Source organism: Solanum dulcamara, chromosome 11 (genome assembly GCF_947179165.1).
Source record: "Solanum dulcamara chromosome 11, daSolDulc1.2, whole genome shotgun sequence".
NCBI lineage: Eukaryota > Viridiplantae > Streptophyta > Magnoliopsida > Solanales > Solanaceae > Solanum > Solanum dulcamara.
Genome location: NC_077247.1, coordinates 23141440 through 23213528, shown reverse-complemented (window position 1 = coordinate 23213528; position 72089 = coordinate 23141440). Strand labels below are relative to the sequence as shown.

At 35.0% G+C, this 72089-nt stretch overlaps 1 protein-coding gene across 6 annotated transcripts; it reads left to right on the top strand.

Moving 5' to 3' along the window:
- Positions 1-46721: 46721 nt before the first annotated feature.
- On the top strand, positions 46722-58838 carry LOC129872865 (uncharacterized). Of its 6 annotated transcripts, none has more exons than XR_008762610.1 (14): positions 46722-46959; positions 47041-47181; positions 47261-47376; positions 48576-48730; positions 49149-49237; positions 49384-49930; positions 50767-50871; positions 51503-51666; positions 51767-51846; positions 53043-53154; positions 56187-56261; positions 56343-56486; positions 57612-57876; positions 58497-58838. XR_008762610.1 is itself a non-coding variant. In XM_055947807.1 (13 exons), exons 1-12 carry the CDS (start codon positions 46870-46872, stop codon positions 56475-56477), a joined length of 1809 nt encoding a protein of 602 aa, XP_055803782.1. In that variant the 5' UTR covers positions 46722-46869; the 3' UTR covers positions 56478-56486; positions 57612-58082. The 6 variants fall into 6 exon arrangements, 4 of the variants coding, with proteins under 4 accessions (XP_055803782.1, XP_055803784.1, XP_055803783.1 ...); XR_008762609.1 differs by having other exon boundaries at positions 58489-58838; XM_055947807.1 differs by lacking the exon at positions 58497-58838 and having other exon boundaries at positions 57612-58082.
- The last annotated feature ends 13251 nt before the right edge of the window (positions 58839-72089 follow it).

The following is a 72089-nucleotide window of genomic DNA, read 5'->3' as shown; positions in this document are numbered from 1 at the left end:
TGGGGAAGTAAAACTAGAAGAAACTTACTTGAATCTCAAAGGGCATCAAAGATTTGCTAGAGAAGAGGAAGAACTTGATAGTGGTGGGAAGGGTTTAGTAGAAAGAATATATGGGGAATGGGTATGGGCGTCGGATATAGGGATTAAAAAGGGAAGGGGTCGGGTTATGTGAGAAAAATGGGTAAAACCCATCTTTTTAATGAGATGGGCCCAAATATTCCCTATGGTCCATGACGTGGAGACGTCACAGACCCTTCTGGTTGTGCGCTTAAAATTAATAAAATTAAAATAACACAGGAATCAGCCAGTTTGCATCATGAATCTAGTATACACTTGACTTAGGCCATAATTTCAACTTTGAATGTGCGAAACATACCTAGGAATTTTTGAGCATGGAGGGACTGGGACCATGATGCGAACCTGTCGCGGACCCGTTTGGTCTGGGATCAGCCACTTTATTATTATTTTTTTCTTTTTTTGATTTTATTTTTCATGTAAAAATTCTACTAGCCTAATTATAAAATAAAACAAAATGAAAGTTCAACTATCCTTAAAATTAACATACAACATCCAAATGACAACTCTTACACTACCTCACAGGTTTCCTCTCGCATAGTGCCTGATTTATCATCTCAACACGACTGAGCTTTGGCTCTACTCATTTTTGAGCTCTATCTCTTCCTCCTCACAATCTACATCTCTTCCAAAATAGTGATTTACTCATTGACCATTCACCATAGTGGTTGGTTTGGTATGATCCAATAAAACCATGGCTTCATGTGATGACATTCACACCACCTTAAAGGGACCACTTCACTTAGATCTGAGCTTACCTGGAAAGAGATACAAATTGGAGTTAAAGAGAAAAACCATTTGTCCTAACTTGAATATGCGAGCGATGATGTGTTTGTCATGCCATTTCTTTGTCTTCTCCTTATATAGTTTAGCGTTCTCATAGGAGTGAAGCCTAAATTCTTCTAGTTTGTGAAGTTGATCTATGCACCTCCTACCTAACAACTCCGAATATAGGTTTAGCTTTTTAATAGCCTAATAATCTTGGTACTCTAGCTCCATTGGTAGGTTACATGCTTTTCCAAACATCATATGGTATGGTGAAGTTCCACTGGGTTTCTTGTACGCAGTTCGGTAGGCCCAAAGAGCTTCATCTAGCTTAATAGCCCAGTCTTTCCTAGTAGCATTCACGATCTTCTGAAGGATTTGCTTTACCTTGCAATTAGATACTTTGACATGCCCACTTGTCATGAAGTGTTTCTTTCGGAGTTAAACTTCTATTTGTCCATATTTTGATAAAAAGGGTGATATGCTATGGCCACCTTGTACCTGACACCAAACTTAGCTAATAGATTCTTTATAGTTTGATTAATGAAATGCTTGCCTCCATCATTGATGATAGACCTTGGAGTGCCGAACCTTGTGAAGATGTATTTCTTTAGAAAATGACTTACCACTTTCGACTCATTAGTTGGCAAGGCGATGGCTTCAACCTATTTGGACACATAATTTATCGCCACCTGTATGTACTGATTTCCATATGAGGGTGGGAAGGAACCTATAAAGTCCATGCCCCATACATCAAAGATTTCTACCCCCAAGATGTTGTTTAATGGCATTTCATACCTTCTCGATATTGTGCCCATCCTTTGGCATTGGTCGCAGTTCTTGAAAAATACTACAACATCTTTAAATAAAGTAGGCCAAAAGAAATAAGATTGTAGTACCTTGTGAGACGTGCATTTTCCTCCATGATGTCCTCCATAAGCAGATGAATGGAAACTGTATAGAATTTGGTGCACCTCAGATTCAGGCATATATCTTCTAATCATTCGATCAACACCTTGTTTGAACATGTAAGGTTCATCCCATACATAGAACTTCGCCTCATACATCAACCTCTTTTTTTGATGGGAGGTTGCATCTGGGGGAAAACTCCACTCACTATGTAATTGACAACATAAGCATACCATGGTCATTTAGTAAATTCCAATGCTAACAACTGCTCATCCGGAATTCTTTTTTTATCAGCATTTGTTCACTCACATGTGATGAATCCTTTAATCTAGATAGATGATCTGTTATTTGATTTTTGCATCCCTTTCTATCCTTGATCTCTATATCAAATTCTTATAATAGCAGGATCCAACAGATTAACCTAGGCTTGACATCCTTTTTGTTGAACAAGTACCTACTGCATGGTCATTATATATAATAAATTATGGACCTACTATGTAAGAGTGGAATTCGTCAAATGTATAGACCAATTCAAGCATCTCCTTCTTTATGACAATGTAATTGATCAGAGCTGAATCAAGAGTCTTACTGGCATAGTAGATAGAGTGAAAGATCTTTTCCCTTTTTTGTCCTAGAATAGCTCCTACTGCTATATTACTAGCATCATACATGAGCTCAAAAGGTAACTCCTAGTCAGGAGCTATTAGGATTGGGGCTTCAATCAGCCTCGACTTTAGGAGCTCAAATGCCTGCAAACACTTATCATCAAACATAAATTTTACCTCTTTCTCCAGCAAGCTGCATATGGGTCTAGCAATCTTTGAAACATCTTTGATGAACCACCGACTTAACCTAGCGTGCCCTATGAAACTACAAACACCCTAAATTGAGATTGGAGGTGGTAGCTTCTCCATCACTTTAATTTTGGCTTTATCTACCTCTAGTCCCTCTTTGGATACTTTATGGCCTAACACAATCCCCTCCTTTACCAAGAAATGGCATTTCTCCTAGTTCAGGACAAGATTTGTTTCCTCGCATCTTGCCAACACCTTATCTAAATTTTTCAAACAAAGATCAAAAGACTCCCTAAAGACTGAGAAGTCATCCATAAATATTTGTACAAAATCTTCTACCATACCATGGAAGATAGCCATCATGCCTCTCTAAAATGTTGCAGGAGCATTGCATAGCCCAAATGGCACACGCTTGAATGCATATGTCCCATAAGGGCATGTAAAAGTAGTCTTTTCTTGGTCCTCTGGTGCAATGGTGATCTGGTTATAGCCTAAGTACCCATAGTACTCTTGTCCTACCAATCTATCTAGAATTTGATCAATGAATGGCACTGGGTAGTGATATTTTCTTGTGGCGTCATTCAATTTTCTATAGTCCATGTATATGCGCCATCCATTTACTCTTATGGTGGGGATTAACTCATTTTTGTAATTAGTCACCACAGTCATTTCCCTTTTTTTGGCACACATTGGACTGGACTTATCCACTTATTGTCTAAGATTAGGTATATACTGCATGCATCTAGCCACTTGATTATCTCTTTTTTCACTACCTCTTTCATGACAGGGTTTGACCTGCATTGTAGTTGTGCACTTGACTTATTCCCTTCTTTCTTAAAGATTATATGCATACAAAAAGCTGGGCTAATACCATGGAAATCATCCATCTACCATCCGATTGCCTTTTTATGTCTTTATAAAACCTTGAGGGCTTTTGTGATCTGCACATCAGATAAAGACGGCGAAAGAATTATAGGTGAAGTATAATTTGCACCAAGAAGATCATACCTGAGATAGACTGGAAGTGACTTCAACTCCAAGTTAGGAGCTTCTTCTAAAGATGTCTTGGGTGAAGCACCCAATACGCTTTCTAGGGGCTCCACATTCTTCTTCCACATACTTAAGTTTGGAATGTCTGGCACGCTTCCTAGCTCCTTGGCCTCCATGTCACCCTTAATACCATGACCCACCAATACTCTCTCTAAGGGGTCTTTTGCTAATATACACTAGACTGCCACTTTCTCATCAATGATAGTTATAACAGATAATTCTTCATAAACCGCGGGCAATTTCAATCCCTGGTACACATCAAACACCTCTACTTTGTCATGTGCCCTCATAGTTAATTTACATGCAGCTACATCAATCAATGCAACCCCTGTTTCTAGGAAGGGCATCCCAAGATGAAAGAAACTTTAGGATTAGGCTTGAAATCTAATACAACAAAATCAATCTGGAAGATGAGGGTCCCACTTGAACTAACACGTCTTTAATAATACCATCAGGTCTTGCTACAGAATAATAAGCTAATTATAACAAAATGGTGGTTGGTTTAGGTTCTCTCGAGCCTAATTTTTTAAGCATAGATCTAGGAATCAAGTTTATACTTGCACCTAGATCACAAAGACCTTTCGCATTGTTGAACTTACCAATGGTTACCTGTACTGTGAAACTACTTGGATCCTTCTACTTAGCTGGAAGCTTTTATTTATTCAAAATTCTTGAACTACACTCTTCAATGAGTGCTACCGTCTCAAATTCTACCAACTTGCTCTTGTTGGCCATCATGTCTTTGACATACTTAGAATATTTTGGGATACCCTGCAAAACATCAATTAAAGGCAAGTTAATTTGTACCTATTTTAACATATTTATGAATTTTTCGAAACACTTCCCCTTCTTCTTATTTTAAAATTTTTGTGGGAATGGGGAAGGTGGTTTTTTCTTTGGTTCCTGATCCGCCCTAGGTAAGCTAGGCTCACCAGCTTCAACATCTATTTGTTTACCTTTACCTTCACTAACTTCATTTTATGGAGACAACTCAGCTAATGGGTGTCCACTTTGGGTACTCACAATATTTACCTGCTTGGGGTTTGGATCAGTGTTATGTGGTAAACTAGTCTGTGGGTGAGAGTTTTGGGAATTGGCTAACTGTCCAACCTGCTTCTATAAATTCTGAGTTGTGATCTGGTATTGATGAACATCAGCAGCCAACTTAGTTTGGTCAGACATGAGTTTCTTAAGAAAATCTTCCATACTCATATTCCCTAAAGTGCCTTCTTGTTGGCTACTCTGGCCTTATTGATTGTAGTGTTATCCTCCTCGTTGTGGTCTATATTGAGCTTGTCCATGGTGCTGATTTTATTGGTTTCCACCCCAAGAGAAGTTTGGGTAGTTTCTCTAACTGAGATTATAAGTGTTGCCATAATTTTGTTGGCCTCCACCCCTTTCTGCGTTCCCTATAAAATTGACTGATTTCGGATTTGCACCACAATATTATGACATATCCTCACTATTGCCACACACTTCGCACCACATTTGTTGTTACTGAACCATATTAACTAGAGCCTTCAACTATCCCAATGCCAAATTATTGAAATGTGTTGTCATCATGTTCTGCATGGTTGAAATCAGGCACTTTGGGATTTTCATCCAGATTGATTTGTTGTATTGCGCCTTTTACCTCCACGCGGCATTGCTCCGTCAGGCTTTCGCCCACATATTGAGCATCCACTATCCTTCTTTGTTGATATAAAAAATTCTCAGGCTCAGCTAGCGGCTCTACAATATCCCCACTTCTTTCAAGTGTGCTCGATTAAGAATACCTGCAAGAAATCATACCTAAGATCAAGTTATTAACACTAAAACAAATAATACAGAAACTTTGAAAAGAAAACTATTGCAAAATTCAAAGTCCCTAGCAACGGCGCCAAAAACTTGTTGCTACCAAAGCACACGTAAGTGCACGCAGTCTCACAAGTAATACATTGGCTCTCTTTAGAACTGGATTGTCAAACTCAAAGGAATTTAATTAGGCTTTTGCTTACTTGTTACAAAGAGTTGAGTTTAACTATATCTAAGGCTACTCTATTAATAACACTATAAAGATATAACTCAAAGATTTTAATTTGGTTTAATCAATTAAAGAAAGAATTCCAGGGTTATAACACTTATATATTTCAATCTAACATGCTTTACTTTAGCATCCAATGGGTCTTTCAATTACTGATTTACAGGGTTGATTTTACAATCATAGTCTCTCGACCTCTAATTGCCTACCTTTGTTGACAGCCTAACTACATCGTTGAGCAGGGATAAGCAACCAATAAAGATGCATTAATCCTATCATCCTGTCTAGTAACCAAGCATGGTGTATACATATGTATCACGGGAATTCTATACATGAATTATCCTAAGCAATTCTAGAATAAATATGCTTTCTATATTCTAATGTTCTATCTCATTTTCGTCTCTCAAGTTTTGGTTAGACAACGAATTTATTCTAATGGTGATCATGAATTAAAATAGTATAAATGAGAATATAGGAGTAATCATATGAAAGACACCATTTTTAACCAAAGAAAATTATATTATAAACCTCATCTTGTGGCTACAACCCTAGAACAAGGGAATTTATCCACTCATAGTTTTGAACACAATCAAATAAACAATTAATGGCATAAAAACTTAGTTTCAAATGAAAGAGAAGAAGAAATATAACCCTAGAAAAGTTCTCCCTTCATCCTCCTTCATCAAACCTCAAAAATAAAATCGAATGTTTAATTAAAAAATACAAGTGTGCTATTAATAGCCTCAAAAAATGCAAAGTTTCAATAACTGTACTAAAAGTCCGCGATGCAGACTTGTTCCTGCTCTGTGTAATTTTGTAGTTTTCTTTTCTTTGGGGAAATCTCGTCTAACCCCAGCTAGGTCCGCGTCGCGGACCTGGCGCATACCCTTCTATTTTTCCATCTAATAACTTCCAAGTCCAAGCTTCAATCCCTAAAGCAAAGTGCACGACACGGAGGTAATCCCTTGCAGTGTATTTTCTTCACTTTTGTTCCCAACTTCATCTTCAAGCTCCACTTTCATTTTGTAAATCTTGTTGAGGTCTATTTTTCTTTATTAAGCCTTAAAAGTGTCTAATCATATTCGTTAGCTACAATAACACATAAATATTGTAAAAAATGAACTAAACTTTAGGAATTTGCTCTCAAACTTGACTATAAACATGGGTTTTGATGGGTATTGGGCGCATACATGCACCCAAGATCAAAGTGAAATAAGATTAGAAATAAAAGACGACATAGATGGTTGCACTCTCGAATCACGAGGACTCACCAAATCTAGCAGCACCAACTAGAACCTGTACTAGCCATGAGAATGTGCAGGAGCGTCATGACCTATATTATGAAACAATTTAGGCAATAGGGTATGCGTCAGTGCTATAGAATGTACTGAGTATGGAGAATATGCAATGCATGACATAAATTATAATTACGTAATGACCAAGCTAAACATAGTTAAAACCTTTTAAAACACATCATTTAAATCATAAGATATGGTAATGCAAACTCATGAGAAATTCATCAAGTAAACATAGCATAGAGAAGTCATAAAAATTTTGTGAAAGATAGCGTTAACCAACATAAACCATGAGAGCTATATCATGGAGTCCAGTGTCTTTCATAGACCAAAAAGAGGTTGTCTTACTTGCCAAGGTAAAGACCATTTACATGACCTATATGTGGATCCTATAGCTTAAGCTTAGACTATCCATTTAGGACATTCTACGGTGGCACGTAGTTATGGGATTTAGGTAATTTCTCCTATTTTACTAGTGCTAAGTAAATTCTCTACAAGAATATCAATCATAATCATAGCATCGTCATGGAAAATAGTAATAAGCTCATATGTCCAAATTCATCATAGATACTTTGAAAATCATAAGAATAGCTCCTTAAACCATATCATGAACCTCAACCCAATCAATCTATAAGAAATACTTAATTAAAAACTGAGATCATGATAAATTTCTCATATAAAATCACACTTAACTTAAAGTGGCTAAATCATGGAAAACCTTCATGATCAGATTACTTCCTTTCCAAAGAAAACCTAATTTCATAAAATCATATTGATAACTTATCTAACAGAATCCTTGAAATCATAATTCATAAATTCATGATGCATGTAAAATTCCAAATCATGGTTCATAGTCATAAAATAGGCATAATGCATGGGTTCATATAAAACTTCTTGAAATCATGTAATTAACATCAATTCATACATGATAAGATTATTAAAGTTGAGTAAAAGTATAATTGAATAAATCCAATGCAAAAATCATTCAAACACCTAGGATTTAGGAAAAAATCATAAGGTAAAATTGTAGATTCTTTGGGAATCTGTGGATGAAAGAAGATCCATGGATGAAATTCCCACATAGCTCACCGAATTTTAGCTTGAAACTTGAGCTTCCAAACACACAAGTATGTATATGCGGTCAATCAAGTAATATAGTGGCTCTTTTGAGCCGGATTATTGTACTCAAAGGACTTTAATTTAACAGATAAATGATTTTAATTGTCATAAAAATTTGTTGCGCATATGTGAACTGAGTTTGAATGATTTATTTGACTAACAATTTCAGTAATTTAAATAAACTAACTAAGTAGGAAATGAATCGATTTCAATTGAGAGGTTATCACAGATTTGGAGAATTTTTAGGGTTGCAGCTTAGCATGAGTTCAAGTACAATATCTTCCACTTTTGAATCTGATAGGTTACCAAGCTATTGATTTAGAAGATTTATTTTGCGATCATGATCTATCGACCTAAGAGTTTCTAAATATATTTTATCTCATTTTTCTCTACTTAGCCCATATGAAGTTATGCAATCTCAGCACAAGCACTTTGACACACTAGACAATTTGACGAAAGTACCCTTAAGACTGACTCAGTTTATTTATTGCTTTCTTTCATTTATATTTCTTTTTTTTCTTTTTTTATCCTTTCAAATAGGGTGTCTTCATCACTTTGTAACTTATTCATCATATCCAACAATACCTAACCCTAGCCTTTTCTTCTTATGAAATCTGAGAACATGTCTATGCTACAGGGCTTACGGAAGTAGAGTGCAAGACATAGGGATTCAAAAGTTAAGGCTAATAACACAGGTATCAACAAAAGGTTACAAGCTCAACGGGGCTAACTAGTGATGCTTTCATCTAAGAAGGTTGAATTTTATAAGACATATCAAAGATTGCCTATTATCATTTCCCAACAAAGCACTACTTTTGTTTTGCTTTACACACATACGACAAGTTCTAGACATTATGTTGTAACACAGAATATAAAAACCTTACCACACCTTTGCACACGTTCAAACCATACAGGGTCAAACTAGATTTCAGAGTTCTCAAACTAGATTTCAGAGTTCATTACATACAAGAATTAATATGAATATGAAGTCAATTTTTGAGTCAAACAATAAGCCTAAGAGTTTCTAAATATAGTTTATCTCATGCTTCTTTACTTAGCCCATATGAAGTTATGCAATCTCATCACAAATATTTTGACACATTCGACACTTTGACAAATTACCCTTAAGATGGTAGTCGTCCATCCATCATAGGGCAACATTACTCAATTATGAATCTAACTCAAACAACATTCTTTTTTTGTATGGTTTAAAGGGACTATCCTTGGTCAAATAACCGAAAACAAACTCCAAGGAAAGCAAAAATAAAATAAACTCAATGAAGAATCAAAACACTATTGACACAGGGAAATATATCAACCCCACCCCACAATTACGAAATTAGCACTGTCCCTCGCGCTTCAAAAAAAAAGACCAAAGTTGGGTGAGGAACTTCCCTGATCAATCCTCCATGTCATCATCACCTCCGGCATCCTCAAGATCTAGAGGTTGTTTAGCCTCCTCATTAGAATATGTATCAATGTATGACTCGGTGCACAACTTGTCCTTATCAGTGCGGATTTCATCATGTGTGGTCACATAAAAGTCAGACCCCAATCCCAAAACATCTTTGGCATGTTCATTTAAGGGATACTTGTGTTCAACCTCCGCCAATTGTTCTCGCATAGAAACTCGGCACCCATTCTAATGATGGAACACTTCCAATCCATACATGTGGGCTATAATTATCTCATCCCTTATATTTTGTCTAGTCATTGTAAAAGTAGGACCATGAATGGTTTTCGAGCCCTTGATCTTGGTCATATCTATGGGTCCAGGAATTAACGAGGCCATGTAATCCAAGCTCTTCTCGAGCACCCCTGCAGCTCTACACAATCGGGTAATTAGACCCCTAATGCATCTCCTACATTGATGAACCTGTGGTTTCCTCATTGCTGACTTTATGGCCCCAACATTTATTTTTGTATCATTCATGAGGGCGTAAGCTAAGCAAACTCTATCCTGAGTAACATCGATGTACTGCAACCTTAGAATCAAACAATTCATCATAATTTTCAACCAAACTCTAGACTCCCTATTCATATGGGTAGAGTGGTAGGTTTGGTGAAACCCTTTATGGCCATAGTGAGTCCAAGTGGTCAAGGACTGGCTTCCACATAAAGTATAATAGATTTTAGAGTATGGGGGTGAATGTTCAAGCCTGTGAGGACAGTATGAGATAACTCGACAGTTCTTAATAGCTCATTTAGAACCAATATGTGAGAGGTACATAGACACCCCACACTTTGACAAAATGAGATTGTGCATTTGGCTGCCAATGCACATAGAACTCCCATACCAAGTACAAGTTGCATTCCCTTGGGTCTGCGAATATGAATTCCATGTGGAGTTCTCGAATATGCCACATAATTTGGGGAACTCTCTTCCCAAGCTTTTGTTATCGATACACACATCTGAGAGGTATTTTTCTTTGATATGCTTCTTGTACCAATTTTTCCCTGCAGTGTCAATCGCTTTAATGCCGAAGCAATGAGATTTTCCTCGAGGAATGTAGTTATTAGGGGAACAGTTACCCCACTTCGAATCCTCGTACAGTTACTCAAAGATGTTGGCTTCTTGCATGGACTGTGGGTTCCTGACATGACTACCTCATGTCTGGGACGTGGAGAGGTCGCAGACTCCTCCATTTCACATGGGATTCAATTCCCATCCCAGACCAATTTCCCTTTCCAGGTCCACAATGCACTCTTGTTGTGGACTCCCTTGTCTGGACATTATTTCATTTTTACTTTATTCTATTTTACAATTGATTATGAATTAAACTAAATCCTAAGAATCCAAGAAAAAAAATAAACAAAATAAAGAAAACCAAAAGAACTACAAAAATTCCTAACTAATATACAAAATCACGAGTTGCCTCCCGCTTAGCACCTAATTTACTATCGTGGCATGACTCAGCTTACGAATCATTCCAAAGTGGTATTTCACTCATTGACCATTCACAAGAAATGTTGAAGCTCTATCTGCACTCCATAAATTCCAAAGCTCCATGCTTTTTCATCCTTATGACCTCAAATAGTCCACTCCACTTAGATTTATGGTTTCCTAGGAATAACTTCAATCTAAAGTTTAATAATAAGACTTGTTGGTCTGGATCAAAGATATGAGAGACGATGTGGTTATCATGACAACAATTCATCTTCTCTTTATACAACTTCATTTTCTCATAAGAATGAAGTTGAAACTCCTATAATTTATGCAATTGTCCATGTCTTTTCTTGTCGGCTAACTATTCAGCTTCTTTATGGCCCAATAAGCTTGATGTTCTAGCTCGGCTGAAAGATGACAACCTTTTCTAAACACCATGTAGGAGGGAGAATTCCTAATCGGTGTCTTGTATGTTGTTCTGTATACCCATAATGCATTATCTAGATTCATAGACCAGTCCTTTCTTTGTGTATTAATAGTCTTTTGCAAGTTTTATTTTACTTCCCTATTTGAAACATCTACTTGGCTGCTCGTCTGTGGACGGTATGTTATAAACAACATACGTCAAAATCCACATTTGGCCAGTAGATTTTGAACCAACTAATTAAGGAAGTGTTTCCCTTTATAACTGATAATAACTTGAGGAGTCCCAAACTGAGTGAATATGTGTTTTTGATGAACTTTATCAACACATTTGAATCATTAGTGGAAAGAGATACAGCCTCAACCCACTTAGATACATAATCCACAACCTCAACACGTTTGAATCATTGGAAGGAGGAAAAGGTCCCATGAATTTAATACCCCATATATCAAATATTTCGACCTCCAAAACATTGTTTAACTACATCTCATGTCTTCTTTAAAAGGTCTCAATCCTCTGGCATTGATTAAATTCTTTCACATAACTCAAAGAATCTTTAACAAGGTTGGCTAGAAGAATCTAAATTAGAGAATTTTATGAGTTGTACGCTTGCCTACATGACGACCTCTATAAGTAGATGAATGGAAACTGTCTAACACGTTCTTGACCTTATTCTCAGGAACACACATCTCACCACTCTGTCTGGCCCTTGCTTGAATAAGTTGGGCTCATCTCATATATAAAATCACTTATCATGACTCTACTTGTTTTTATGTTGTGTAGTGGACCCAGATGGAAACATTCCACTTACGAGGAGGTTGACAATGTTATTCAAATCCTTTTGGCTAGACAGATATTGCAGACTCTTGTAATTGGTGAAAACATCCACATGGACACTATAGAGATAGTGTCTCCTCAGTTTCAAAGCAAATACCACCACAAAATTAACTAAGTATGATTTAAAAATTTGATTCATCAAGTCCACAAATATAGCAAAGAAGTCTAGATTTAGTTTGTTGTTGACCAATGGAAAGCATGGGAGCATTAGTCAACCCAAATGACATAACCAAAAACTCTAAATGTTCATCCCTCGGTTGAAAAGCCATCTTGAAAACGTCACACTCCCTCACCCTCAATTGTTGATAACCAGACCGGAGGTTAATCTTGGAGAAGTGACTTGCACCTTGGAGTTAATCAAATAAATCATCTATTCTTGGAATGGGATACTTACTCTTTATTGTGACCTTATTTAATGTTGGTAATCTATACACGTGTGAAGTGACCCATCTTTCTTTATAACAAACAACACGGGAGCACTCCATGGTGAAATACTTGGCCTTATGAAATCCTTATTAGAATCTATCCTTCTTTGGATTTGATCTCTTCTAAGAGGCATCTTCTGAAAATTGCAAAGAACAATCATTAGGGGCAAAAGACTTAGATTACGCTATATCGTAGGACATGGAACATAAAAGAAGTAAAGATGTCCTAAAAATATCTCATAGACTCCTACTCATAGATGTGACACGTTTCACACCCATGAATAAACTCTACTTGACATGGCATGTTGGACTTCCAACAATACTGGAACCTTGTTCTCTAATACCAAGCTTGTCATAACCCAAACTAGGGCCTAGCCGTGACACAACGATTAAGATTCCCGAAGAAACCCCAACCAAGCCTCTTAACATATCATAAAAATACATAAGGTTAAAAAATAAGCAGAAACTCATAAAAGTCCTAGAATATAGGACATCTAAAGAGAATCATGACAACATAGACTCCTTATACATATGCTCAACATGACTCTGCATGACAACATAGGCGGGGACTAGGACATATTCCTATCTCACCCTCAAAGAAAGTAATGACACAATAAAGAATAGTCCTTAAACAACATTATGGTCTAAAAACAACAATAAAGGAAAGAAGGACTCGGGTTTCCCTCGAAGCATGAGGATTCACCACACTAATCTTTAATGGAACACCAACTAGTCATGGGAGGAGGATGGAGCATCCGTCTCTACATTGTAATATAATATAGGCAAAAAGTATGTGTTAGTACGTTGGAATGTACTAAGTATATAAGCAATGCAATGCATAGAAAACCATGTTTGTACAAATGACCATTTTAAATAGTATGATAGGAGAAGTAGTAAAAATCATAAGTAGTCTTAAGAAGGATCAATGCATAATAAACCATAAGAGTATCATATGAAGTAAAGGATAGGATTAGTCATTTAAAATATAAAAGGACCATGCATATATGGGAGATAAAAGTTATTTTGAAATCCATAATCTTGGTGAAAGATATATTAGCCATAGTAAGAAATACCTTGTACATTGAGAGAGAGACTTTTTTACCTTTGTGAGAGCGATCATTAACCGACATAAACCATGTGAACTATGACATGGAGTCCCAATGTTTACCCATGCATCGGAGGAAAGGGGGAGACTACTTGCCAAGGTAGACTCCAATATGCCTAAGTAGATCCACTAAGCTACATAAAGGATCGAGCCTCAACTATGGGTGACCCTTAAGGAATCAAGCCTCTTCTACGGGTGATCCTTTAACATACAGTGGCACGTAGTTATTTGAAAATAGGATCTTACTACGGGTTTCTTTTCTTTACTGCAGGAGATAATGCCTATCACAAGATCCACTCGGTGATAGGTAAGCTCTCAATAGAATATCATACATAGCATAGAAATCATAATGAACATATATCATAGTCATGATCATAGATTTGCAATTATAGAGTGGCTCATTTTTATAAGTACAATGCGGGTATTGTCCTTACACATTACAATTCATACATACATAGTTCATATCATTAGGACTTAAGACACTACATTGGGCCCTAAGTCACCTTTTCCTTAATTTGCATGAAAATTATAATTTGAAACATACTTATAATTCATGATCATAGTTGAAATACATAATTATAATTCATACCTAGATTTTAAGATAAAACATAAATACATGATCAATTGACTTGAAAATGATGAAATTGACTTGAAAACATGCATGATCATAGACTTTCTATCAGTTCATACATCATTCATAAAGATAATATCATTTGGAAGTATAATTGGAAATATCCATAATTAATATCATGAACCCTAGAGATCAATGTAGGAGAATTCATAAAAAAAAACTCTTTAATTCAATGCAATAACCATCAATTTATATCAAAATAGACTCGTAATCATAATTTGAATCATAATTCATGCAATTGGAATAGAGATCATAAAATCCATAAAATCTCATACTTGAATTTAAAAGAAAACTTGAGAAATTCATTGGGCTTTATGGATGAAAGAATCCATGAATCAATACCCACATACCTTGAGTGAGAAGACAAAAGAATATAGAAGAATTTGAGAGTTTTGATGCAGAGCTTGAATGAATTTGTTGGAGGTATTCAATGGAGAGAGAGAACTATTTGAGTAGGTGAAGAATAAATGGAATTAAGGGTTTAGGGTAGTTTATAGAGTATAATTAGGTCCTAAAAATATCCATCTTCATTAACTAACCAGGGAAAAGTCGAAAGCGCCCTTACTTAAAAATTAAATTTGGACGAAAAACATCTCCAAATCTGCGACGCGGAGCTGCTCTTGGATAGGCCAATTTTAAGCGAATGAGATTTTGGCCAGATTTTGACTCAGGGAAAAATTACACTGAATGGGAACAAGTGGGTGATGCGGAGCTGCTGTGCACCTCACTGTTTGTGCAATTTTTGACAAAATTCATCTTTTGATACACGAGTCCTAAAAATCCACCGAGACTATTTTTTCATAGGTTTTGACCCCCTGATCGACATTCTAGACTCATATTTGCCAAAACTAATAAGGATAATGCGCTACACAAGCGAACTATACCCGAGGCATTCTTAAGGCACTTATGAGTATTTTGAGGAAAGTTACAATTGCAATGTCAAAAGCGCACATGCTTGAAAGCATATGTCCCATAAGGGCAACTAAATGTAGTCTTGTCCTGATCTTCGGGTGCAATCACAATCTGATTGTAACTTGAGTAGCTATTTAAAAAACAATAATATTCTTGCGTAGCTAGCCTGTCCAACATTTGATCAATAAAGGGGGCTAGATAATGATCTTTTCTATTGGCCTCATTAAGCTTTCGGAAGTCCATGCAGATGCGCCATCCTGTGAGTGTCCTTGTGGGTATAAACTCATTCTTCTTATTGGTTACCACCGCCATGCCCTCCTTTTTGGGTATAGATTGCACTAGACTCACCCACTTGTTGTTAGAAATTGGGTACATATGCTTGCATCTAGCCACTTGATCACCTCTTTACAAATAATATCTTTCATCACCGAATTCAGTCGACATTGATGTTGCACACTCAACTTGTGTCACCTCTCTGATGAGTGGGTATTGTTACCCACTTTTATTATCTATAAACTCATAATTTTTCCTTATTTATGTGAAAATAGGTACTTTTGATGTGGTTTACTTTATATTTTGCAGGAAAATGAATTATTAGTTGATCTAGGAAATGATGATAGAAACTGGGTGAAAACGAGGAAAAAATCAGACTAGAATGGGAAAAAATCAAAACTAGCACCAAAATGGTCTTCACAACTGCAAAAAAGAGAGGTTCATGATCGCGGTTAATAGAAAACTAAGTCTTCATAATCGCATGGTCAATTTTCATGATCGCGATGGGTTAGTCAATGTTGACTTCGCGATTGCGATCAAACCAGTCGTGAACGCGAAGTGTAAACAACAAGGTGTCAGGGAAGTATTGGAAATTCATGTTTTTATTCGAAATTTTATTATACACTCATGTACAGCCATTTTGAAGACATAAACTGATTACAGTGATTGGAATTGGATATTTTGGAGCTTGGGGTTTAGCTTTGATAGTAAGGTTTCCATAATAAACACCATTAAAGTAAATATTAAGAGCTTAATTTGTAATGATCTTTAATTCTTTCTTCAACTATTTGAATTGTATTGCTTAATTTCCAGGTGTAGTTGTTATGGTGATTTGGATTGTGTACTTGTGATAAACAATTTATGGGTTATTGATTTTCATCTTTCGCTTTTGCAATTAGTTGAATATTTTCTCATTTATGAATTGGGTTTTTGATTATCTAATCAATTTCATGCTTTAATTGATTTTCTATGGACTTGATCACTACTTGGACTTGCCCATTTACTTGATTGAGCTTGAAAGTGTCAATTGAGGTTGGGGTAAAGTTGATTAGTGCTAAATGTGAGATTTAGCAACTCATATCTCAGATTTTAGCTAGAAATAGTAAATCCATGCATTGCCTATGTTGAATTAATTGTGTCGCCACTTAATTGGGTTTGAAAGAACTAGTTGAGAAATATTTGCCTATATTCGATAGAAATAGGTGGATGATTTAGATTCTAGGCATATATGATATTACCCATGATTAATAGAGATTGTATGAAAGTAGTATGCAATGGATCTTATAGGTGTTGATTGATATCTCATTCCAAAATCTCGTTGGTATCCTTTCTTTAAAAGGCTTTGTTCCTTATTCTTTCCTATCTCCTTATCATAAATTATTACTGAAATATTCATATTATAATTGTATCATTTATTTTGGATTCAAACTAGTAGCTTGTAATTCTTTATTTCTTTAATTGCCTATATATTGTTCCTTGTGGGACCCCAACCTTACACATTAGGTTTATATTGCTAAAGAACGCCTATACTTTGACTCGTAAAGGTTTAGTTGAGAATTATTAAAATGGCACCGTTGTCGATGAATAATTTGGCATATTGAATTGATTTGGAATTTATAGTTTACTAGTTTCCATCCAAATTGTGAATATTTATTTTTCCTTTATTTTTATTTTGTTTCTATGGCTTCTTTTGAAGGAACAATTCTTGGTGGTTGTAATCCCTATGTTGATGACCCATGGCCTTTTTGTGGATGACTTCAAGTTGGGAATAGTGCTGTAAAGGCTTCTCTAGATGAGGAGATGTGTGAAAAATTGCGTGTGGTGAGTCAATCTTGGCTCATAAGCTTAGTCCAAAAGATTGGACATGGTGAGAAGCTACAACATTTAAAGCTCAAAATAAGGGATAATTTTTGAAATTTGCACCTAACTAGGAAATGATCCAACTTGAGTTTAAAATTATGACTTTGAAGGACAATGTAAGAACAAGAATTAGAGCATGTCATGCTCTTCATTAGGTCAAAAATAGCAAATGGGAGTTGGAGTCTCAAGAAGAAGGGGTTTTGCTTGATATTGATGAAATTTTGGGTGTTCGCAACCAAGCCAAGCCAATAAAATTTCAAGATGCCGAAATCAAAGAAATGATTGCAAGAAAAAGTCAAAAACATCATTTATGGCAAGTTTAGTTTATTTGGAAGTGAGAGTGTCGCTCATTTGAAGGCCAAAAATTATAAAATGCAATGTCCGAAAGGCCTTTTCATCCTCTCACTTATGCCCAATGATCCTCAAAGAAAGAATGATTTGAAATTAGGTAAGAAATTCAAGTATTCAAAGTGGAGAGATCGAGTGATATTCTCGATGCTATCATGTTGTCCCCATGATATTCGAAAAGAACTTGATTTGAAGTTGGGGAGAAGGTTAGTCGCCTTGAAATGGAAACTCAAAGGGTGATGAAACTAACATCACGCCGCGATGTTAAATTGTGTGCTTGATAGGAGGCAACCCATCGGTATCCAAAAAATTTAATTCTTAGTTTAATTTTGAGTTTTTAATTTTTAGAATAGATTGGAATTTTATTTTTTTAACTAATCCTCATAATTTTAAATGTTTGGAGCAAATTTGAACAGGTTTTCAAGCTAAAATTTGGATGGAATTGAAGTTTGAGGTTGAGAAACATTCAAAATGGGGTTTAGAACACTTTTTGGAAGCTGAAGATTGCCAAATTTAATGGGCGAGTCGCCAAATGGGTCCTGACATCACCAAAAAGTCCAAAGAATTTTTAGGTTCAGTCACTACACATATCGCGATCGCGTTACTTGACTGCTCGCGATCGCGTGAGCCTAAGGCCGCGATTGCGTAGAGTTAACAAGGGCACAGTCGCGATCTTGAGGAGTGGGTCACGACCGCGATGACTTGTGCTCATTCAAAAAGACAGTTTTTAATATTTAGCTACCAGTCTCATTCCCAAAAAAAACTCAACTTTTTCTCTCAAAATTCAAGTCTAAACTTGCTTCAACTTTTGTAGAGATCTTCTTCAAGTGTCCATTCCCAAGGTATGTCTTCTTAATCCTCTTGTTTTGTTCCCTCTAAAGTTGGTAAGCAGTTGAAAATTGGGTTGATTCATTCCCAATTCTTGAGAAACGATTCTTGTGTTGTTGTGGAAATTTTAGAATTGATTGTTAATAACATTGTTTTTGGACTAGTAACTAGAAATTTGGAGAGAAGGGGTGGCTTTCTTGTGTTAAAATTGGCTTAAAAACCAATGCCTGCAAAGTGTTCGACCAAATGCCTGACTGAAAATTCTATCTAAAGCTAATTGACCTTCTTGATCGCGATGCCCAAATTTCGTGATCGCAAAGGGTCAAAATAAGGTTGACCACAGCTGTACATCGCGATCGCGAGGTTTAATTTTTTAATCGCGATGAGTTAAATCCCCGGCAGTAAAATCTGTCCACAATTTCTTTTTTCATCTATTTCTTTGGCCTAATTGCATGTTAATACATTGTTTTACGTGCCTATACATTTGTCTAATGATTTTGCATCATTCGTGGGTACTTTAATTGTGCAAAATAGCCTCAAACGATATTTTAAATGAGCCACAATTTGAGGAACAATTAGGGGATAAGGAGTACTACAACCGAGAGTTGTTCGTATAATTAAGTGTCACCAATTGAATGACCACCTCACTTTCAAAAATATTACCAAGGAGGGGGGAATTCTTTTGGACAAGCTTAAAGCTAAAATTCCCAATTTTTATGGGAGATTGAAGGCCAGCGACTAGATGTGATTTTCATCGGATCCTACCAAGGCGAATCACTATATGTTGTACAAATTCTATGACAACACCACCGAAATGGACTTTAACGGTGATTTGGTAGTCATGGTTCGAGAGAAGCAATTCTAATTTGACTTCACCATTATTAATGCTTATTATGGCCTTCCCGATACAGACAATGATGTGCATAAGGTGAGAGCATGAATAGAAGGGCAATAATGGTTTGTGAGGCACTTACAGGATGGCCATATGCCACAATGGATTGCTTTGAATCTTAGGATTGATTCCTCTAAATTCACCGCCGAGGCCAAAACATGGCTATCCATTATTTGCAGCCTTATCATACCTTCAAGAAATGAGACTGATGTGTCCTTGATAAGGTGATGCTCATTTGTGCTATTATGGAGGGTATAGAGCATAAAGTTAGCGAGTTGATTGTGCAACAAATTTAAGAGGTAGTTATTGGAGGTATCAAAAGTCTCTACTTCCCGAATTTGATTAATCACTTATCCTAGACAGTTGCGATTGAACAAAATGAAATGGATAGCCTGAAAAGTACTGAAATCCGTTGAAGAAGAAGGGACCAGGCAATGTAATAAAGAATAGAAAGATTTACATACTTGATCCGACATTTGGTACATTCGCTGAGGGTAGTGCTCCCCTTGATGCACAGTCTACTTCTTCATCCAGCGGGCCACTATAGATTGGGCGACCAACTTTGGTTCACATATCCGGCCAAGTACATGGCATGGATTCATAGATTTGGGAGCTTGTACAGCGCCTCCTTACCATCCCTGGAGAGTCCTCCTCCTCCACTTCAAGCATTATGTCTTCGACTTTGTCTACTAGTGTGAGTAAGAAGCAACAAATTAAAGACACATTGGCTAAGATCGAGAGGAGGCTGAAGAAGATGAAGGATCATGGAAATAAGAAGAGAAAATTCCTCAATAAGATGATGGGCACACTAAACAGGTTCTACAGTTCCGGAGATGATGATGATGATATCCTTCCGGGACCCTGTCACGACCCGACCTAAGGACTAGTCGTAACACGGCAATCGAAACCCTGAAGGGCTCCAACCAAGCCTCTTGTACATATCATAAGCATACATAAGATGAAATATAAGAGCAAAAACATCATAAGAGAGTCTAAAACATGAATAAAAATCTAAAAATGTCTTATGACAATGTAGACTCAAACATATGTCCAACTAGATGCCTCTAAACATGAGTATGGGCGTGGGCTAAGACATGTCCTTAGCTCACCCTCAACATACAACGCAAACAAAAGTCTTTTGAAAATTAAATAGTAACCAACTTGAAACTAGTCTCCAGTCAATGAGGACTCACCACAACATCTTCGGATAGGAACGCCTACTAATTACGTGGACGATTAGGATCTTCAACCTCAACCCCTATATTATAAGACAATGTAGGCACAAAGTATGCATTATTACGTTGGATGTACTAAGTATGAGGGCGTGACATACAACGTAAATCATGAAATGCAAATATCAAGTAAAAAACATGATAAGTTGGACTACGTAAAGTCATGAGAAAATCATAATTGACAAAAGCATTTAAAAGCATAAATTCAAAATCATAACATACTTAAAAGATCATACATATATGGGATAGGAACCATAACCGACAATAAGACCATGCGAGATATAACATGGAATTCGATGATACCCACATCAAGAAGGGGGAGGCTACTTTTTCAGGGTAGACTCCTGATCATGAACATGTGTTATTTGTGGATCCACTAGCTAGGCCAAAAGGCAATCCTACGGTGGCACGTAGTTATGAGACAAGAGACTTTATATATGGACCCCTTGCTTCGAGCCCCCACCTCAAGTCCACATTCGGTGCTAAGTCAAATTCCACACAATACATACATAACATAAGATCATAATTTTATATATCATAATCATGATCATAGGTTTAAAATCATAGAGTAGCTCATTTTCATAACATACTTGTAATGTAAGAATTTGCCCTTTCATCATTACAATCATATTTGCATAGTTCATATTGTTCGGCCTTAGGTCTCCTTAATTCATAACTTGCATGAAAATCATAATTTGAGACATACTTATAATTCATTATCATAATGGAAATACATAGTCATAATTCATATTTTGAAAATTCATAACCATAGCTTGTACTTGAAATTAGGGTATGACATGAATGCATGATCAATTTACTTAAAATTCGTGAAATTAACTTGAAGATATGCATGATCATAAACTTTATATCAACCCATACATAATTCATATAGATAATATCCTTTAGAAGTATAAATCAAAATATTCATAATTTACATCATGAACCCTAGAAATTAAAATAGGAAAATTTATGGAAAAACTCTTCAATTTAATTCAATAACCATCAATTTATATCAAAATAGATTAATGATCATATTTTAAATCAAAATTCATGCAATTGGAATAGAGATCACAAAATCCATAAAATACCATACTTTAATTTGATAGAAAACCTTGAGAAATTGATTGGACTTTATGGATGAAAGGATCCATGAATCAATACCACATATCTTGAATGAGAACACCAATTAATTTGGAAGAACTTGAGAATTTTGATGGAGAAATTAAGTGAATTTGCTTGAATTCTTCAATGGAAATCCTTGAAAGCCTTTTTATAGAGAGGGAAATATTTTATAGATGAATTGTAGAAGAATGAATAGAATTAGAGGTTTAGGTTAATTTATAGAGTTGAATTAGGTCCTAAAAACGTCTAGGTTCATTAACTAATAATTTGAGAAAAGTCTAAAACGCCCCTAAAAAAATCAATTCGGTCGGAAGACCTTCCCAGGTCTATGATGCGGACCTGTTGCGATCAACTTGGCCGAAAACTATCCCAGGTCCGCGACGCAGTCCTATCGCAGATCACACTATTTTGTGATTTCTTCGAAAATCCTTCTTCCGATCTACATGTCTTAAAAATCCATCGAGACTATTTTTCCGCAGGTTTTGATCCCCTGATCAATATTTCGAATTGGATTTTCCAAAAAGATTAAGAATAATGTGTTACATGAGCGACCTATTTCCAAAGCATTCTTAAGGTATTTTGTGGGCATTTTTGAGGGATGTTACAATATCTCCCCCTTGGAAATATTCGTCATTGAATGAGATTCAACTAATATAGGAAAGACATGGAAAAAGGATTTAGAAACCTGACATGGACATGAAGACACTTTGAAAAATGCATAGAACGTGTAAACTTCTTACTTAAAATAAAACATAGTCCTTGAGAGAAATCATTTTCATGAATCATGCATGCATATAAATGACATATGGTACTGAAGCATAGAAGTTTAATCGATTTGATCATGAGCAACTTAGTACCTTTAGGCTTGAGTGAAAGGAAAGACATAAGGATATCGCTTCATCATGTCCGATTCCGCTTCCCACGTAGCACTCTGTACTTATTGATTCCTCCACAATACTTTGGCAGATGCAACGTCTTTATTTTTCAGCCTCTTCACTTGGCGGTCTAAAATCTCAATTGGGACCTCCTCATAAGTCAAATTCTCTTCAATACTCATGTTCTCCCTTGGTATAATTGAATTTGGATCACCCACAAACTTCCTCAACATCGACACATGAAATACCGGATGAACCAAGTCCAACTCAAGTGGCAAGTCTAACTCATATGCTACCTTACCAATGCGCTTCAATATCCTATAAGGTCCAATATATCTAGGATTCAACTTCCCTTTCTTGCCAAATTGCATTACCCTTTTCATAGGTGAAATCTTCAAATACATCATATCACTCTTATCAAATTCAAGCTCTCTACTCCTACTGTCCGAATAGGACTTTTGACGATTTTGAGCCATTTTCTATCTCTCTCTTATGAGTCTTACTTTCTCCATTGCATCAACTACCAAATCTGGACAGTTTAATGCCATCTCACCCACTTCAAACCACCCCACTGGAGACCTACATCTTCTTCCAAATAAGGCTTCAAAAGAGGCCATTTGGATGCTAGAGTGGTAACTATTATTGTAGGCAAACTCAATCAGTGGCAAATGCTCATCTCTAGAGTATTACTCCTTAAAATCTCGAAACCTAATAAAGAAACACACAATGCATCGTACATTCACCCATATGCCAATAACACCACATTCAAGCCTAGTCCTATAACAACTCTAATACACTCACTTGAAACCCTTAACAAGAAGTCATTAATAGACTACTACAATCATTCACGTATCTACACCCACATATTCAAGCCTACCATTCTAACCACTTTGTGGCTCCCTTGAAGTCAACATCACTTGATAATTTTCATGTCTATCCTAGCATCTCTATATCCTCATTGGCATTCATTCCTACCAAAGGTCACACCAATATATTCTTACCTATCTATTATAAATAACAAGGTCTCATGTAGCTCTTCCTCCATATCTATCACCTCAAATGGACCGAGCATACCACAATTATTAAAATATAGAACACCCACTCTTCCCCCAATCTTCCCTAACTCATCCATCAAGAGCTATAAACTTTACTCAATATCATTTCTCTTAGGCTATCAACATTGGGACACACAACCAACCTTGGTAATGAAATACTCCATCTCCCCCTTATGAGAGAATCTCTATCTTCTCATTAAACATCAATTTCTCATGCACTACCCATCATTAGCATACTTACCCCTAAATACTGAGTCATTTAAAGGTATTAATCGAAAAAGGCTCTAGAAATATTTCAGAACATACATCAAATCTTATAGAAAGGTAAGGAGTAATAAAAGATAATGTGGCACCCAGATCAACTAAAACATAAACATCAAGGTCAAACACCTGTTTTGATCAAACACTTACCCCAAACTAGGGCCTTAAAACAAGAACTGAAACTACCCTTCACTACTGAATCGTCACCCTTCCATTATAGAATAGACTCATTTGGGAATTGAAACTTGACTCAATGAGTTCTACCATCTATAGAAGCACAATATGTATGCAACCAATCTATACTAATCATTACTATTTCAAAAAAGGAATTCACACTTACCGGATGAAGAACCACGTAAATTTTAGGGACCCACAGAGGGATAGGGATGAGATCACCGACGACTATCCTTATCATTCTTAGAAACCGATAGACAATGCCTCAACTTATAATCCTCGCACCACAACCAAAACATACACCCAGACCGGCTAAACAATCTCCCGGATGGTACCTTCTACACTTTTGGCAGACGAGAAAAGCTTGACCACTACAATTGTCTCCTTGATATCTAGGGTTAGGGACCCTATCCTTGTGATACTTAGGCACTAAAGGGTTATCAAAAGATGATCCATTCTCAATCCAGGTCTTCTTAGTCAATCTAAGAACCCCTTTAAGCTTTTCCTCATCAATTTGCTCTACATGAGTCATAAGTCTAGAGATATCCATTTCCTTTATTAACATGGCCGTCTTACATTCTTCAAAAACCAAATCTAAAACCCTTGATATAAACTTACTCATTCAGGCTCGAGGGTCGGACACCAAAGTCGGAGCATACTTGGATAACTTCATGAAGTTGAGGGCATACTCCCTCACACTCATACTCCCTTGCTTCAAGTTGATAAATTCCATCACCTTCGCCTCCCTAAAATCTAAGGGAAAGAAACGATCAAGAAAAGTAACTTTGAAATCCTCTCAAATATAGGGCCTTTTTCAACCCTTTCAGCCTTTCGTTGGTCAAACCACACTCGAGCGACACCCCTAAGTTGGTAGGTCGTCATCTCCGCCTTCTCTTCCAAAGACATTCTCATAATATCTGTAATCCTATATAGCTCATAAATAAAGTCTTAGGGTTCTTTATCTCCTTTCGAACCATGGAACTCGGGAGGGATCATCCTTGTAAAGTCTCTAACTCTTAAAGCCGGTGTGATCACGGTTGGAGGATCCATTACTCCTTGGTTGGCCACTATACGGGCCAGCATAGTGATAGTGGTCCAAAACTCTGCATTAGTCACTTGGTCCAGTAGAGGACCATTGTCTTGAGGAGCCATGAGATCTTGGGCTTCATTAACATTCTCTCCCCTTAGAAATAGTGGTCTTCTTGGAGCTATTTTTTCGAAAATTGCAAAGAAAGACTATTAGGGAAAAGAAGTCTTAACGTAAACTCTATAGCACAACATGGATCATGAAAGAGGTGAGAATTCATAAACGTCTCATAGCCTCCTACTCATAAGTGTGATGCGCTTCACACCCATGAATAAGACTCTACTTGACGCGGCATATTGGACATCTTAGGACACTTGAAAAATCTTATGCTCTGATACCAAGTTTGTCACGACCCGACCTAGGGTTTAGTCATAACACAGTGATCGAAACCCCAAAGGGCTCCAACCAAGCCTCTTGTACATGTCATAAGCATAAATAAGGTGAAATATAAGAGTGAAAACATTATAAGAGAGTCTAAAACATGAATAAAAATCTGAAAATGTCTTATGACAACATAGACTCAAATATATATCCAACTAGATACCTCTAAATATAAGTATGGGCGGGGGCTAAGACATGTCCTTAGCTCACCCTCAACATACAACGCAAACAAAAGTCTTTTGAAAAGTAAATAGTAACCAACTTGAAACTAGTCTCCGGTCAATGAGGACTCACCACAACACCTTCGAATAGGAACGCCTACTAATTACATGGACGATTAGGATTTTCAACCTTAACCCCTATATTATGAGACAATGTAGGCACAAAGTATGCATTAATACGTTGGAATGTACTAAGTATGAGGGCGTGACATGCAACATAAATCAGGAAATTCAATAGTCAAGTAAAAAACATAATAAGTTGGATTACATAAAGTCATGAGAAAATCATAATTGACCAAAGCATTTAAAAGCATAAATTAAAAATCATAACTTACTTAAAAGATCATACACATGTGGGATAAGAACCATAATCGACAATAAGACCATGCGAGCTATAACATGGAATCCGATGATATCCACATCGAGAAGGAGGAGGCTACTTTTTCAGAGTAGACTCCTAATCATGAATATGTGCTATTTGTTGATTCACTAGCTAGGCCAAAAGTCAATCCTACGGTGGCACATAGTTATGAGATAAGAGACTTTATATAAGGACCCCTTACTTCAAGCCCCCACCTCAAGTCCACATTCGGTGCTAAGTCAAATCCTACAGAATACATATATAACATAAGATCATAATTTCATATATCATAGTCATGATCATAGGTTTAAAATCATAGAGTAGCTTATTTTTATAACATACTTGTAATGTAAGAATTTGCCCTTTTATCATTACAATCATATTTGCATAATTCATATTGTTCGGCCTTAGGTCTCCTGACTTCATAACTTGCATAAAAAAGCATAATTTGAGACATATTTATAATTCATTATCATAATGGAAATACATAGTCATAATTCATACTTTAAAAATTCATAACCATAGCTTGTACTTGAAATTAGGGTATGACATGAATGCATGATCAATTTACTTAAAATTCATAAAATTAACTTGAAGATATGCATGATCATAAACTTTATATCAACCCATACATAATTTATATAAATAGTATTCTTTAGAAGTATAAATCAAAATACTTTTAATTTACATAATGAACCCTAGAAATCAAAATAGGAGAATTTATGGAAAAACTCTTCAATTTAATTCAATAACCATCAATTTATATCAAAATAGACTAATGATCATATTTTAAATCAAAATTCATGCAATTGGATTAGAGATCACAAAACCCATAAAATATCATACTTTAATTTGATAGAAAACTTTGAGAAATTGATTGGGTTTTATGAATGAAGGGATCCATGAATCAATACCACACACCTTGAGTGAGAACACCAATTAATTTGAAAGAACTTGAGAATTTTGATGGAGAAATTGAATGAATTTGCTTGAAGTGTTCAATGGAAACCCTTGAGAGCATTTTTGTAGAGAGAGAAATATTTGATAGATGAATTGTAGAAGAATGAATAGATTTAGAGGTTTAGGTTAATTTATAGAGTTGAATTAGGTCCTAAAAACGTCTAGGTTCATTAACTAATAATTTGAGAAAAGTCTAAAGCGCCCCTAAAAAAACTCAATTCGACCGGAAGACCTTCTCAGGTCCGCGATGCGGACCTGTCGCGATCAACTTGGCCTGAAAACTATCCCAGGTCTGCGATGCGGTCTTGTCGTAGACCACACTATTTTGTGGTTTCTTCGAAAATCCTTCTTCCAATCTACGTATCCTAAAAATCCATTGAGACTATTTTCCTGCAGGTTTTGACCCCTGATTAATATTCTGAACTCGGATTTTCTAAAAATATTAAGGATAATGCATTACATGAGCAGCCTATTTCCAAGGCATTCTTAAGGTATTTTGTGGGCATTTTTGAGGGATGTTACAGACCCAATAGCTCTTGTTCTAATTGAGACATCCCAAGGAGCCCCTAGTATTCTCTGTCTGACATTTGTCCTGTGAGGACACAGTTGTATTTTCAATTGGGGGTACTTCACTTAGGGTCCTTTATTTTGTATAATTGATGTTGGGATTTATGATTCTGGATTGTTATTGCTTTTGTTGATTATTTTGATGTTGCCTTTGCCGGGCTTGTTATAAATTTGTGTTCCCTTATCGGGCCTTGATGATTATATAGATGATGTACCCTTGTCGGGCTTTTGATTTTGATTGTATTGTATTAGTCTTTTTTGCTTTTACTTTGTTAGCCTTTCCTGTTTGTTTGATATTTTCTTTGTTTTTATGGTGTTGATGAATGGTGATGCCCTATGATGGATAGAGTGACAATTTTCTTAAGGGAAAATAGTTGGTTGGTTGTGAATGTATTTAAGTGTTCTTGTGTGGTGAAGTCTTAGTAACCTTATATTTGTGGTGAAATTTGAGTAGCCATATATCAGTCCTGAATAGATGTATGAATTTCCAATGATGGATTGGTTGACGACTTTCTTAAGGGAAAAATTATCATCTTATGGAGGTTGTGACTTGGTTGGTACTAAGAATATAGTTTTGCATGCCCCTCTATTTTTAAAGTTGAGCATATTTTGAATGATTTTGTGACAACTCTTGTAACTCTTTATTCATTAGCTGGTGAGTGTAAAAAATGACTCCTTTGTTCTTGGCTAGGATGTGAAATTAATACGTTTAGAATAGTTTACATGACATGTGTGCTGAGTCGTTGAAATAATTCCTTGTGTTCATTTATGCTAGATAGAACTTGCTCGATTATTCATTTAATGCTGTTCTTGATTGATTTTGGTTGAAGAAATGATCTTAGGATTTTTTTGTGATTCTTGATAGCACTTGACCTAAAAAAACCTACCCTTGCACTAAATAAATCCTTAGTTAACCCCTTTGAGCCTAATTTCTTTTCTTGGCAATCTTATTACAAGCCTTTTCTGTTAGAAAATGTGTCCCTCTTTTGAACTCTTCCCTCCTTGAATACTAATATTATGTGAATTGAGGCTAAAATCCTAAGTTGGGGGTTTCGGTGGAAATCCATAGAAGCGATGCTAATCACATGAGGGATTGAAATTGAGCAATGAGATTAATGAATCAAAGAAAGGAGGAAAAAAGTGTTGGATGAAAAAGAACTATGAAAAAGAAAGAAGAGATTAAAAGAAAAAGAATTTCTCCAAAGTAGAAAATGAAGGTTTCTTGTGTAGGGCATCTAGAGTGGGAATAAAAATTTGAAATGTGCATCGATTTAAAAAACTGGAAAAACTGAAGAAAAAACAATAATGAGTTGTTAATTAGTTCAAGAAGGGTGTAATCACTTATACCAAAATGATATCCTAACATTCCCTAAGCCTACATTACAAGCTTGTTAAAAGTCCTTTGTGATCTCTAACCAATTGATTTTGAGCCAATGATGATTGAAAATAAGGACAAGCCTATGTTGTGGTACTTGTGTTCATGAGATGTTCTTTGTGAGTGTGAGGTTTTGTGTCTTTGTTGATTGCATTGTAAATACTATGTGAGTGTTTTGGAAAGTTCTTTCCTATGAGGGCATGCAAATTAGGATGGATTGGTGAAATTGATAGATTCCTGAGTTGAGTCAAGGGAGTTTGTTTGGTTGACTAGTGGTTTTGAGTCACTTCTTAAGAATTAGCATTGTTGCTTGATCATTCTTGGTTCTTGAAAAATATACCAAGAAAGTGACACGGTTGTTTTTGTGAAAAGTTGCATATGGACTATTTATTAGTACCAACCAAATCCATGATCATGATTCTTAGTTAAAATGAAAGTGAATTGTGCTTAATTTAAATACCTCTTGTGCTATTGATTTTTTTTTAGGAGTGGGTGAGTGGGTATTTTTACCCACTTATCTTGTCTTTAAACTCATAATTTTGTCTTGTTTATGTGAAAATAGGTGCTTTTGATGTGATTTTCTTCATATTTTGCAGGAAAAGAAATTATTGGTTGATTTGGGAAATAATGGAAGAAATCAAGTAAAAATGAGGCAAAAAGCGGGCTAAAATAGAAAAAAATCAAAACTAGCACCAAATGGTCTTCGCGATCGCAACGAAGAGAGGTTCGCAATCGCGGTCAATAGAAAAGTAAGTCTTTGCAATCGCATGGTCAATTGTCACGATCGCGGTGGTTTAGTCAATGTTGACCTCTCAATTACGGTCAAACCAGTCGCGAATGCGAAAAGTAAACTACCAGGCGTTAGGGCAATGCTGAAAATTCATGTTTTATCCCAAATTTCATTATACACTCGTGTACAGCCATTTTGGAGACATAAACTGATTACAGTGATTGGAATTGGATATTTTGTAGCTTGGGGTTTAACTTTGATAGCAAGGTTTCCACAACAAACACTATTAAAGTGAAGATTAAGAGCTTAATTTGTAATAATCTTTAATTCTTTCCTCAAATCTTTGATTTGTATTGCTTTATTTCTAGGTGTAGTTGTTGTGGTGATTTAGATTTTGTATTAGATATAAACAATTTCTTGGTTATTGATTTTCATGTCGTGCTTTTACAATTAGTTGAATATTTTCTCATTTATGAATTGGGTTTTTGATTATCTAATCAATTTTATAATTTAATTAATTTCCTATGGACTTGATCACTACTTGCACTTGTTTATTTACTTTGATTGAGCTTGAAAGTGTCACTTAAGGTTGGGTAAAGTTGATTAGTGCTAATATGAGATTTAAAAAGTCATATCTCAGATTTTAGCTAGAAATAGTAAATCCATGGGTTGCCTATGTTGAGTCAATTGTGTTGTCACTTAATTGGGTTAGAAAGAACTAGTTGAGAAATATTTACCTATATTCGAGAGAAATAGGTGGATGATTTAGATTCTAGGAATATATTATTTTACCCATGATTAATTGATATTGTATGAAACTAGTACACAATGGATAGTAAAGGTGTTGATTGATATCCCATTGTATGAAACAATAAAAGGTTTTTTTCCTTTCTCTTTCCTATCCCTTTATCCTAAATTATTACCAAAATATTCAATTTATAATTGTATCATTTATTTTGGATTCAAACTAGTAGCTTGTAATTCTTTATTTCTTTAATTGCCTACACATTGTTCCTTATGGGATTTGATCTCGACCTTACACGTTGGGTTTATATTTCTTACGATTTCCTACCCTTTGAATCATAAAGGTGTAGTTGAGCGTTATCAGCCTCCTCTATGTAGATTTTATGCATGAACAAAGTCGGATTAATCCCATGAATATCCGACATCTGTTAGCCAATAACATTCTTTCTTCTTCTTAGTATTTTCAAAGCTGCTTCAGCATGCACTTCAAATAATGTTGCCGAAAGAATTACTGGTAAAGTTTCTTATCACCTAAAAAATCATATCTTAAGTTAGAGGGAAGAGCTTTCAAATCTAACTTAGGTGCTTCTTCAATCGAAGGGCTGGTTGGAGGCCCCAATACTCTATTCAATGGCTCAACATAATTTTTTGAATGCTTACACTGGATACATCTAGAATCTGCGACAACTCTTTTGCTTCCTCATCCCCAAAAATATTTTGACCTCCTAACACTCTCTCAAGAGGATCTTTTGATGCAATTTACTTAGCTATGATTTCATGATCAATCATTGTAATAGCGGAAAGCTCCTCATAAATGGCTAGTAGTTTCATCGCCTCATACATATCAAATATTTTCCTCTTGTCATAGGCCCACATGGTCAACCCACCAGCTACCACATCAATTAAAGTACCTCTAGTAGCCAAAAAGAGACGTCCTAAAATAAATGGAACTTCCGAATCAGGCTCGAAATCTAAAATGATAAAGTCCACCAAAAAGATAAGAGATCTCATTTGGACTAGTACATCTTCAATACTACCTTCCGATGTAGCCACAAAGTGGACTGCAATATGCAACAAGATAGTAGTTGGCTTTAGATTTCCTAAGCACATATTTGAAAAAAAAAATGGATACGAGCATCAAGTTTATGTTGGCTCCCAAGTCACACAGACCTCTTACATTAATACACCTTCCAATTTCAATTTGCACCGTGAAGCTTGATGTATCGCATATTTACGATATTTTTGACTCTCAAAATGATGAATTAGTATTTGTTGCAAGCATGATTCTGTATATATAATGTGTGTTTTATTTATTTTACAGGAAAACTAAGTTGCGTACGTGCTTGGATGATTTTGTGGGTCTGAAATGCTATTTTGCTGAAGATTGAGGATTATGAACATTACCATGGGTTGTAGTGCCTTGCACGGGCCGTGGTGTCTAGCATATTACTGATATGAGAAAGGTCCTGATGCTAAAATTTTGACCAAGTGTAACTCCAAGAAATCCTTCACGGGTCGTAGAGTCCACTATAAATCATGAAGGTGGCTTGTGGAGGCTGGTTAATGGAAGATGGGAATTCTGCAAAGAGAATTACTACGGACCCCAATATGGCCGTAATCGGGACCAAGAGATGTGGTGGTTGCCCTTGAAGAAGTGAATTCCTCCACCATGTGGTGGAACTAACTCAAGGACCACAGAGAAAGACCATGGACCATGAAGATTAGTATGGTCCGTAGTGCGTGGGCATGAAGTTGTGCTGACTTAAGTTTTCCTAGTTGGTTGAGGATTAGGATTTGTACTTCTATAAATACCTGAATTTATTATGTTTTTAAGGTTATGTAGCATTATTATTTTTTTGGTTATTATTGTGAACGACATTGGAAGACATATTCTACTACTTCTTGAGATTAATTCTTGAAATATAATTGGTTTTCACTCTTGATTAGTGGTTTGTGTGTGTGATTCAAGGTTTACTTCTTCATTCATGTAGGTATTGATTTATGAATTCTACACAAATTCTTATTCCTTTACTTACAATTATGAGTAGCTAAAACCACAAAACTAGGGTTGTGAGAACCATGACAACATAACAAAGTAGGCAACGTGTAAGGTAATTTTCGTTAAGTATTTTGCATGTATTGTGATTTTCTTCATCTAAAATTCTTTCTTGATGAGTGCACACATTGAGAACACTACCCGTATTCATTGCTTGACTGAGAAAGAGGTAGTGAATAGGAAAATATTATCACAATAGTAGTTTGGAGGGGAGCCTTAGAGTAACTAGTAAAGTTGCTACCATGTGACCAGGAGGTCATGGGTTCAAGCCTTGGAAATAGCCTCTGGCAGAAATGTAAGGTAAGGTTGCATACAATAGACCCTTGTGGTCAGGCCCTTTCCTGGACTCCGCACATAGCGAGAGCTTTAGTATACCGGGCTTCCCTTTTTTTTTAGTTTGGAGGAACAAAACTTTGTCTAAGTTACTGGAGCCCGAAAGGGGATAGTTCTCTGAGATCCAGAGCGAGGGTTAGTAAAGCACACATTCTGAGACTGGTAGGAGATGAATGATATGTGTTTAAGAAGGACCGAGAAGTAAATTAAATGTTACATAACTTGCTAGATTTTGCATGTAATGCATTGAAATGTTACCACTAACACGATCGGTCTGCTGAGTTAAACATCATGGGGAACACAATCCTAGCCAAATTCTCATATTGTTCACAACCTAATCATTGATTAATTTACTATTGCATCATTAAGTGTTACTAAATTAACCAACAAAACCCCCCATTTTACTTTATGCACTTTTGTCTTTGGGAAGTAGGAACTACGATTGAAAAGTATTTCCTAATAGACTTGTTTCAACCTATTGCCTATGGGATTGACCCCGACTCTTAGTTGGGTAAATATATTGCTAAAGATCATCTATATTTTTTTTAATAGGTATACTTGAACGTTATCAAAAATGGCATCTTTGCTGGAGAACACGACTTTGAAATGTTCTATTAATTGCTAATTCAATTTGCAGTTCTATTTCCTCATTCTACTTCTTTGTTTCTTGTTTGTCTTTTTGAAGGACACAGATAGTGCATGCCAAACACCCGCAGTAAGGGTGAACCACTACTTCCCTATGATTCTAAACTATAAAAGTCAATTCAATAATTGAATGTGCAAGAGCGTGAGGCAAAAAAGGTTGAGAGAGCTTGCTAAAAATCAAGTCAAAGATGTTGTTAGAAATAGAGATGAACTTAGTGAAGTAGTGAGGAGCAGAGATCAAAGACCTGTGAACTTTGCCCTAGTTGATGATGATGCTAATAAAGATGGCGCATGAGCTACTGGAGCTATAGTCCTCCCACCACTTCCTAAAGGTGTGAAGTTCACTATCACTAGTACTGTGATGCAAATGTTGAACCTAAAAGGAACATTTAGCAGAGCAGTAAGTGATGATGCCAACCAACCCATGATAAACTTTATCGCTACCTGCAAGTTATCTAAAATCCCTGGGGTTAGCCAATCAGTCTTATGACTGCGTCTATTTTCATTGTCTCTGTCTGGGGAGGCTGTGAAGTGGCTAAATGGGCTTCCACATAGTCCTATCATAACCTTGAGCGATCTAAGGGAGGCATTTCTAGAGAGGTTTTTTCCACCATCCAAGAAGCTGCAAATTAAGAATGAGATTGGTTCTCATAAGCAGCTACCTACTAAAGCAGTGCATAAGACTTGGGAGAGATTCAAGTAAAAGTTAAAGCAGTGTCCAAATACAACCCGATTGATAAGAACTTGAAGGAGGTATTCTACAGGTTGTGCAACTTTGTGACCAAGCTAGTCATAGATGCGGATTGTGGTGGTTTATTTATGGCCAAGACATTTCAGGAAGCAAAAATTTTGGATCAGCTCGCAAAGAATAATAAAGCCTAATATACTAGAGATACTGATATAGGAGGTTTTGGCTTTCCATTTGAGTTGTCAGCGGAGCAAAGGTGAAAGGACGACATAAGATGGGTCTGTTGACCAAGCGCTTGTTAGGTAGAGGGCTAGTGAAGGTAAAAGTAGTGGATACTGAAAGTCGATATGATGATCCAAATTTTGATTATGAGGAGGAAGCCAAGTTTCTGAATAGCCAAGGGAGTTTCCAGACATACAACTCTGGGAACCAAGTTTGGAACTTTCAAAGGGATAACTACTATGATCGGACTAGAAATTGTGATCAAGGAAATTGGCAGAACAAAAACAACTTCAAGAATGACAAAAGTAGGGCGTATGTTCCACCTATGAACAGAGATTGGGTCAAAAATAATAATGGTAATTCTAAGATGGAAGAAATAATGACAAAGGTCCAATAGAAGGTTGAGGCGACTGAGTCTGGGGTCAGAAATATATGAGGTGACATGACCAATATCAGTCAATTGGTGGATTCCAACTCTACCCCTATCAAGCAGTTTGAGCATCAAATGGGATAGTTGTCAGCAACTTTAAACCAGAGGAAGACTGGTACTTTACCTAGTGATATAGTGTAAAACCCTTGGAAAGATGGTCAATGCATTACAGTGACAACAAGGAGTGGTAAGGTACTTTCTGACACTATTATTTTAGGCACCTTCTGAAATTAATGAGCATGCAAGGCATTGGGCAGATAAAGGTTTTATATTTTATAATGACGATGAGGTTGAGGAGATGGTATTGGAGTAGAAATAGAATGACAAAAATAATGGTACCAAGCAAGTTGAGGCAGAGGTACCTCAGTTATTGCCACCTGTTCGCAAGCCACCGCCTCTATTTCCCTATTGATTGAAGAAAAAAGTTGAGAATGGAAAGTTTCTAAAGTTTATTTTTATGCTCAAGGAGATATCGGTCAATATTCCATTGGTGGAGGCATTAGAGCAAATGTCGGGTTATGCCAAGTTCATGAAGTATTTGGTTACAAAGAAGAGAACAGTGTCTTTTGAGCCAGCCGACAATCTACATCACTATAACGCCATTGCTACAAGGTCCTTGGTTGAAAAGAAGAAAGCTCCAGGTGCGTTCACCATACCTTGCACCACTTTAATTTTGCAAGGACCCTATATGATTTGGGGGCTAGCATAAAGCTCATGCCATTATCCATCTACAGACAGTTGGTCTTGGTAGCCCCCAAACTGACCTCTATGAGGTTGCTAATGGTGGATAGATCTGGGAAAGGATGTAGGAATTTTGTGTGATGTGTTGTTATGAGTGGGCCGGTTCATCTTCCCAACTGATTTTTTCATACTGGATTGTCAGGTTGATTTTCAGGACCCTATCATCTTAGAGAGACCATTTTTGGCAACTGGCAGGGCATTGGTGGATGTAGAACGTAGAGAGCTTATATTTAGAAAAATAATAAAGATTTAAAGTTCAATGTATGCGCCTCTATGAATCATGCAAAAGATATGACATTGATGTCTGTGTTTGATGTCGAGATAAAAAATGTCGTCAATATGCCCATTAAAGAAAGGCTTGTTGTTAAGACTTTAGTAGCTGTAATCATAAATTTTGAAGGTGATGGTATTGAGGGGTATGACTAGTCTGTGAATGCTTTTCAAGGTGTAGGATCACACACCTATGCCCACAAGAAGCTGGATCTTGACTTGAAGAACAGATCAACTCCACCCACTAAACCATCCATAGAGAAGCCGCCTATACTTGAGCTCAAAGAGTTGCCAAGCTATTTGAGGTACGTTTTTCTTGGTAAGAATAACACTTTGCTAATGATTATTATTGTAGATTTAAGTGAAGGACGGGTTACAATACTGGTTGAGGTATTGCAAAGGTACAAGAAAGTTATTGGTTGGACTATTACTGATATTATAAGTATTCCTCCTAGCATTTGCGCTCATAAAATTCAGTTAGAGGAGGATTGTTGTCCCATTATTGAAAACCAGAGGAGACTAAACCTGCCTATGCAGAGGTGGTAAAGAAAAAAATTATCAAATGGTTAGATGCAGGTGTGGTATATCCTATATCGGATAGAAGTTAGGTTAGTCCTGGCAATGTGTCCCTAAGAGGGCAGTTATGACGGTCATTACAAATGATGTTATACCCTGTATATTTATACGTCAAGTTATTTGCAAAAGAATCGACGCGAGTTAAAGATGGAACCCTTCTCGGACACAAAATAGAAACCCTTAATTTTTAATTTCTAAATTAGAACTAATTATTATAAATCTTATCTAGTGTAAAAATAATATTAATGGAGATTAGGGATTAATTAACCATGATTAGATTATTAAGTGAAGATTAGATTAAAAAATTTATTAATTGGACAATAGCCGTGTGGACCCCACCCATGGCATGGCAAAATTTAATTAGCTCAAGCCGTGAGTGGGACACGTGCCCAACTTCTAGGCAGCATATTTAAACCAAGTTTTATGACTAAGAGCTCATGTTTTTCATCATCAACCTTAAGAAAATATAGAGATAGAGGGAGAAATGGCTCTTGGCCATGACTGAGCAATAAGCTCATAAATTATTCATCCAAATTAATTATGTTGGTGTCTCTAATCAAATGAAGGTCATGGGAACAAGGATTAATCATTGAAGAGAATCAAGGATCCTTGTATTTTTAATTTATAAATTTTAGCAAATTAAGGAGCCAATTTGTTAAGGTAACAGTTGATTATTTTCTATATGTTTAAGGATGAATTTGGATGTGTTGTGAATGTGTAAATGTGAATTGGATGTATGAAATTATGTATGTTGGAATATTGTTAAAATTGTTGGGGCTGTTTTATTTGAAGTTGGTGAACTGATTTAAATTAATATTTTGGTTGTTGTTGTCATTGATTATGTTATGAAAATGAAGGTATTTAATGGTTAAAGTTGAAGTTAAATTGGTTTGTGGGCTATTGTAAGGATTGTAGTGATATTCATATAGTTTTCTTTGCCTTTAAATAGATGATGGTATTGTCGTATAGTTGCTGATGTAACTCATAAATTTGGAGGAAAAGAATGTGTTAAGTAATGTACAATAAAAGTGGATGGTTTGCTTGGCATGTTCGTAGGTGTCCGTGAGATTATCGGGCATCTCTTTACGTTGTTAGTTAGAGGTTGTTTTGATATGCTATTATTGTTCTTATTAAGCTTGGAAGATTAATGATAATTAAGATTAGGAGTTGTGTTGCATGTTGGTTGGGCTGTTATAGGGTTGTTTAGATAAAAACGTTAAGACTACAGATTATTAGGGATAACTTGAAAATGTGGGTATGCGGATTGTTATCGAATGTTGGGAACGTGGACTATTTGGAATGTTGTGTGGACTGTTCGGAGTATTCTCGAATCTTCCTTGAATAGCTTCGGTATAATGTAATACTTGAACGTATAGTTATTGGTATTGGCTTGACTATTGTGTGATCTGTTTGAATGTAAGGAATGTTGTCTAGTTATCTAGAAAGGAGCTACTAACGTTAGAATACGTTTTGAATCTCCCCATAGCTTAATCGTAGTTCTTGACATCTTAATATAGGTTGAGATACTATTGGGAAGCATACGTGATGTGTGGAGAATAAGCGCTAAAGGTATGTAAAGCTATCCCTTTTTTCTTTTGGCATGTCTTAAATATAAGTGATATACGATATGAGCTTTGGGGTAATTCCATTCATAGGTTCCGAGTATGATTCATGATGCTTATTCACTTCTTGATGCTAAAACTCTCAAAGTAGTTGAGCTACTGGCCTTGAGTCTTCTATACGTCAGACAGTAGTTGGTATGCAAAAGTCCCTATTCTTAAAGACTCTATAATGATTAATGTCCTTAACTTTCGTAAGCTGTTTTGCATTATCTTGATACGTGTCTATGATCCCTGAGGCTTTATTTAATATAGTTCATAATGACATTCAAAGAGTACTGAACATGACTAATCACATATTTATTCAGTACTCTAGTATTAATTAGCCTACTTATCTATGGAGTCTGAAATGATGATCACTTCATATTGATTTAAACCACATTAAACCATACTCTTGTTCGTTGATGCTTGTTATTTGATTTGTTTATTAGTTTATAGAAATCACCCCTTTCTTTACGAAAATAAATTGATTACTAAAGCAAATAATAAATGATTGGCCTAAAGTCTAAATCATATTCCTCGTAGGATAGACCCTAACCTTCGTTAGATTCTTTATTTGATCAACGATTGCTTTATACTTCTTTAAGAAGGTGTAATTTGAGCGTATCAGGTGTCATGCCCCGGGAAGGTACCCTAAACATGACCAACAATCGAAAACCATTGCTCGTCTTCAAGTGAACCACTTAGTCTAATCACATATTTATTCAATAACAATCTATCAGCGAAAAACTCAACTCATTAAGAATACTACTCATAAATAAGGCCAAAGGCTAACCATCTATTCAATCAACAACTAATAATAATGAAACTAGTAAAAATGTTTTGAATCAACATCATCGACAATCTAGTCTATGAAGCCTCTATCAACAATCTAAGTGGTGCCAATGACAGGTCCATGGCTACCACAAATCAAATAAAGAAAAGCTAACTCAAAGCTAGAAAGATAACTGCGGTATCCTTTGGAAATAGAAAGGACTCACCAATTAGCTGAAAGCGAATAGATCCTCAACGATGCGCCTGTTGATGATCTCTAGTACCTTTCTCTGCATCATAAGTACATAAAATGTACGAGTATGTAAAATAGTAAAATGAAATATGCAACAGGATAGAATCAAATTAACTCAGACTCTCAAATCAGAAGAATGAACAACTCAATGAAGATGTCCAAAGTCTAAATAAGAATAAGATTTAGACAAAGACCAATCATATACAATCCAATCCAATCCATTCTAATCTAATCCAATCCAATCTAAATCAGAGTACCATCAAGACCTATATGAGAGTTTCTTTTCTCCGACAACCATCACTTATGAGCCAGTGATAGTACAACAAGCTGACGTTGTTGCCACGTCCGTTCATTACCTTGCCAGGGTAAGAACGAATGAACAATCATGAATCTGTAACCAATCAAGTCTTATCATGTCAGGACAATAATTTAGGAAACATCCGACTTTAATGGTTCAATCATCTCCTATATTTGGCAACGTAGTTATTGGGTTCGAGTTACTACTTACTCAACCAATTCAGTGCTCGATACTCCTCTCAAGACTCAATGCTCATAAGACAATTAATCCAATCAAACCAAATCAGTAAGTCTGTTTTGTACTCTTTTCAACTCATTCGTTCTATCAAATCAATCTTTTCAACCAATCAATTTCCCAATCATTCTCAAATTATTTAGTTAAAGTAATTTTAGACAATCATTTATGACAACATTCAAGACTATCAACTCATCAACACTATCAATACTATCATCATGCTCATATTTCAATCACAATCATGCATTTATAGTTCAAGGCTATAGACTAAATCCTTAATCATATTCATCTAATCATTAGTCGAAATATCATAAGCGTTTATGAAGTAAATAGTCAAAATCATTTGTTCAAGAACAAGTTTATGGAAAACATCAATTACGTAGTATTATGTAAAAATATGCTAAGTTTATGGAAAATTCTAAAGAAACACAATCATGGGGACTCAATTCATTCAAAAATCAACCTATCACAATCATGGAGCACATGGAAGAACAATATCCATGCTTTACATACCTGGGATGAAGACAGGACAATCAATCTTTCAAGATATTGCTTGAATCTTTTGAACCCAAGCCTCTTCTCCACTCCTTAACCCTAGCTCTTAAGTTAATTTAGCGTAAAAGGCTTAGGAATACGTTTAGAAATTCTTTTAAGGATAAAAATAAGTTGTGGGTTAAGTATAGGAGGGGTGGAGAAAAGACTGTAATGCCCTCCTTATAATTAAAAATGGGCAGAAAAATTGGCCTATCCTGGTTCCCTCATAGTGTAACTTTTTCTGAAGTTTTTTTGATTGAACCCCATAGAAAATAATTAGGATAAAATTAAGTCCAAGTCCACGGCAGGTCTGCGATGCGAACCTGTCGCCCACTTCTCTGTTTTCGTCGCTTCACTCTAGAAATTTATCTTTTGATCCGATTGGCCTAAAATTCAATTGAGAGTATTTTTCCACATAATATTTCAACCTGATCAATATTATGGCATTGTATTGACCGGAAAAGTTAAGGAAGATGTGTTGCGCGAGCGTTTTTTAGTCTAGGGGTATTTTTATAATTTTATCAAGTGGAACACTAGGGTTTCCAAATTTCTACAGGGTTTCTTCTTCAATTCTAAGTGAAAACACTCAAGGTATCTGGGGATTGATCTAAGGGTTCCTTTCACCAATGGAGTCTCAAGTTTTCTCAAGTTTTCATTCAATTTTAATTGATCATGAACCCTAGTTTTGATAAATTTCATTGATTGATTTTATTTCATTTTTAGATGTTATCAAGGATCATCATATGCACGTTTTCATATGATTGTATGATTTTAAGTTGAAACATGAATGCTCATGCATAAAACTACTTTCAAGTTATGATTATGAAAGTTAAAGATGATTTTATGAGTTGATCATAAGTTTAATGATTTTCAATAAAAGTTTTTATGATTTAAAGTTGAGATTATGAGTTTATTATGAAAGTATGATGATGATCAAAGTTAAGATCAAAGAAGTTATTATGGTATGATAAGTCCAATTTTCACACAATCATGTTAAAGATGGTGATAAGTACAATTCTCACTGAAGTTATGAATTCTTATGAATCACTAAGTTAATGAGCTATTCCTAATGTTTTATAAAGATGGATTGATAGGCAGTTACTATCTTTCTCTATTATGTTATAATCATGTTTTATGAGTTTTCCATACGGATATTGACTAAGCACCGAGAGGGCTTCTAGGTGGGGTTCAGTCCGTTAACACACTTAGTTACCTAAGGAAATCCTAGTAGAAACCTAAAGTCCCAAACTACGTTATCCACATAGGGTTTCTTCATGGCCTAGCTAGTGGATCCATATATAGCACAATTGAGTTGAGTTGAGATGAGATGAGTACCATGACAGAATATACCCTGGCAAGGTAGCCTCCCTCTTCTTGACATTTAAATCTTAAACATGCCGGTGTAACATAAATAAAAAGATCCTATAGGGAAAAAGAACACAAATAAGAAATCCTAAGGATTTAATCGAGTGTCTAGGGTACTCAGACTTTACCTAGATACTTATGCATTCATTTATAACCACCCCACCCCTACTTGAAAATCCTTGCATTATCCTTAATGCAATGCAACAAAAATTAAAAAGTACGGGGGATAAGAAAAAACCTATGGCGCATAAGTGCCGAAGTCTATCTGGTGGCATTTGGGTCCATATGTGTGGGCCCCGGTGCAGCAGAATGTGGTACCATGACAGTATGTGTATTATCATGAGTGTCAACATGGGAGATCAAAGCTCTAATAGAATGTTATCTCTCCTCATCTCATCGTATCTATTCGGTCACTCTAGATGCCCAAGTGGCCTCCTCAATATCATGGCTCTCCTTTCTTTTTCTTTTCCTTGCCTCATCATTGTCTGAAGTGTCATCCTCAATACGAGTCCATTTTCTCGGATCACCTCGAAGTCATCATCAATAAATAAATCAAACAAGTGTGGTGGTTGAGCAACTGGCAAAGTGAATGGTATAGGGGCTGGTGTAGCTAAAGATGTGACCTCAGCATGTAGTACTCCAAGCTCTGCCTGAATGGCAGAAATATTAGAACTAAACGAGGACTGCAACCTCGCATTCACTCTCTACTCAAAAGAATCAATATGCACCTAAATTTGTCACTCTCAATCAGCCAATGCAGCATCAAACTTTGTCGCCACACGCTCCTCTGATTCAGTAACTGCTTTTCAAACCCATGGCTTGAGCTGCTGAATCAACTAACCCAATTGAGCCTCAATTTGTGCCTGTTGTTGCATAAAAGTGTGTAAGGCTTTGGCCGAGATGGTGACCAAGCCTGTGTGTTGTGGATGCGATATACTAGTAGATGGGACTATTGAGGTAGTCAGGGTAGCCTCATCCATGAGAGGTGTCTCAAGGTGTAGAGCAGCTGTCGAATCAGCTTGCACAAGCGGCTGAACATGCTCAAACTCAGGTAGTTACACTGCTGGAAGGGGAGCACGTTTCTGTCCAACCGATTTGTATCATCTTTAATGAGCCTTGAGTTTGTAGTCCAGTTCACTCTAATCAGTGGGTCAACTCCTGTAATCAACGGAACTATGGCATCCCGGCACAGTGCAAACATAAGACATGGGAAAGGTATTCTAGTATTTCGCCTAATAGCTCGCTCATGTATCTCTAAAATGATGATTTTCATGCAATCAACCTCATACCCAACCATTAAACTAGCTACAATCACAGCTCGGTCCGGAGTCAAATAGTTGTCTGCATTTGTTGGGCAGAGGCAAAGTCAGACAATAGCCCACTAAAATTTTGAGGCGAAATTCAGGGATGCCTTCTTGATCAGAGTTGGGTGTGATACCCAATATGCTGCTATGCCTTGCTCATCTATGTAACCCGCTACCCATCTAAGTCCCTTATAGTATTTTTATCTCACACCACCTTCTTTTTCTGATCAAACTCAACTATCGAGGCTGCTGGTGGAAAGTTTAGGCTGTAGAGGACCCTTCAGACTGTCTCCTCTGATAAACTAACCGGGACCTCCCAGACCAGCGTGGTCAAAAGCACCGGCTGCTCCAGCTCTTTTATCTTGAAAGGAGCCATCTATTTAATCGTTACCGCGTAAGAAGCATAGAACTTTTAGACCATGTTATTATTGTAGCTCTTGGGGTGCTTTGCCATCCATTCTAGTCTATGGCCATGAAACAAAGCACGAATCTTCGGGATTGCCTCCAACCCGGTTGTGATCATACGTGGCTCCACAATAATGGGCCTCCGTAAGTTATGGCAATAATTCCTCTTTTTCCCCCATTATGTAGAAGTCAAGTAGTCCTGGAACACACCTCCACTTCGGTTGTCCTCCTATGTGGACTGGTATAGAGGGACACTCGAGAGTCGACTTGCCTTCGAGGACACAGATCCTAAAATGGGTTGGGGTATTGAGTCGTCATCGCTCCCCTGTGCCTCTACTGAACCCCCCTCTCCAGACTGGAGGGGTGTACATGCTGCTAATGTATGCGGAGGGGAAGATCATCTACTTTGGTCCGACACCGAGATGATTTGTTTGGATTTCCTCACCAAGGGTGTTTTAGAGTCATGACAAGACTCATCTTTGGAAGTACTAAATTCAGCGTATGTTGGAAAATCCTTGAGGCGTTGTTTAAAGTTTTCCATGACTTTCTTCTTTAAAGGATTTTTCTTTCCACCACCCTTCTTTGGTGTTTGTTTAGGAGGCATTGTACCTGTGGAGGGAGAGTTAGGACACAAACATAACAAGAAAAACAAATAAAAGCAAGCAAGAAAGAAAAACAAAAAAAAACATAACTAGGAAGCAATTGTTTTTGGTTCTACAAGGGAGAATCTACGGGTAGTAGAAGAGCCTACTGCCCATAGACTCAACTCATAGAATCAGACCTGCATGTTTTTAGTCTCTGAAGTTTGTCTACAAGTGGACCTTACAACTCGTAGAAGTTTCTATGGATCGTAAGATTCTGTCGTAGACTCAATGCTATGCCACTGGGTTTTGATATTGGACTTGTACGAGTTAATCCTACGTCTCATAAGATGTACCCATACAAGTAAAGTGACAAAACACTGAAATATTGAAATTTGACCATTTAGTTTTGATGAGCCCAATTGATGAGCCGTATAAAATTCTACAACTCGTAATTGGACTCGTAATACTTGTTTGATTGTGAACACTGATCTTGAGTTTGTTGCTTGCGAGGGGTAACTATGACTCATCGATTCGTCTATGACCCGTAGAAAACCCCTCGTTTAAACAAACTTCAAGATCAGTAATCATCTTAATATTAGCACAACAACACAAGTGAAAGAACTTCAAACCATTAATTTTAAATAACATTTTAAGCAAAGACCCAGTTTTCCAATCCACAAATTAGTTCAATAAGTTAGGTGCACAAGTAATTAAACTAGTCAAGCTCATTACTTGTGAAGGTATTAACCACTGATTCTGAAGGTCCCTTTTTACGAGGGGTAACTACGACTCGTAGAATGATCTACAACACATAAAAAAACCTCATTTTGAAAAGGCTACAAATTTAGTAATCACCTTCCAAATGGAGTTTAACAACAAATTCATTATCCCTTTGTTCAATTAAATTAAACAAAAATTTCATTAAGAAACCAGTACCCCCATTTCACACATCAATTCAATGATCCAATTTTATCATCACAAAAAGCCCTACTCTGTTCTAACTAGTTCTTTAGTCCCACTATACTATGAAGTTTAAGCAAGGCATGTGTGGAATGTAATATCATTGAAAGATCAACTTACCACAAAGAAGAATTAAATCCTTTGAATTTTAAATAGGGACTGAAACTGAGACTGATATTTCTAGATGCTCGAGGACCTAAGGTCTATAGGTTCTGATGGCTTGAAGCTTCAATGGAAGGAATAGGTTGTGAGTGGTCTTGGCAAGGGTGAGAACTTGAAAAGTTGTTTTTTAAAGGAGAAGGTGAACAATGGTTAGTTTAAGTATTTGAGAAGAATGGGGGTGATTCTTAAACTTCATTTCTTTTATTTAATTTAGCATAGGTCGGATCGGGTGTTTAGCTTACTAAGTCTGCAAAATAGGCAAGTTACGACTCGTAATAATTATTACGGGTCGTAAACTTGCATCGTAAATTATCTCAACACTTAGGCTAAGAAAAGGAAACATACGTGGAGTCCACGAGTGTAGGCTACAAGTCGTAGAAGTTTTTATAGGTCGTAGAGTACAATCGTAGACTTAAATCTGTGTCATGTTTTGAATCTGAATTTTGACGAGTCAAGTTTACGAGTCGTAGAAGTTTTTACGGCTCGTAAAAATGACTCGTGTGTCTTTCTCAGTCCTTTTCAGTTACCAGTATTTTAAATTCGACATAGGCACGTACTCAACCTTTGGCCAATTTTTTTAAATTTTTTTTGTAACTTTAATTTGACACGGACCCTAACAAAGTCTATACTGTCCTAAAAACTAACAAGTAAGAATAGAAAGAGGGAAAAAGTAAAATAGGCTAAATGAATAACAAAGTAAATTGGGTTGTCTCCCAAATACCGCTTGATTTAACGTTGCGGCACGACACAAATATGCTTAGGTGCTCACACTTCACTAACCTTCCATGCTTCCACAGTTTTGATTTCATCTTTTGTGCCCATGTATGCTTTGAGTCTTTGACCATTCACTTTGAACTTCGTGCCATCTTTTTTTCTCTAACTCGACTGCACCATGTGGAAAAACTTGACTCATTCGGAGTGGTCCTAACCATTTTGACTTGAGTTTGCAGGAAATAAATGCATCCTTGAGTTGAAAAGAAGGACCAAGTCTCCGGGCATAAATGTTCGCTTTTCAATCTTTTGATCGTGGTATTTGTTCAGTTGCTCTTTGTACAAGGTTGTGCTTTCATATGCATTTAGGCGAAACTCGTCGAACTCATTTATTTGATTCATCCTTTGTTTAGATGCGGCATCCCAATCCATGTTCATGTCCTTAAATATTTTTTTCAATGGGTAGACCCCAACAATTTACTTTAATATGGATTAAAGAGAGTATTTATGAGGAAAAGAACATTTCTTGACCATTATATAATAATAGGGATTTTTTTTGAACAAGCTATTAGAGGTAAGGATATTTTCGGATAAAATTATTAATGTCAACAACATTTTTTAGACCAAACTATTAACTGAAGGTATTTTTATTCAATTTCACTTAGTTCAAAAGCATTTTGACCATTTTCCGCTGTTTAGATAAGGAAATGATTTATTTAAGATATATTCTTAATTAATTTTAAAGCCTTAAAGTTCTATATAGTTTAAATAAAAAAATAAATTTTAGTTGATTTTTGATATCTTCATTATCAAAAAATAATTAAATGATAATTTATCTAGATATAAAATTTACTTTAAAGGATATATTTTTTGAATATTTAATTAAAATTTTCAAAATATTGTTACTGTTAAAAAGATAATTCTTTTTTCCCCCTTATAATTCTTCTTTTTCACTAAACTTCAATATTTTCCAATTGAGCAAAACCCCAAAATTTTAGCCTTCCTTTAAAGCCGCCCCTGCCCTTGCTTTTTCTCTCTTTTCAGCGGCCACCGCCCTTCCAACAGCTCTACCTTCTCCGCCACCTGAAGCTCCAGTGTTTACCCGAAGTTTCTTTTCAGACCCCCTCCAGCAATGGGCACAGCAAACATAAGGGATATTTGGACTTGTTTTAGTCCTTCGTTGGACTTCTTTGCTATAAGTTCTGGTGATGGCCGTATCAAGGTATAGTCCTCTTATCATTTGGAATTTTATTGGATTTTTTTCAATATTCATAACTATATCATTTGAACAACTTTATTTCAGATATGGGATACTGTGAAGGGTCAGGTACAGACCGAGTTTGCAGATATTGTGTCAATGGAGACAGAAAGCTTGTTTACTAAGCCAGGAGGTCATCTTTCAATGGATTATACTTGCATGAAGTGGTTATCATGTGACAGAAAGGTACAATTCCATGTAAGAAGATAAGGAATTAATATAGTTCAACTCTTTTTTAACTAGAACTATTTTACTGGTTTGTCAGAAAAAGAGGAAGCTTGGAACTTCATTATTGGTGTTAGGTACAGGAAGTGGTGATGTTTTGGCTCTAGATGTATCTGCAGGTCATCTGAAATGGAGATTTAGTGATTGCCATCCTGGGTGAGTTCTTCGCAAAACTCATAACTAAAATTATCTTAGACTTACAGTAAGAATGGTATATTTACTGTGAAGCTTTCTTTTATGTGTATTCCTGCATACTATGTGTTGGACAATGAACATATAATCTATCAGTTATATAAATCCTTCAATGAGAGGTGTAGGACGCATTATGAAGAAAATGTAAAATAGTTTTAGATTGCAATTCGGCAAGTAAAAATATAGAGGCCCAGTCTTTGATGTCTAGCACATATGTCCAACTCTGAAGAAGGGGGATTTTGGATGATCTTTTGTCAGTTGTGCTATTTATGATGAAAATAATTTTAACCCCACCCTTTGGAATGGCTCAGATGGTTTGGCTTGGGATTTCCATAATGAAGGTCTCAAGTTTGAAATCATTGCTTGTGACACAAAAGGGGATTGGCAATCTGGGTCAAGCTCATCGTATGGGCCTTGCCTAGTGCGGTTTACCCCTCCTATGTCGTTTTCAAGCTATTGCACAAGAGTAGGGTTTACCCTGTGCTTGCAGGTACCCTTTTCAACCAGTGTTATCAAAGGCGTGCTTAAAGCGAGGCTCAAAATGCGTTGAGCGCTTCTCCTTGCTTAATGTGCGCTTCAATGTCTTCATCAAGGTTTTAAGACATACTTTTCATTGTGAATGAGCATTTCCTGAAGACATGATGCTAAACCATTGATATTTCACTTTATCGTAAAAACAATCAATTTCTTTGTCTCTCTCTCTCTATATATTTGTATGTTTTCTCCATTTGTGCCTTTTCTCAATAAAGCCCACACTTTATTGCGCTTAAAGCCCCAACAAACCTTAGAGCTTTTTTGTACTTTTCGCTTTTAATAACACTGTTGTCAACAAAAAAATAAAAAAAATTATTTTTAACTCCACATTTTGCTTTTGTTTTTTCCCAGTTGTCATTAGTTGCTCAGTGTTTTTGTATCCTAAAGTTGTAAAAGTAAAGCAAAGCTCTTTGTGGTACACGTTACTCTATGAGGTAGTAATGACCTGTAGATCATGCCACTCGTACTGTCTCCATCTTGGAGCTTGTCTCTGTTCTTTTTACATGTATCATTCTCACAGTTCAAAGGTGCATTTTTCTATATTATTTTATGGGACATTATCATATAGTAAGATGATGATATGACATATCTCCCCTGCTTTTATTGAAATTTTGTATGTCAATGAGCAGCGGTGTCAACGCCATCTCATTCCCTTCACATGGCTCATTCATTTACACTGCTGGTGCTGATGGACTAGTTTGCAAAATTGACTCCATGTCGGGGAATTTACTGCATAAGTTTAAAGCTTCCACTAAAGCAATATCATCTTTATCCATTTCATCAGGTTTGTAACTGTAAATGTTCATTGTCTTTGTTGACGGCTACACTTCAATTATCTTGTGTTTTAGTCAATCTGTATTAGTAACTGAAAGAGTGGTCATCGAGTGGCATATGAAACAAGGAGACATCTTTATGCATGCGCAAAAGGCGATTAATCGTGATAGGTCATCTTTTATCCCTCGTCCTTTATTTAATGCAAAATGGAGTACTCCCAACAATGATACAAGATTCCCTGAGCTAAGAGTTATCAAGATTCTTCTAGTGTCATATTTAGATCAGTATATGTTCTAGATACACGTAATTGCTCCAGTTATGTCCTCCTTCCTCCTCGATCTTGTGTTAGCATTCCTGTAGTCGTTTTCTTGTAGAAACCAACGTTCTATGCTTAATTTGGTTTCCTCTTGTGTCTTATGTCTAGCCAGATGGGAAAATATTAGCAATAGCAACTTCTCAGTTGAAAATTTTCAATTGCTTGGATGAGAAAAAGCTCCAGAAATTTTCAGGCCACCCTGTGAGTGTTATGATTTTTCCTTTTATTTTTCATATGCTTAGCTTTTGATGCCTTTTCTTCGTGGTTAAGTGAAGTTAACACAGACTGCAGAATACTTCTATTACAATCCTTGGGTCACCTTATTTCTTTTCCCCTTTTTGTATTAGGGGGCTGTCCGGTGTATGGTCTTCTCTGAAGATGGGAGACATGTTCTTTCTTCTGCTATTGGTGACCGACATGTAGCAGTTTGGAAGTTAGATGGTAGCAAAAAGAAATCAGCATGCTGCTTGCTTGCAATGGATCACCCTGCTGTCTTTTTGGATAGCTACAACAATAAATATGGAGCTGAAAATGATGCAGGCTTAGGTGTTTTGGCCATTTCAGAATTTGGTGTTTGCTACTTTTGGCATGGAAAGAGCTTTGAGGAATTGCACAATAGGAAGCCCACAAAGATATGCACATCTTTAGATGAGAAAATACTGAAGAAACATAAAGAAGCCGTGCATAGTATTTTTTCAGCAAAATTGCAATCTATCGGCACATCTGGTTCCGGCCATATGTTTGTTGCATATGGCTTGTTGATAAAACCATCATTTGAAAAAGTTATGGTGCAGCCTGGGGAGGATGTCAGATTAAAAAGTTCACTTGACGGGATCCTTCTTCCCTTCAGTCAATCTTGCAAATCTAACCAAGCATCCAACACCCAGAGTCAGGGTAACATTCTCTCTCCTTCCTTTGGACTTGCCTCCCCTGTCTTCTCTAATTTCTATGTCAAAACATGTAATCAGCGAACCCCGTATTTGATAATCAAACCGCGTTAAATAGGTATGAATTGCCATTGACAGATTTGGCACGGCGATTTAAATGTTTTGGGAATCTTATGCTCTTATATCAGCAAATTTGCTGTTCCCTTCCAAATTTTCATGCATTTTTCATTTCTTTCCACATGGCTAATTTCCACCTGTTCTTTCTTCTCTTAACTTATTCTCCAGATTGGAATTTCAACCTCCTAATCTATGGCCCCATATGTGGGGGAGCCCAATGCATCCTTTTGATTGGCCCATCTAAATTTTATTAGTTGAAAATGTCTAGGATGAAAGTAGGTCCAATACACCACTACATTCTTGTTTCTAGTCCCTTTTTGTATTCTTAGCGCCAATCTAATACAATCTTATGCCATATTACTTACAAAAGAAAATTGTTTAAAGCCTTGAGATGACTGTCATCCTGTGCCATTATGTACATTTAATATCTCCTTTGTGTAATCTTCAAGCCATGTGTGTGGTTTTGGCGTTAATATGCATAAGTATGTCGTATGAGGTGATGTTTGAGATGTTTCAGCATAATTTTACTGAGACAGAGTTACGGAGTTGCATTAACAAATGGTAACTGCAACATGTTTACCTTTTCGACTATCTATTTCTTTAGGAAGGACGGAAAAAGTGATATTTGCTTTCAGTTTAAAGGTTAAGAATCACAGTGATTTAAATCCAATGCTCAATTTGAAATTGACACAGGTGTGTCCTAACATTTTTTTTTGCGTTCAACAGTTACTGCTCTCGATCGTGCAAATGCAGAGGGTGCGTTACTTCCTTTGCCTATGATTCTTGATCAGGGGGGCTTGGAGACTGGAAATAAGCCCATAGTTAGCAAAGGTATCACCTAAATTTCCCCAATGTGATTTCTTGGTTTTGTTGGTACACTTTTTTTTTTGCGTGTCTGCAATATGTTAACACCTTTTTCAAACATGCGGTGGTTGCATATCTTAGTAGAATTCCCTAAAAGGAAAAATTAGTGTAGGGTTGAATTCCCTAAAAGGAAAAATCTTAGTAGACTAGAACTGCTGATAAAACTATTTACTCCATGCCGTAATTGTAGGTTGAAGCAAACAGAATTCATTTGAGATTCTCTACTGCTTCCAGGTCCCTGCTTTATTTGGGTTAATCGTCATTTTGAGACTCGTGATCCATGATCTGACTATAGTGCTTTTGCGCTGAATATTTTATTGTTCAACTCAAATGTGTGAGAGGAACTTTCTTCTCTTTTCATCAGTACTTTACCCACTAGTGAAGAGTAAGTTATGTGACCTAAGATGAGATTTTATTAGAAGAACTCGGCAAGTTTTCCGTCACTAACTATAGTTCTCTCGTCATGATTTTAAGGACTGTTAGAACATTGTCTCAATTACTTTTCTGTGTTTATCCTTTTGTCTCCAAAATACAATAAAGATGTCACCTAAATGCTTACTTCTGAACATGGATCCTTTTTCTTTATTGCTATTTACAGATGTCATTGGTAAACAAGGAGAAGATGAGGTCACAATTTGCATGGAGGACCAGTTAAGATCCTTGGGTATAATTAGCAGCGACTATGATCTCTCGCCTACCTCAAGTCTTGATGCTAAGATTTTGAAGAGAATAAGTGTTGATGCTAGTGCACCACAAAAGAAGGTCCGTATCTCTTGAAATACTGAGGATACTTTTGGGTCTGATTTGGTCACTTTTTATGTTACAATATCTGGAATAATTTGTTTTTAACTGTATTACACAGATGAAGGCAGCTGTTTTATCCATGGAACCGCATGATGCTTACAACTTTTTGAAAGCCTTGGTTGCTGCATGGCAGTCCAGGTGGGATCTTCAAACCCTTTAAGGTGATGGCACCTTCTGACAACATATTGTACCTTAAGAGTGGAGATGCACTGCATACCCCCACTTTAGGGAGAAAAGAAAGGGACATCATGAACTACGTTTCATGTAATGTAATACACTATAAGAGAGTTAGAGTACTGCAGTGGACACAAATCTAAAATAACCTTAAGGAAAGGGCTTATATAAAATTAAGAGAAATTCAAAACAAGTTGCATGCATATTGAAAATACTCATTGAATGAGCATTCTCAATAAGAGCTCGGATTGAATCGGTATATCAATATTGATTTGATCTGAGCTTTTGGAATGGGAATAAATTCGGCAGCGGATTGCGAAATCTTGGTGATCTTCTTTATCTAATAAATGGGGAAAAATGGCTTGGTGGTGGGTTAACAAATTGGTTGACTACAGAAACAAGTCTTCATAAGTTATGGGACTTGAGAATGGAACAAAACACAGGGAAACGTCTTCCAAAAAGAGATGCATCTATGTTGAAAAGAAAATTATCTCACTTGCATGCATTATGAAACTTGGTACTCTTTTTTGAATTGAGTCCCTAAAAGAATTGCCTGGTTCAATTCTTGGTGTTGAAACTAATTCCACTGAATGTTCTTGGACATAAATCATTTGAATTTGAGATAGAAGTGGAAGTTCTTAAACTACTTGGAAGTACTACCAACAAATAGCCTCAGGGCTTTGATCTGGTGGTAAGTGTGCAGCGCGTGATGTGTAGTTAGGCGCACATCACGTGCTTGAACTCGGCACTGACAAAAGCCTGGTGTTTAAGTGAAGACGATTAGATGGGTAGGCCTAATATTCACTCAGTTTTGAACAGTTTGCACCTGTCTCGGGGTTTTCTTGGTTGGGTTAAGATTCCACAATTCATATTGTAAAAAAGTTAATCCTCCTGAAACTCTATAAAAATAGCTAATTTTTTCTTTATGGACATCATGAAACACAAGGATGCAGTGGTAATCATTTCCTCAATTTAAGATGTGGATTTGAAGATTCATATTAGAATTTTGCACTCCTGTAACTCTTCAAAAGGGCTAGTTCTTGCATTAGTTGGCAGAACGAATCGTTCACCAGTTGGAGACACCATTTAGTTATTGATGGCTAAATCTTTGTGCATATGATGATTCTCATTTGGTTTTGCATGTATTTTCCTTTTTACAGATCAAGCTTGGGAACACATGTTCTTCCATGGATATGTTGTATATTGGTGAACCACAATGAATTTGTTACATCGCAGGAACAACGGACGCCTCTTCTGGATTCCATGAACAAGGTAGGATATGCTGCTATAATGCTACTGTTGCTGTGAAATTATGGGATTACTTTAGGGTTGCCAAGTTGTCGATGTTTTCATGTTTTCTGTTGTCTTGTTTCTGATTGATCTATTTGATAAATTACTTCCTTTCGGTTTCCCAAGTTAATGTGATGAGTGTTACTGCGTGTTATGTTATGGAGGAGGCAACATTGTTAGAAGCGAGTGCTTCATCGCTTAAAGGAACAAAGTGAGGTGAGGGTATGCCGCTTTTTGACTGAAAAGCGAGACGAGTTGAAGGAAGCGGTCGCTGTAGTTGAAGAAGCGAGAAGCGACAAAATTGAGAAAGGTTTCATAGCTATGTTGAGTTGTGAAAAAAAGTTTGTCAAGGAAAAAACTAATAACTAATCTTTCATTGGGAGGCTGGCGACTGTTCCATTCCCAAATTCGTAGTATCAACACATCTATACAAAAATATTGGTTATTCTGTGTAGAGGCAGCCTATGACTAAGTTGCTCGGACTCTTCACTTTCGGTGCCAGGCCCATATCAACATGACGTGGGTGTGGGTATGGGATATGTACTGGATCTAGTCATTCAATATTGGGTACTTTGACCAAAATCGACGGAGAAATTTGGGACATATACAATGATTTCTGTAATCAAAACAAAGGCTAAGGTGAAATTGAAGAAATGAAATACCTTGTATATAGAAATTTCAATGTTAGTTTTTTTTTTCCTTATATCTCCTTCTGGGATTCTCCTCATAAAATTCAAAATTTTCTCCTCGAAATTCCTTATTTATTTTTCATATAATGTCTCATAATTTAGACATATAACTCTATTCTTAGATATTTGAATTATTTATAGCCGAATCCCACACCCATATCCGTACCGGGATCCATACCTCGAAATCTTACATTTTAGATCATGAAGGATCCAACCTCTAGATCCACACCCGACCGGAGTCCAAGCAACTTAGGCTGTCATGGCTGTGGTAAAAATTGTGATAATCGTAGGATTATGGTGTTCCTCATCTATATTACAAAACTTGGGATAAGTATTGGATTGAGCCATTGATGTATAGATGAGGAACAACATGATCATGGTCACCTGGGTTTACTAGGGTGTGACCTATTAATCAAGGAAGTGGGTGCAAACCTTGGTTACCAGGTTCAAATTCTAGTAGAGGCAAATACTTGAAGTAATTTTTTTCATAGATTTGCTTTCAAAAACTTGGCATAATATTTGGAGGTGATTTCAAATAACTATTTGTTTATCTATCTAACTTGCTCATTATTTCAACTTCAAACTTGAAATATGAAACTTGAGGCTCGAAAAATAGGTTTTAGGAGTTATATTTAGGTTTTTCAAGTTTCCCCACACATGGCTTCAACTATGCTTTCATGTTCAAACACAACTTCAGCTTTCAATTTCCTTTTCAACTTAATTTCAAATGTCTTTTTTTTCTTTCCAAATATCAACCAATTCATGTCCAAGCGCCTAATAAGTGATTTCATTCCAGGATGGATAAATTGGCTTGATACCTCTACAGGTGGTGGGAAGTAGTAGGTACCTTGTGGTATAGTGAGTGTACCAGCCAGCCTAGACAACAACAACAACATACCCCGTGAAATCCCACTAAGTGGGGTATGGGGAGGGTAGAGTGTACGCAGACCTTACAACTACCTCGTGAAGGTAGAGATGCTATTTCCGAAAGACCCTCTGCTCAAGTGTATCGAACTCAAGTAAAAAAAGAAGACATGAAGAAATCATAACAATTAATACTAAACAGTGTAAAGCCTACAAGACAGAAACAATACCACCAGCAAAATACACAAAAAGACAAACAATAGCGTAATAATCGAAACACAATATACAACATATGCAGATATACAACAAGCAAGGGAAGGCAACACTCTACCCCTACTTACCAGCCAGCCTAGACACCACCCGTTACTTAAAAAAACAAAAACTGCTCACACCCATGTTACCCATCGGTGTATCCATGTAAACAAAGAGTCCATGTATGATGTAACACACTTTCTTATTGAGTGTTTTTTTTTTCTGGATACTGCAGTTTGTTTTAGTATGGAAAACGTGCCTATTTGTTGCAAGGACCAGATTTTCTATATTGATTTATGGAGAAAGTGCTTTTGTAAATTGATTATTTTACCTACATTTTGTAACCTAAGTGGAAGACTCATATTTGCAGTCATCTTAAAAAGCTCCCTCCTTACTCCACAGGGGTGGTTGGTGGAGTCATCTGAAGTGTATTGTAGTGGCCCTTGAGTAGCTAAGCTGGGGCTCATTGGGTGGACAATCACATTTATCATTCCAGACTTGTAAAGTTTGCAACTGAATTTGCTTTGTAGAAGACTACAAGAAGATTCGCAGTCATGAGACTTTATTGAAGTTTGATCACCTAACAAGTTAGAAAATGGTCAAAAAATCAAAGGAAAATGAGAGTCATTTCACAGTACGCATCATATGTTTGATAGCTTAATCCGAGATTAGTTGGGGTCGCCTATATAAATAATCCATTCCGTTTCATTTGGACCTGTTCCATTCCAATATTCATTAGTTTGGATTCTCATTTGTTTGGTAACTGAAGTCAATATCTGATTAAAATTGGTTAGTTTAACTTATCTTTGAGGGTTAGTCAATTTCCTATTATGCTTTAACTTTTTAAACTCCTTTGATGAAGTACTATCACTAATGTCTGTTAGTAGGCATATTCATTTCTATGGAGCTGCAATGAATTAGAGTACTAAATTTCACCATCATGATATTATGCTTTGTAGGTGTCACATTTTTTGTGTCAGTTTCCAAAGAATTGAATCTCCAATTGAGCTCTGGCTTCTGGAACAATGGGACCGATCAACTCCTGTTTTCTTACTGTTCTGAAGAATTTGTCACCATAATTAGTTGTCTCTCAGCAGTTGTTGATTTTCTTATTTGTTCATGATGACATAAAACTCACTATTTCTCTGCTGTTACAGACTGAAAAACTTTGAAAGGTATTAAGCACTTCAATCGTTTTTGTTTCTTCAGCTTACCAAGTCAAAGGTTTTAGCCCTTAACTCATTATTGCAGTTATCTGGCTGTTTACAACTCGTTATGGCACAGGTTGGTTACTTCAATAGTTAAAGAAACTTAAGTCTATTACATTTTTTTGCATGAACCCTTATTTATTCTTACTTTTATCAGATCGAGAAGGCTGATAATAAGAAAGGTTCAGCATTAACACTCGAGCGCAAGATGATTGATAGTGAGGATGATGAGGTAGATGAAGTTATGTATGGCATAGATGAATCTCAGACGAGCAGTGATGGGGATGACTAGGACTTTTTGGTGAGTGATGTCATTTCATAAAGTAGAAAGTTGATGGGCAGGTGCTTTTAACAAGGGAATCTATATGGTCAGTTTTGGTAGGGGTTTGGGCCTTGGGGCCTTAAATGGAAAGTTTAAGGAGATATAATTTAGGTTACTCTATCTAGTTTGGCATGGGTATTGGGATACAACCTCTGTATTCTCCTTCCCAGACCCATTCCTAATTGTATGCATTAAGTTGATAAATCTGTTGTGTGAGGTTCTTCCTAGGTTTGTGCCAATTATTTTATCCTACATTGGTTTTGCTGTTAAAATTTTGCTTAACTCGCTGCATTCATTGCAATTGAACTTGTAAGTTAGTAAGAGAATGAAACAATTCGTTAAATGGGGACCCAGCGAGCTATTCAATCAGGATTTTTTTTTTTGGGTGGGGTGGGGGGGAGAGTAGGTAATATAGAGGTAAGGCTAGACAGGGAATGAGTTGTGTTCTTGATTCCCTGAAAAGTTACATACAAAATGGATTTACTGTTGCTTTTGAGTTATCTTATACTGGTGGTGGTGCAATCAGACTCATTGTTCAAAGTCGCTTGCTTTGAGTGTTTTGTTCTGTGCTGTGGCTTGACTGAAGTCATTAATATATATTGTCGTCCATGGAACAATAAAATGAAAATATGATATGGCCATTTCTTCCCTTCCTCTCTCTCTCTATCACACACACACACACACACACACACTGTTTGTGCAGATTCTGTTTGACATTTCTTCTTACACTTGATTGTAATTACACAAGTGAAATTGGCATTCCATATTGGTTTCACATATGAAATTGAAAAATAAGCTGCCACTATTGAGATTTGCAAACTAGATACGAGATCTCTGATAAACATTATATAAGCAACATCTGCCTAAGAAACAATATACAGGATAAGAATAGATTCAAACATATAAATATAAAAGGAAGAAGAAAATAAAGATTCAAAAGCAAACATTTTCTCTAACTTTTGGACTTCGAATCTTTTTGCATGTGTGTGAGGGACTTCCCATTTAATCTGTTATAAAATTATCTATTGCAAACCAGTTAGAACCATCAAGTTCTCTGTGTTTCCTTAAAATCCCAGGTGCTCATTGATACTGAAAATCTTTCAGGGTTTTATGTTGCGGACCATGTGTTTCCATCATTCTCATGCCAATGAAATACTGGCTGGGGACCCTTTAGTAGCTTTGTGGCTCTAACAGAATTGATTTAGCACGACACTCTGAATCAAGCCGTTACTGGTAGACAGTTGCTGTCTCAAATTTTCCTCTTTCCTCAGCGGGGGAACTCTATGTTCCAGCATTTTATTGGAAGTATTGTTGATGGTGAAGCGTGTACCTTATTGTGTGTGACTTGACTTGCTTAGTAACATGCAAGGTAATACCATCTTTCCATTTTCACTGTTCTCCTTTTTCATTTTTGCTTGTTGAGAATATTCATTGTTAATTAGAGGCAAATAGCTTCCTGGGACCTTGTATTTATATTTACCATTTACGAACTGGGAGGAAATGGTAGACTTTATTGTTCTTTATTCAGTCACTATTAAATTTAATGATTACCTCATAATCACATTTATCTCACAATCCAACTTGTGCCGTGTAATTTCTGAATCTTGACATGTAAGATTTTGCTTGGTTTTTGAAGAATCTATAAATTATTAACCTTCATTTTGAATTTGATCCACCTAATATATAAAACAATTCATCTGCTTTCACTAGGGAAACTCAATCGATCTGCACTCATAAGATGTTACCAGATGCGATTGAATATATGTAGTAATCATCGGTACAGCAGTGTTTTCACATTTACGTGTTTTTGAATGTTCGTTAATTTGAGATATCTTGTGATTAACAATTTCATGAGGAATGCTGGTTACTATACCTCTATCAGAATAGCGAGTGAATGTTAAAAGTCCTTTTGTTGGTCTTATTGGAGTACACAGAATTCATTCATATTAATCCAAGAACCAATTTTACTGAGAAATCTCAGTTGTCCAGGTGTGGCTGGCTGAAATATGTATCTAAGGAAGCTACAAACTAGTTGGGCTTAACTCTTTACTGGTGGCCATTTGCTTCAATCACTTACAATTCGTTTTCCCCTAAATCCTCACACTTCCTGTGAAAGTAACCAGAAAAGCCTCCTGTTATACAATAGACCTTATGTCAGTAACGACGAAGTTTTAGCAGCACTTGATTGGGTATTTACATCCCTGGGAAAATAAGTTTGCAAGCTTATTTGTTAGGGTGAACTTTTATGTTGTACGCCTTGCATTTAAGCTGTTATTGTAAATTGGCATGGGTGAGTTTTAGATGTTTGGATGAGCAATTTTTTCTTGCTTCTGAGCAGAAAACTTCTATTCTCGCTTCTCTGGTAATTATCTGCATTTCTAAAGATATAGTAATTGCGGGAAAATAGATCAAGGTGTTTAATGAGAACTAATTTACAAAGCCTGTTCTTGCTAGGATTACAAAAGAAAATGCTAACTCCATTTCATATTTATTCTCAAAAGTTTGTGCATTTTGCCGGAAAAGAATAAAAGGATGTCTAGTTTTTAAAAAATAAAAGTGGATCCACCTTTGATCGTTCACCTCTAAATGTGATATGTTTCTTCCCAGTTATATATGATCAACTTGGCCAGTTGGCTAGAGAACCGTTCAGGCTAACTAGGTCTAGTTTTTTTAAACTATTATGTGTGCATTAGCCTTGCAAATATGGAGTGAGAGTGTATTCCCTTTTGTTTTTGAAGTAAAGAATCTCATTTCTCTCAAAAGTTGCACATGCTTGCTTTATTTTTGTTTGTTGAGAGTTACTTTACGAACCATCTGGAATTAGTTACACATCTCTCTCCCTAACTAACAGGTGAAACCAAAAATAATTAATTAATTAATTACTCACTCACTAGCTTCCCTTGTAAACCATTTTGCTCACCCTCCCAAAGCTATTATGTAGAAATGGCAAAATAGATTTATGATTATCCATTCAATCTAACCCATTTTAAATTGATTGAGTATCCAATTATTTAAAAGTCGGTTAATTATTGATCAACTCATATCATTCATCACAAAATATGGATAACCCATGAGTATCTATTAATTGCACTTCCCTTAGAGTATGTAAGTAGGTGTTTGGACATGCGATTTCATATTGCGGTATGAAATCATGAGATGAAATCAGTGTTTGGACATGCAAGTTTACGCTGATTTCATATCATGAGATGAAATTTCAAATTTTTCAAAAAGTATGATTTGAGAATTTCAAATCATGATTTGAAAATTTTTAAATACAAAAATTGAACTACAAGTTTATATTTTGTAAAAAAAAAAAACACTCAAATTTATGTTTACTAATCATTTATTTCATATGTAAATAAAATTTATAATTCATATAATTATTTTTTAAATCATTTATATCTCGATTATTCTCATCAACATAAAATTTATTATTAGTTCAAATAAATTTCTACTTTACCATTTATATTCACTAAATTTATTATTTTTGATCAAATTTATTTACCAACTAAATTTCATACTACTTCATTCAAATGATCGAGAAATGAGATATACTAAGGACTTCTCCATTATATAATCATCTTTTCGGTCATATGATCGACAAATGCAAGTTCAATGTGAGGAGATTGTTCATTCGTGGGAGAATTATATTAAAGGAGAAATTTTTATGTAATTGACATATATAAGACTATGTATTACTAGTTATGACGTTATTCTTTATGTTTAAGTTTTACAGTAAAACACTTACCGGATATAACATTTGATAAATAAAAACTAAAATTAAAAAAAACGTAAAATATATTAACAAAGATATCAATTGGCATAAAATAAGGAGAGTATAACTGGAAGTATAATTCTCTTTCTTAATTAACTCAAAATTGTTATTATCATTTTCTCCCACCTCGTTAGTTATTTATCAAAATGAATTTCTTTTTTTTTTCTCAAATATTCGTCTCCGTCTCTGTCTTCTCTCTTAATTTTTTTTTCCATATGGCTTTGTTTGCTTTTGGAAGGTGGAAGTTTAATATCGATATTGATAAAATATAGTGGTAGATGAGATTGTTCTTTATATTAAATATTTTGTATTGTTGTATAATATTTTGATTTAAAATAAGCTGTATATTATTCGAATGTATTTGTTTTTGTCTCTGTCTCTGTAAAAAAAATCATATTAATTGTTTATCAAAAAAAGGTCAGCTACTTAATAGCTAAAATGGATAGGGATAACCTGCAAATTTCGTTCTAAATTCCTTAATAAATATCTATGTTTTGTGTAAAAATACAATAGGTAATTTGGATTTTAATGTTTAATATTTTGATGGCTGTACCTTTATATACAAATGGTAACAATTTAATTTATGTAATTGGATTTCAATTTTAAGATTTGGATGATTGCATCGGTGTTTTCAATTTTAAATTTAATTATTTAATTGTGACAAACACATGTGTTAATGTTACAATTGATATTCTTTTGGTATGAATCAGTGCTTAATTTTGGCATGAAATTAATATAGAATTTTGCATAATAATGATATGAAATTGGTATAGATATTGACAAAAAACTTGTATGCAATTGGTCTACTATTTATGTCACAAAAATTTTAAAGATGCATATGCAATTCTTGTTGAACCTCTCGCATGCGAAAGTACATGGGATATTCCAAGTTATGTGTCGGAGCCTAAATTGTTGCCGCCTGATTCTAAAAGAAAGGTAGGGAGACCACAACTTAAACGTTGGACGGGGTTTGTTGATGTGAAATTCAAGACGTCTAAAGTTATGTGAAACACATATCATCAGAAGGGACACACAGGAAGACATGTTCAAATTACCATCCTAAAAATTAGTTATAATTTATTTTTATTTTAATTTAGTTGTTTAATTGTGACAAACACATGTTTTAATTTTTCGATCGTTTAACTTAATGAATTCTGGTTTCAGAACATTTATTATGTATACTACTTACTCCTTTGTGTATGCAGTGTTTTTCAAATGTAGAGTTAAAAAATAAAACTGGCTACTGCTAGTAGGGGTGTACAAGTCAATCCATCATGTCAAACTGAACCGACGAACTAAGTCAAACCGATAAAAAAATCAGACTTGTGGTTTGGTTTGGTATTAATAAAAAAAGTCAAATCGAATTAAAATCAAACTGACATAATACATATATAATTTTATTTTTTTATACACAAAATAATATTAATTATAATATACTTTGTAACTATTTTTAAAATTAGTTTATAACTTTCAATATTTATATATATTATTTCATATTTGGGCTTGCAATATGACAAAAAAATTGACATATGTTGTGTCTTTTCGTGAGTTTTTGATATATTTTTCTAAGACAATGTCTTGAAGATGACATTGTACATTTTTTTTTTAATTTTATTTATTCAAGTGTCTTTGAGATGTCATTAACCAATATAATCATATGATCAAGGAAACAACCTTCAATTGAGAACTTCAAGTGCGACATAAAATCACACGATCAAAGGAACAATTTCTTCAATTTGATCTATTTTTCAATCATGACCCAAAAGAACTGACTAAAATCGAAACCGAAAAAATTGATATTAGATTGGTTTGATTTGGTTTATAAGTTTAATAAACCGTCATAACTGATTTGGTTATTTTTTAATGAAAAATCAAACCAAATCGACCTATGTACACCCCTAACTGCTGGTAACCATTTGATATCCACATGGTATCCACTAAAAAAAATTAAGTCCATCATTGTATGCAATTAGTATTCAATTGGTATCCAATTGATATCCCACTGGAAAAATTTAGTCTAACCATGTATGCAATTGGTATCTAATTGATATCCAGTTGAAGAATACAACATATAATTAAGATTTCAACTGAGTAAGCCAAGCTAAAACTAGTGAATGTTGTATTCAATTGGTATCCATTTGGAAAGCTTAAGTGTAACAATGTATGCAATTGATATCTACATAAAATTTAAAAATATTTAATTCTTACTACTTTATTTATGCAGTGTTTTTCAAAAGTAAGATCTCAATCCAAATTTGGCTACTACTGATATCCAATTTGTATCCAACTTGAAAAATTAAGACTAACACTGTATGCAATTGGTATCCAACTGATATCGAACTGAAAAAAATAAGTCTAACGATGTATGCTTTTACATTGAACATAAAACATACTTTTGATTTTCAAAAAACATGAACGAAATTAATAAAATTTGTTTAATACTGCATAGTAACAATAATAAAATAATGCACAGTATATATTGTTGTTAAAAATTAAAATAAAAAATATACAACATCCTAAAATTAAAACATGTAATTAAAGTGTAAGCCAATCATCTATCTGACAACTATTCTCTTTGATTTTGGTGTAGGATAATTGATAATATCTGGAACATGTTCTTTTGCTATACACGGTCCACTAAATTTTGCTAGCAACAATGCCAGTTACTTCGCTCTTACTAATTGCGTCATGAGCGTTCTTGCTTCTTCCATATTGCTAGAGGATTGTGGTATACCTTTGACGATGGTATTTTGCATCAATGTCAATGTGATCCATATGAAAAGCTCCATTTATAATATATTCAACAAAGAGACGTGTGTACATGCCAAAATCACTAAAATAATATTGAAAAAGAACGTGAATTAATTATTATGAACAAATTACAATAAGTTAGGAATACATACTTTGAACTTAGATCTTGTTGAGGTACATCCTTCCTAAATTTAACCTTGAGAGGATCAGATTGAGGCTTGTGAATATATGCAGGTAGTTTATTGGGATAGAGATGCAACCTTTTACCATAAAATTCAATGCTAGTTAAAAATAGTGGTATTATTGTGGCAAGCTTTTCAATTGCTTTCTTCGCATTTCTCATGTGTAGAGACCTAAGCTTTATTCGAAAGACAATTAGAAATCAATGAAATGACTTACTAAAATTGACAGAAATAATGACATTGTCAATCGTATCCAAAAAAATGTTAGCAAGCAGCTTGAAACTTGTAATACATTAACCAATATTGTGGTTCGGAGATATAAATCTCATGTCATAGTTGGATTCTCGCCACTATTTCTCAATACCATCAACCCACGGCATTAACCAACAATCCATTGTAGTGTATGATGAATGTGGGTGTTGAGAATACTTTACCTTCTTCCGAAAATAGTATAAAATAACATCAACATGCTGTTATACAAAAATAAGTCAAAATATATTTTCAAAAAAATACAAAATGTATATCAATTTCATGCCAACTACAAAAAGAAAGTACTCTTCATATCAACTATAAACAGTCAACATCTATATAAAATATACCATATGCTTTCATATTTCATGAAAAAAAATATAAAACAAATGAACATTTTATATCAAATTTATACCAAATTTATTCCAAGCACACATAGATATACAATGCCAACTATACATTTGCAAAATGCACACCATTTCATGCCAACTACAAATGAAAAGTAATTTTCATATCAACTATAAACAATCAGCATCTATATAAAGTAAACCATATGCTTTCAGATTTCATGCCCAAAAAAACATAAAACAAGTAGTAGGTCACAAGTTTCATATCAAATTTATACAAATTTCATGCCAATACATCTATATATTACGATAAATACATAACAATTTCATACCAAAAGTATATCATTTTATCAAATTTAGACAGAAAACAGTTTCATACAACTGTGGCAAATTTCATATCAAATTTATACCAACTTCATGCCTATTCATATGCATATTTCAACAAATTCATATAAATTTCATATCAAAAGTATATCATTTTGCGAACATCAGTTAGGAAATAATTTCATATAACTGTGACAAATTTTACACCAAATTTATACCAATTTCATGTCAATGTGTATATATATTACAACAAAGTCATACCAATTTCACAATACATCATTTTCATGCCAAAAATTATACTCATTCTAATAATTGGATATCAATATAATACATTACATAAACTATATCATACCAATTTCATATAAATTTTATGTCACCTGATAACACAAGTTAACAATAAATCTCAGTATACCAAAAGTATATCATGTTCATGTCTAAATCAAAAATAACCGTCAACACTTAAGTATAATAAATTCGTATCAAAATCATGTAAATTTCATATTTATATAACCATTAAATGAAATAAGATTGAATGATTGTAAAATTAATTTAATAAAAAATACCTTTATAACATTTTTGCCTTGTTAAACTCGGGACTCTCGAAACATCTTTCAATGTTGCTCTTTTTTTTTCGAAGATTTTGAAAACTCACCCATGTCCACAATCTTTATTTTTTTTGACTTTCAAAATCTGAATTGGATTCTGAATACTCAGAGGATGGAGGTTCCACCATTTTTCCTTTTCTTTTTTGCCCTTTTCGATTTGGAGGAGTGAAATTTTTCTTTGATTCTTATTTCTCCTTCTTCGCTGGATTTTGTTTTTTATTGGAAGGAGTGACACTCTTCTTCGCCGGAGTTGCATTCCGCTTGGGTGGTGGAGTTTGAGTCAAAAATATTAAAATTTGGAGGCTCTATTTCAACATTAGATACATCTTCTACAAAACTCTGACTCTTTCTAGGTGTATAATGAACTTTTTGATTCTTCAACATGCTTATTTGTGAACCGATTGATTCTGCGTAGTTTGTACTGAATTTGGAGAGGTTTTTGTTTGAATGGAGAAGAAGAACAAGGAAGAACATGAAAGAGAAAGAGTAACCGTAGATTGAAATTGAAATGTGGATATGTGGGAGTAGGCATGTGATAAGTTAAACTAATCTCTTAAAAGGTGTAAATTGATAATTATCAATTGATTCTCTCTCATTAATTCTCTCACCTATTAATTATAAAATAATATTATATAATTAATTTATAAAATGTAATTAATTTAATTTATAAATTAAAACTGATATGTTAATACTTGTAATTAAAACTTTATAAGTAGTAATAAAAAAAATATAAAGGCTGAAATATTAACCCTTAAATAAATGTGTGGTGTGATTTTTCCTTTTATATTTATGAGAAAACATACAACATAAAAGTCCAAATTGCATATCCAAACAAAACTTCAATTTCATTTCATGATTTCATATCATGATTTCATATCACTTATTAAAAATGTGTTTGGTATGAAGAAAGATATTTTTCAATTTTCTCATTTTTGGTTGGCTTAAATATATTAAAAATATTTTTCTAATGAACTCATTTTCCTCTAATTTAAAGAAAATAACTTCCCTACATAAAATAAGAATTTATTTTTCAAAACTTTTCTTGAACCTCACCACTTCGAAGCGGGTCTTGACTTTCGAACTTGATCCGAGACCCAATTTGATTTTTTTTTTTACTTTTTGATATATTATTTACTTATTATATTTTACCTGACTCTCAAATCCAACCCCGATCCAAAACTCAAATTTCAAGATCCAATCCAAAACCCATATTCTGACATTGATTCCAATCTGTGACCTGACCCTGATTTGAGATCCAAAATTTGACCCTGGCACTACTAAAATATAGTCAAAACTGACTTCAAAGGTCAGTTATTAGAGAAACCAACTTAAAATTATAGGTTGGAAAAGAATCCGACCTAGGGAGGTCATTTTTTTTGGAAAATTTCGCCTTTAGGTGGTCAATTTTTAAACAAACTAATAAAATGAACCATCTGGGGTTCGCTTATTGGTTCAAGGTTATGTTAAAGAGGAACCAAAAATATTTACACACATGGCAGTGTGTATTATACATGCAACCAACTTTATCTGGTTGAAGGTTCTACGTCAGTATAAAAGGTGTATGAAAATACATAAAAAAGAGTTTTGTTTTTTTGGGGGAGGGGGGGAGGGGGCTAATGGGATCCTAGTTAAGTTTAAGTGTGTCGCTGGAATTTCGATTATAGTTTAAGAGAATATTTATGCCTTACTCTTTTTTTTTTACAATAAAGTGAAATAATAATTGTTTAATATTGCCTCTTAAAGAACCTCTCATTCGCAAGGAAAAGTTGTCTTAGAATTTTGATGACAATATTGAATGGCACATTAAGCTAGACAATCCACTCAACATATTTTGAGCTTCACTTTAGGATTAAAGTGTGTCTTTCACAATATTAATAGGATCACACTCGGTAAGTTGTTTGTTTCCATATATAGTGATAGTCCTTAGAGTAATGCTTTGACTTAGTATTTTGTGTGTATCTTGATGGTGAAATGATGTTCTCATATCCAGTCACATAGGGTGATGGCTAGTAGCTATTGTAGCTTTGCTCAGACAGATCATGCTCTGACCATAGTTATATCTATACCCATGGGCCCTAGGTGGCTCTTGCATCATACTCTATCCATAGTTGTGTCTGTTGTAATCATGGTCCATTGGTTTCTCTTGGCTCATGCTCAGATCATAGTAGTATCTAGTGATACCAAATAGATGGGTTGGACGAATTTAGATGGGTTGGATCAATTTAGACGGGTTGAAAATAGGTAACTATAATATGAATAATAATTCAACTCGTTTATGTTTTCTATGGGTAAAAGTTGTTGGGCAACAAATGAGTTGAATAAAAGGCACATTGATTCATATTTATTCATATTTTCATGTGTAAATGATATTCTACTTTAAAATTCAATATTCAGAAATTACTTTAGCTTCTTTTTTTTTTGGGGGGGGGATGAGAAATGTTGAAATTGTTTATTTAGTTTTGTTATAACAAGTGTCGCAAGTATTTTTTCACAGTATTAATAATAATGCAACATTTCTCTGAACAACATTGTATTATCTCTTTAATAATTAAAATTCAACCATCAGAGATTTATTAGCATGTTGAATTTGACATATAAGCATAAAGAAGAACCAAAGATATTCATTAGCACAACAGCAAATATTAACTACTCTCTTCAATTTATGTAAAGTCCTCCACATCAAAAAATAAATAAACGACACTTTCTCTAAGTGTTGGGTCATAAATTTGGAGTTTGATTAAACATCAATGTTTGTTTATAATATTCGAATAAAATTCTAATTTCAATTTCAAATCTCAAATTATCCTAAAAAATAGGAATCGGCCTCGGGTCTTGAGTCGGGATCAGAAGTTGAACTTGGTCATGTTAGGGTTTCGGGTTGGGGTCAAAAGTCGAATTTCGAGTCCGAATTGAGGTCTAGGAAATATTTTAATACTTTATATAGGAAGACATTTTTCTTAAATTAGAAGAAAATAAATCTATTTGAAAAAGAATGTTGCTTTTTTTACTTCCTCCATTTTATTTTACTTAGCCTCTGAACTAAAATTAGATATTTCATTTTACTTGTCACGTATACTAAAATAAAATAAGATGGAAAACCAAGCCATCAAAAGGCTTCCCAAAATTGCAAATACCGATCCATAAGTAAGGATCAACTTGTGTTTGTAAGAATGAGACGATCAATATGAGGTCCATAAAGATAGAAGAGCCAAGAAGTGAGACAACATTGACTAAGAGAGAGAGTAAGAAATTAATAAAAGCACCGAAAGTGTATGCGGCGGCGTTTGATTGTCTTCCGTGAAGTCCTTTTAATTTTTTTTAGGAGGAATCTCTCTATGCCAATAAGGCCACCAGTACAATTATAATAGAGAAAAATATTTAGATTATAGAGGCATCGTTTTTGTGTCTCCTAGATACACACAGAGATATGGTGTTGTATTACATCTTAAAATAGCTAAATGTAGCTTCAAGTTAAGTTTGTGGACAACTCATTATATAAATTAAAGGAATAATACATAAATATGCTTTTTAATTTGATATTATTTCATATTTATATCCTTTAATTTTGGGTGTGCACTAAACCTGTCAAATGAGTTGGCCCATTAACATCGGCCCATTAAGGGTCCGACATCGGTTAGCCCGGATTGATGGCCGATCCGGTCATTTTTTTGGCCTAACCTGGTTAGATCGACCCGGTAAGACACCGGTAGCCGGTCCACCGGTTCATCGACCCGATATAGGTAAAAAAAATTTTAATTTGTAATATATCCGTTGGGCACTTTTCAGAAAGTGGCCAAAATTGACATTTTTTTTAAAAATAAAATTATTAATCATTTTTTTTTCTATAATTACCTACAACATTTAATTATTTTTTTTCCACCAACAATCATCTAATTCTCTTTCAGTTTTCTCAATTCTCTCTTAAAGTGATATCAATCTTTTATTATTTTTTGCAATTAACAACATCAAGTGAAAGTTTTCAACTTTCAAGGGTTCAACATTTCATCAATTTTACTATTCTTTGTTTGATTTCGGCAATTTGGTATAATCGTTCTTTTTCTTGCTTTTATTTAGTAAATTAATTCTAGTATATTTAAATATTTAATTTTTGTTTTTATAATTTTTATTAGTTTAATTTGCATAATGGATAGATTAAAAAATATAGGTAACAGTGTTAAAAAATTGTGTCCCGACGGAGGTAGTCGTAGTAAAAAAAAAAGTGTTTTCGGTAGAGGTAGTACAAAGAGAAATTATTCTCGTATGCCTGAAACACCACCTAGTGAATTTGGAGAAATAGGTGTAGGTGCACATGATATGAATGAGAATGAATATCAAGAAACTTACGGTATAGAAGAACCAAATGAATTTGAAGTAGAAATAGAACAAAATAATAATGATGATGTGAATGTTACACCAACTAGTCCTGATGTACATATGAGTAATGCTCAATCTAGAACTGTTAAATGCCCTTTTACAAATAAATATATTACTTATTTATTTTTGAACACATTTCTTTCCTAATAATATTTCTTTTAGTAGCAAATGTTTATTCTACTTCAATTAGAAAAAAAATTTAAAAGTAAAAAATTAAAAATATTTCTTATTTTATTATAATTAGTTTTTATCGTTATTTGAATAAAAATTAATGATGGATTTGTTATGATCTAATATATATGACATATATTATCCATTAAAACTTAGAGTACATGAAATTATTATATTTTAATTGATAAAATGAGATTACGAAAAATAAAATAATTTTCTACATTTTTATTACTTAAAGTGGTTTAAAAAGAAAGAAAATAAGAATAGAGTTCCTTAAAATTAATATTTTTATAAGGAACAAGATTTTTTTTAAAAAAAATATATATTTATTCTGAAAAGGGCATTTTTGACCCATTTTGTAACAATATGGACATTTTGACCCATTAAATAATAATAAGAGCATGAACCAAAATATTGATGTTAATGATATTTTTGTACCAAACTATAAACGAAAGACATTTTTATTCATTTCAAATAGTTTAAGGATATTTTTGACCCTTTTTCCATAACGTGCACACCTTACGTGAGATATTTGAATCTTTTCATGTGATTACGGTCACGTGCTATTTACGTTTATCTTTTAGAGAATTTAAAAAGAGAAAAATATAGCTCTTTCTAATTTACTACTGTAAATTCACCTGTGAGATAAATATACATTATTCATTGATTAAGTAGTTATGTAATTGAAATTGAACAACAAATAATAAATGAAAATGATGACGAATATTGTTGCAAATTTAAAAACTTGTATATTATGAATCCTATAGAGTGAACCACAATAGCAACAAAAGCGAATACCCATATTTTTAAGGCATAAATGAGAGGCAACGTCGCTAGATTCATGACAAATGTCGTGAATACAAATATCTTAAAAAATCTAAGATCGTCATGATATGTTACCTATGTCCATTCTCAAAGACTATAAAGCAGAGAATAACATCCTATGAGAATGATGCTAGAGACAATAACAATGTAGTCAGTCTATTTCTTTATATGGAATAGTACATTTTCTCCATGAAATATACAAATAAGAAAATTTGAAAGTGTTGAAAGAAATCGATCAATTTAGAAATCAAATTACTCTGACAAAGAAAAGAAATGAATAAATATTTTTGAGAGCAAAATGCAAAGAGAAAATCTTTTCATATCCCAAAGAAAGGGTAACGAATCCAATCACCCTGGTTCGAATTGCACTAGTGAGGAATGAAGCTAGAAATGCGGCATCGTACATATACCCAACCGATTGAAAGAACAAAGGATCAAAAATCATGAGAGAGTCAAAGACTAAAACTCTGTGAAAAATTTGTGCATCTACATTAATCACAAAAACTAGTGCTTGTAGCAGCTTCTTCCTGGACTCCCTGTTTTCATTTTTTATCAGGTGACCTAACTATTGAAGCTCCGCTTCTGTTCTAGATTTCCATATCCTTCTTGGGACATTTTTACATCCTCAACTAGCCCTTACTTCATGACAAACCATGGTGTCTATTAAGTAAAATCAATAGCAGAGAAACACCGGGAGACAAAAATGCCACATGCAAAAAAAAACTTCACCGCCATCCATTTATAAAATTGTGGGATGCAGTTAGATTTAAAGCTTTTGCCATAGTGCTTTCATATATGATCATGTAATATAAAGCAAATGATGTACAATAAAATTGAGTTGGTACATAAAATAAAATTACAGTTTGTACACGTAAATGAATATATACGAAAAAAGACCAACCTGATATAAGTAATCCATGCCACATTCAATAATGACTAACTTGGTGAATTCAAAAATATCATCAAGAAACCAACCCACCATCGGTGGCTTCCAAATATTGCAAGTATTGATACACAAATAAGGATTGACTTGTAGCCTCAAAAATGGCTGATCAATATGAGGCTCATATAGATAGAAAAGCTGAGAGGGTAACAACATTCACAAAGAGAAGGATAGGAAATTAATAGAAGCACAAAAAAGTTTATGTAGTCTGTTTTACTTGACTTTCATGAATTACTTTTAAAAACCTTAGAGGAATCTCTCTACATCAATAAGGCCACATATATACAATCATATTATAGAAATTATTCAGATTTTAGAGGCATCATTTTTGTGTACTCTAGATACATGGTGAGATTCGATATATTATTACATCTTAAGATAGCCAAATGTAGTTGCAAGTTAAGTTTGCAGACAACTCATTATATGAACCCAAAGATAGAAATTTTACTTGAAGAATAGTAAGTGTACGTATAGCAAAACGTCAAACTAAATAATTAATCTAGTGCCAAGGCTAGCAACATACCAAGAATCGAGATTTGTTGAAGCTCAAATTTAGGAGATCATCTTTAACTATTAAATTGTGTATATAACATGATATATTTCAATTTTTTACAGTGATTAGGATCACGTGCTATTCATGTGCATGTTTTTTTTTTTAAATCTTAAATTTTCATATGAAAAAGTAACTTTGGACGAGTTATTGTATATTACTTGATCAATGAATAATACATAGATATCTTATTGATGTATTTACAATAGCAAATTGAAAAGAGCTAATTTTTTCTTTTTAAAATTTTTCTAAACTTTACCTAATTATGTACGATAAAGAGATTTTATTTTCTAGTGTCAAGACAATTTCAATTTCAATGAATCTGTTACTTTTTTATTTGTTTTTTAGTTCCCTTCAATATGTTGTTTAGCATTGAGATGTCAAGACATATCAACCATTGATGTCAAACATTCATTAGGTGATGTCATACATTACAGTTGAAATCGAACAATCCAAATTACAAAAATTCCTTGAAATTGATAGATT

Coding starts and splice junctions, on each gene's coding strand:
- LOC129872865 (XM_055947807.1), top strand. CDS start 46,870: ATGGGCACAGCAAACATAAGGGATATTTGGACTTGTTTTAGTCCTTCG. Junction 49,931..50,766: donor ATCCAACACCCAGAGTCAGG/GTAACATTCTCT, acceptor TGCGTTCAACAG/TTACTGCTCTCGATCGTGCA. Junction 53,155..56,186: donor TTCTGGATTCCATGAACAAG/GTAGGATATGCT, acceptor TTGTTTCTTCAG/CTTACCAAGTCAAAGGTTTT.